The sequence below is a fragment of the Simochromis diagramma genome, unplaced genomic scaffold (assembly GCF_900408965.1).
Source record: "Simochromis diagramma unplaced genomic scaffold, fSimDia1.1 OVJJ01000024.1, whole genome shotgun sequence".
NCBI classification, from domain to species: domain Eukaryota; kingdom Metazoa; phylum Chordata; class Actinopteri; order Cichliformes; family Cichlidae; genus Simochromis; species Simochromis diagramma.
Genome location: NW_024387332.1, coordinates 520,239 through 579,607, shown reverse-complemented (window position 1 = coordinate 579,607; position 59,369 = coordinate 520,239). Strand labels below are relative to the sequence as shown.

The following is a 59,369-nucleotide window of genomic DNA, read 5'->3' as shown; positions in this document are numbered from 1 at the left end:
AATTTGTTTTGTCACAGCAGGAAGTGGACAGTGCAAAAGTTATGAAGCAAAAATTAGAATACAATAAGAATAAATACAGTACACAACTATACAGAATAGAATAAAATAAAATACTATATACAGTAGAATAAAATAGAATAAAATATACAATAAGATAAAAATAGAATACAAATGCTATATACAACTGAGTAAAAATACAACGATGCCAGAAAAGATTATTGCACTTAGTGTTATTGCACATGTGTGGATGTGTGTGTTTGATCAGTTAAAGTCTTTATTGTGGAGTCTGACAGCAGTGGGGAGGAAATAAATAAACTTAGTGTACATGTACTCCTAAATTTGATGAAAATGATAAAAATAGACAGCTCTGTCTCTCTTTATTCTGACATTTAACTAATTCAAAAGATATTTCAATATTTATTTATCCAAAACAAAACAAGTTTACTCTAAATTGATGTTGTACAGTAAAAAAATGTTCTTGCGTTTTTCATAAAGTGTATGTAAATATCTGGTTTCAACTGTGAATATACTGCTGTGTATTGAAGTTCCTCTTGTTTTGCATAGAAATATACTGAACAACATACAAAGCATAATATATAAAATACTACCAGAGTTTTTTCTTTGAAAGAAGCTCCTTATGTCCATTCTTGTATATCAGTGCATTACTGAAGCCGATTTATTTAGCCGTGGAGGGAAACAACTGAAAATATGAAATAAACACACGTAAGCTAAGACTCTCTAAAGAAACAGCATTGTTGTTGTTCGGCTTTTCATTTCGCCATTTGTTGATTCACTTGAAGAGCGAGTAACGTAATATGGGTCAAGTGATCAGTTTGATATCAATCTTTCGTGATACACCGTCATATTTACATTATTTGTACAGTACGAATGATTTACTTTGGTACCTGGTCGAACTTCAGTTCTCCTCTGCCTGGCTGCGTTTCTCTAACAGCCCACTCGCAGGCAGCAGCTGCCCCGCCCCGCTTAGTGCCTGAGCTCGGATCATACCAATATTAGGGGGGATTTACGCACAGTCGTAAATTCCCACAGTGTGCACTATGTGCTTTGAATATTGTGTGTAGTTTTTTGTTTTATACAGTTGTCAGCCAGGTATCTAACTATGAAAAAATGACACTCCAAAAGACCCCGGGCTTCTGAAAAAACAACCCGGGCTTAAGCCCAGTAAGCCACCCCCACGCTCCGCCACTGCTCTGCGTCCTGTACTGTACATTAGACTAATGGCACAGCAGTGCAGAGACTTCAGAATTTCCCTTAGAATCCCCTGGTTTAAATATTTCTTCAACATTAGTAAATCCAGTGACAGTTGTTAGTATTTCTGCTGCACAGCAAAAATACCTGTTAATAATTAATCCAGCAAACTGTAAACTAATAGATTTTTAAAACCGCGTTTCAATTACTGCTAAAGTGTACTGAATTTAATGCAGACCCTGACCTCATTTGGGCTCTGCCTCCAAACTGTCAGAAGTAAATTTACTTGCAGAGAAGGATTTATCTCAGGTTTAGGTTTGTCATATGGAAGTCAACAATGTCACTGCATCACTGCAATGAAATGTGGTTGACGAGCAGAATACAAGTATTATACTTTATACTTTTTATTTTAATACTGATAAAGTGAAGTGAACAATGCAGAGTGTATAATGTTCCTTGATAGGCAGGTGGTGTGTGAACAGGGAATATAGGAGGGGCCTAAGCACACATCCCTGTGGCATTCCTGTGTTTAAAATGAGTGATGAGGAAGTTTGCTTACCAACTCTCACCACCCGGGGCCTGTTTGTGAGGAAATTCAGAATCCATCTGCAGATAGGTGTTCCCAGTCCAAGGTCGACGAGCTATGAGGCAAGTTTTGAGGGGATGATGGTGTGAAAAGCCGAGCCGTAATCAATGAAGGGCATTGCCTGTGTTTTCCTTCTTGTAGTCAGTGATGCAGGGCAGTCCATTCCACAGTCGCCTGGTGTCAAAGCTGTGGTATCTGGACTCCACTTTGTCCTTGTAGTCCTTTCTGGCCGTTTTAATTGACTTTTAGACCTCATCCCTGGCTGCTTTATATGCATCAGCATCCCTGGAGTTAAAGACATCATACAGTTTGTCCATAGTTGTAGCTTTATCAGCGTGTGGGGGGATGTAAACAGATGAAATGAGAACGGCACTGAAGTCCCTTGGGAGGTAAAAGGGTTCAGAGGGCCTGAAACTGTAGCAGCACATGTAAAGCACGTTTCTTTGTACACGTGGCTGCCGCACATAAAATATAATTGCATGCCTGAAATGAAATTATTTGCTCACACATTTTTTATGACATAAATATCATTCCATAGAAGCCACTGCTCTCCCACTCACTGACGCACTGAATGTGGCCTTAGCTCGGCTGCTGTTCTGCAGTAACTGGTGTCAGAGTAACCAGAAGTGAATAATTATTCTGTGTTTAAATGAGGTTTCTGTCTCTGACTCAGTCTGCTGTCACTTTGTTTTAGAGAGAAAAAGAGATTTCAGATTAACTGGTGTTCCTGCTGCTCTAGCACTAAAGCACAGTATAGCTGACCGTACTGATGCCTGTTCATAACTTACCAAAGTTAATAAACTGTTGGCTAAATGTTCTTGTTGTGAGAGGTAACTAGAGGTGATAGGAGCAGATAATAAGGATTAAATATGTGCTGAATAACTAAATGCTGCTAGTCTGTGACGTCACTCAAGGCAGCATTACTTGATTTATTTACTCTGACCTTTAACCTTGTAAGACCCAAACTCTTACATGGCATGCATTTTTAATTTCTGTAAAAAGCAAATGTACGAGCTGTGATAACTGTGTCTGATAGAATGAAGAGTAGACTAATATATGAAATATTCCTTTATTGGGTGAGAAAATCAGACCATGTCATAACTGCTTTAAGTCATACAGAATAGATATCAGAGCCTTAAACAGGCTGACTTCTGCTAAATGGGTCAAACTGGGCAGAAAGTCTACAAACACATAACATCCTTATAGAATATGATGTAACACTATAGATCAACTTAGCTCAGAATATATAAAGCATATAAACAGTTACAGCAATATGATGCAACAAACACAGCAGCTACTGATCCAAAATACTCAAAGCTTCATAGAACTGAAACCAACATTTATTTTAGCTCCATTCTGCTGCTGATACATACTTTAGGTTTCTGAACATTAAACTTGTTGCTGCCTTTCATAGTGTGTAACTTGAAGGCCCTGAGTACTTTCTCCCACACTGACAACACTGGGATGATAACATTATTTGAACATTACCTAATAAGACTGATTCAGCACAGACAGTTTTGTTAAACTTTCCTAGCAGTCCTTCACAAACAGGGAACAGTCTGTCTATTCTCTCCATCTGTCAGCTGCTGCTGGCTCTTCCTCCTCCTCTTCCTCACACACTGCTGAGTTTGTCCTGGTGGATCATCAGGGGTGCAAAGCCTCACAGATGATGTGCAGCAGTGGGTCCCTCAGTCTGTCCTCACTCTGGACACTTGCAGTCGTCACACATGGACATCAAATGTGTGATAAGCTGCAGGATTCAAACACGAGTGTAACTTATAAACACATGTTCATACTTTTATTCCACAATCAGAGAGAAAGAAACAAAGAGAGAGTGCAGGACAGACAGACAGGTGACAGTCTCAGGTGTACACACTGCTACACAACAGCACCAGAGAAGCAGGATTTAGTGTTTGTGTTATTACGAGTGCTAAACAAGTAGAGATCCAGATGGTACAGTGGACACATGTGTGACTGCTGTGATTAAAGCATCTTTCTTTCAGCTTAACGAGTGAACCGTCAGCTCGTTCAAACACACGTTAAAGTCCGTTTGGCTCGACACCACCGAACAGAGGCAGCAATATAACATAGCTAACATTAACAGTGCAGTGAATCCTGCTTGTGCCGTGATGTTCAGGACTGCAAACCGAGCAGCATCACTGACTTTCAGCTTGTTGTGTTTGTGGATATATGACTGACTTTAATTATCCACAAAATCATCACATTCTCTGTAAGATTAAGGTCGACTATATTTTACAGTAAAGGCTTTAAAACCAAGTTATGGTTGAAAGTACAAACATCACTAATGTCACATAACTTTGCCGACATGTGGCCAACAGTAATGTTTTAATGTTCTTCGTTATTAAACATTTATATCACTGCTTAAATAAGTGGGATAAAACTCAGTACTTACTTTTAAAAGTTTACTCCTCAGCCGGTCCGCTTGAAACTTCTACCATTGGAAAAACAATTAATAAGTAAATAATCCACAGCCACTGCTGCACTATGAATCCTGGGATAGGGTGCACCATGAAGGAAACACCTGACACATCCTTCGAATCTGGTGAAAAGCAGACCTCATTTGGAGCAGCCTTTGTCACTTGGCTGTGAAGTAATCAGCCTTCAAATGCTGCCTCTGCAGGATGCCGCTCATGATTTGAGACACAGGTCATATGTTATTAAGAATAGAATTTTTATTAGGACAAGTTAATAGATCTGCATTTCTTGAAAGTTTTTGTATTGTTTTTATTTGTCTACTGTCATTTCTGATTTCCTGTACCTTTAGGATTGCACGTATCCAGGGTCAGGAGAGGGAGTCAGTGGAAAGCCCACTGTTTCTACCTGGCCCTCGTTTTCCGTCCTGTCCTAATTTCCTTTCTTCCTGAGGACACTCCAGGGCCAAGCGCAGCAGTGGGTGACCGAGAGAAAAGGGACGAGGACAATAATGAGGAATCAAGTCAGCCACTCACAATAGGGGAGAAAGAGGAAAAGATACAGGGACGAGAAAGCAAACAGAGGCTGAGGAGAGGAGCGCACAAGGCATTAGGGAAAGAATTAACATACTTCTTTCAATTTTCAAAAGATTTGTTCCCAAATTTATTTATTTGAATATATTTAATAGTTGGCTATATTTGTTTTGTAGTTTAAGTTTTTTTTTATGAATAAATTGATTAAAACAAAAAGTAACTGTCATTAAACTTTATTTACAGGTTTTTTTTTAACATGTATAAACATAAAGCTAACTTGGAACAATTTTATTTGGCTATAGAATAGAATAGAATTCAACTCTATTGTCCTTGCACATGTCACAAGTACAAGGCAACAAAATGCAGTTTGCATCCATCCAGGAGTGCGTTATCCATGATATAGATATATTACAAAATATATATTATCAATAATATAGATTTCTAGATATATTACAGAATGGGTCTGTTATAGGTATGAGGGTTCAATATATGGGTCTATTATGGGTATGTTATAATGTACACGGTATGAAGGTATGTTATGTTATGAATATGCTAAAAGTAACTAAAAGTATGTACAGGCTGTACTAGTGTACACACTATGTACAGACTATGAACAGGATATAAATATAAAAACTATACCAAAATATGAAATATACAGCTATACAGCAATATGAACTATGCGGGTTATAAACAGTTGTAGAATTAAAATTATTATATTGTACAGAATGATTATTTATACATAATTTTAAAGTCGTGCAGTGAAATATGTGGATAATTTCTACAGAGGTTATATAAAGTGCTAGTGGTTGTGAGTGGTGGTTCAGCCCATGTTATTGTGTGTGATAGGTTTGTAGCATAAACCTATTCGCTGGAACGTTCAAGACAATTCTACTAAATGGTAAATGGCCTGTATTTGTATAGCGCTTTTACTAGTCCCTAAGGACCCCAAAGCGCTTTACACACCCAGTCATCCACCCATTCACACACTGGTGATGGCAAGCTACATTGTAGCCACATTGTGGGGCGCACTGACAGAGGTGAGGCTGCCGGACACTGGCGCCACCGGGCCCTCTGACCACCACCAGTAGGCAACGGGTGAAGTGTCTTGCCCAAGAACACAACGACCGAGACTGGCCGGGGCTCGAACCGGCAACCTTCCGATTACAAGGCGAACTCCCAACTCTTGAGCCACGATCGCCCCAGTGATTAAAGTAACTTTACTACACAGCAAAAGCAAGACAAGATTTTTACAAGATGGCGCCGAGTATGGCAGCCTCGTCGCGAGCTCCCCCAAGCAACGGCTTTCTTCTGTGTTTAATTTTACTTTTCCTTTATTTTTTCACGAGCAGCACTTGTCTCCTTGTGTACGACCGACAAACCTTACTGGACATAAAAGACGGTCTTTCTTATAACTTTCCGGAGTTCAAGTTTTGCAACACGGACGCTCCGTTTGCAGACCCCCCATTCATCTCACCTGAGACGCCTTTGTTCTCTGGCCCTGGAGGCCGCAAACGCCGACGCAGAGGGAGAAGATCTGGCGTTCTGGTTCGACTGAGACGGCGCACTTACAGACCACCGTTACCCAGTTTATTACTGGCTAATATGCAGTCTCTGGAGAACAAGCTGTGCGAGCTTCGGGCACGGATCTCATTCCAGCGAGAGATGCGGGACTGCTGCGTGATCTGCCTCACAGAAACCTGGCTATCGGACAAAGTACCGGACTCCGCAATACAACTGCCGGGGTTCTCCGTGCACCGCACGGACAGGTCACAGGATCTTACTGGGAAAAGCAGAGGCGGTGGTGTGTGTTTCATGATCAACAACAGCTGATGTGATTATGCGAACGTGCACCCGGTCAAATCCTTCTGCTCACCGGACCTGGAGTACCTGATGATTAAGTGCCGGCCATTCTGGCTACCGAGGGAATTTACAGCAGTGATTATTACGGCTGTTTACATTCCCCCACAAGCCGACACTGACCGAGCACTCAGGGAACTGTACAGCGCGATCAGCAGCGAGGAAACCGCACACCCAGAGGCAGCGTTTATCACAGCCGGAGACTTTAATAAGGGAAACCTGAAGAAAGTCTCACCAAAACTCCATCAACACATCCTTTTCAACACACGTGGAAACCGGCTACTCGACCACTGTTACACCTCTTTCCGGGATGCGTACAAAGCCCTCCCCCGCGCCCCATTCGGCCAATCAGATCACTGCTCCATCCTGCTCCTGCCCGCCTACAGGCAGAAGCCGAAACAGGAAGCTCCAACCCGGAGGGCGGTGCACTGTTGGACGGACCAATCGGAGTCTGCGCTGCGGGACTGTTTTGATCACGCGGACTGGGAAATGTTTCACGTGGCCGCCAGAGACATTGATGAATACACAGACTCAGTCTGTGGATTTATCAGGAAATGCGTGGAAGATGTCGTCGCATCCAGAACAGTCAAATCCTTCCCAAATCAAAAACCCTGGATTAACGGAGATGTTCGCGCGGCACTGGCGGCACGGAACACCGCCTTTGCCTCTGCGAACACATCGGACTACAAACACGCACATTACCAACTCCGGAAGACGATCAAAGCAGCCAAACGTGAGTACAGGGACAGGGTGGAGCAACAGTTTGACAACCCTCGGAGTATGTGGCAGGGACTAAACACGATCACAGACTTTAGAGGGAAAACCAGCACACCGCAGACCACGGCCTCTCTGTGTGAGGATCTAAACGTATTCTACGCTAGATTCGACACAGCGAACACCATGAGACCGGACAGTGTGCGCACCGCGGATGACGTCAGTGCGCACACTGTGTCTGAGGAGGATGTGCGGAAGTGCTTCAGGAAGGTGAACGCACGCAAAGCTACTGGTCCGGACGGGATTCCCGGCCGCGTCCTCAAGTCATGCGCGGCTCAGCTGGCTGGAGTGTTCACGCACATCTTCAACCTTTCCCTCTCTCTGTCTGTAGTCCCAGCCTGCTTCAAAATGGCCACCATCGTCCCTGTACCCAAATCCTCCACCATCTCCTCACTGAACGACTGGCGACCTGTAGCCCTGACCCCCATCGTAAGCAAATCCTTCGAGAAGCTGGTCAGGGACTTCATCTGCTCTGCACTACCCGCATCACTGGACCCTCTACAGTTTGCATACCGCCACAACAGGTCCACTGATGATGCCATAGCCCTGACACTACACACTGCCCTGTCACACCTGGAGAAGAGAGACACATATGTGAGGATGCTGTTTGTAGATTACAGCTCAGCATTCAATACCATCGTTCCCTCGAAGCTGGACAGGAAACTGCAGGATCTAGGACTGAGCAGCTCCCTCTGCAGCTGGATCCTTAGCTTCCGGTCTGACAGACGCCAGGTGGTCAGACTGGGCAGCATCACCTCATCCCCCATCACACTGAACACTGGTGCTCCACAGGGGTGTGTACTGAGCCCTCTCCTGTACTCACTCTACACCTACGACTGCACAGCCACTAACAGCTCCAACATCATTGTGAAGTTTGCGGACGACACTACAGTGGTAGGTCTTATCACCAACGGTGATGAGACGGCTTACAGGGAGGAGGTCAGCGCCCTGACCCACTGGTGTCAAGACAACCATCTCACCCTCAACGTCGCAAAGACAAAGGAGTTGATAGTGGACTTCTGGAGGTGCAGAGAAGTACACACCCCCATCACCATCAACGGCGCTGCTGTGGAGAGAGTGAGCAGCTTCCGGTTCCTTGGAGTACATCTGGCTGAGGATCTTACGTGGTCAGTACACACAAACAAAACAGTGAAGAAGGCGCAGCAGCGCCTTTTCTTTCTCAGGAGACTGAAAAGATTCGGCATGAGCCCCCGCATCCTCAGGACCTTCTATCACTGTGCCATTGAGAGCATCCTCACTGGATGCATCACCACCTGGTATGGCAACAGCACCGCCTACAACTGCAATGCTCTCCAGCGAGTAGTGCGGTGCTCTGAACGGATAATTGGAGGTGAGCTTCCCTCCCTCCAAGACATCTACAGGAAGCGCTGCCTGAGGAAAGCGGGGAGGATCATCAAGGACTCCAGTCACCCCAGCCATAAACTGTTCAGACTGCTTCCATCAGGAAGGAGGTTCTGCAGCATCCGGTCCCGTACCAGCAGACTGAGAGACAGCTTCTTCCATCAGGCCATCAGACTGCTGAACACGTCATAGACACCTCAGCTTCACTACTGGAACTTCAACATTATGCACTCCACACTGTATATAAATGCCGCTTGTTTTGCACATATTCGACTCTGTATATTTTATATATTTTATTATTATTATTATTATTATTATTATTATTTTATTTTTTTTTACTATTTAATTTGTAAAAATGTGTACACACACACACACACACACACACACACACACACACACACACACACGTAGGAAAATATTTAGTATACACATCCAGAAATGCATACACTATTATATATTGTACATATATTTATTAGTTTCAGGTTGGCCATTCTTGTATTTTGCTCGTTTGTGTTGTTGTGTTTGCACATCTCTGTTGCTTGTGGGGCTCGCACACAAGAATTTCACTCGCATGTGCTGTGCCAATGTGCCTGCACATGTGATGTGACAATAAAAGTGATTTGATTTGATTTGATTTGATTTGACACGAGTAGGCAAAGTTCTTTGTGTCACTCATATATGAGAGAGAGAACCACGACAAGCGCCATTCCTTCGCTTGACCCCAGTCGCTCTCATCCTCTCCCCCGTAACACTGCTCTTTTATTGAGGTTACATGAATATACATAGGTTCATTAACATACGACGCATACATACACGCAAAGAGTACCTTGACTGTGCGTGTGCGTGTGTGTGTGTGTGTGTGTGTGGGGGGGGTCAGAGTGTGACCCCATAAAGACTTCCCTAAAGCTGGAAGTCCAGCAGTTCATCTAAACAAAAGGCACTTAGACTAAAACAGACATAGACACGTTTATCCTACTATAAAACAATAAGAGAAGGTACGCCCTCTCCCATGCTCCCAAGATGTGGGTGTGAATGCCAGAACACTCTGGAATGCACACAAAGTCTTTGCAGACTATTAAGGATCAAACCTCTAACTACGTGACATTGATTATACAACTCTAAGCATATATGAGTAGATATTTCTAAGCATAAATGACAATCAACAATACAAATCTAACAGTGTCTATGAGGGTACAGTTGTCGTTGGTTTGTTTTTGTCCATTGTGTGTGTGTGTGTAAAATGGTAAATGGCCTGTATTTATATAGCGCCTTACTAGTCCCTAAGGACCCCAAAGCGCTTTACATATCCAGTCATCCACCCATTCACACACTGGTGATGGCAAGCTACATTGTAACCACAGCCACCCTGGGGCGCACTGACAGAGGCGAGGCTGCCGGACACTGGCGCCACCGGGCCCTCTGACCACCACCAGTAGGCAACGGGTGAAGTGTCTTGCCCAAGGACACAACGACCGAGACTGTCCGAGCCGGGGCTCGAACCAGCAACCTTCCGATTACAAGGCGAACTCCCAACTCTTGAGCCACGATCGGTGTAGGTGGTTGTGGGTGTGTGTATGTCCAGTCCATGAGTTTAACGTGGGCCAGATGTCAGGAGGCAGAGTTCAGGAGTCTGACAGCTGTGGGGAAGAAGCTGTTCCGGTACCTGGTGGTCTTAGTCCGGAGGCTCCTGTAGTGCCTCCCAGAGGGAAGGAAGGTGAAGAGTCCATGTGATGGGTGACCAGGTGTGAGAGGACAGAGTGCAGTGCAATGGAGACTACATCCTCTGTGCTCCTGTTCTGATGGTATGTGAATTGGTGGGGGTCCAGGGTGGGGGGGAGACAGATTTGAAGTGTGCTAGGACCAGCTGCTCTAAGCACTTTGTGGTGATGGGGGTGAGGGCTACTGGGCGGTAGTCGTGAGGCTTGATGGGTTGGAGTTTTTGGGTATCGGGACGATGGAGGTGGATTTGAAGCAGGCCGGTACCACAGCGTGGGCCAAGGACAGGTTGAATATGTCTGTCAGCACTCCTGCAAGCTCCCCAGAGCACGCTCTGAGAACACGCCCGGGGGTGCCATCAGGACCTGCAGCCTTGTGGACATTGATCCTGCTCAGCACTGCTCCTACATCGGTGGGGGAGAGAGTCAGAGGTTGGTGGTCTGGCGTCATGTCTGCTTTGGTTGTGGTTGTGGGGTTCCCTTGCTCAAAACGAGCATAAAAGTTGTTGAGCTCATTGAGGCAGGAGACATCAGAGGATACGGGGGACGGTGTGGTGGTCCTGTAGTCTGTAATGGTCTGGAATCCTTGCCGCTACCTTCTTTTTGTAGTGGTGTTTGGCTGTTTTGATACCCGTCTTTAGATTAGCCCTGGCTGTACTGTAGGCATGTGCATCTCCTGACCTAAAGGCGGTGTTGCGGATGCTTTCAGGATGAGACAAACGAGTTTTGGAGATGTAATCCAGCAGAGATGAGGTCCAAGTCTGTGTGGGTGAATATATTCCAGTCTGTGTTATTGAATCTGTCCTGGACCACTGCATCTGTCCCCTCTGGCCACACTTTAATTGTCCTCCCAGCAGGTGTCACACGTTTGATGAGTGGTGAATACCGAGGTGTGAGGAACAGGGAGAGATGGTCCGATTGTCCAATGTGGGGGAGGGGTGTTGCTTTGTAGGCTCCAGCCAGGTTGGAATAAACATAGTCTAAAGTCTGGTAGGAGACATGTTGGTGGAATCTAGGGAGTACTGTCTTTAAGTTGGTTTGGTTGAAGTCACCAGCAACAATAAAAGCAGCCTCGGGGTGTTTAGTCTGTTGTTTGTTAATGGCTGCAGAAAGTTCTTTCATGGCCAACCTAGCATTAGCATCAGGGGGGATATACACTGCAGTGAGTATGATACAATACAATACAATACAATTTTATTTATATAGCACATTTAAAAAAACCACAGGTATGCCAAAGTGCTTCACAGAATGAGTTAAGAGCAATAATAAATACAAATATAAAGCACAAAATACAAATAAAATATACTAACAGGCGGGTGACATAACTAACCAATAATACACCAGACATAGTAGGCACCAGTGAAGTCCACACACAATGCTGAGGGTTAAAACATTATAAACATTAACAAAGTGATAAAGATAAGTTCCAGTACACTAAAAATGTGGGCTCTAGGAGGCGGGGAAAGCAAGGCTAAACAAATAAGTTTTTAATCGAGATTTAAAAGATTGAATTGAATCAGACGCCCGAATAGCTAGGGGGAGGTTATTCCAGAGGTAGGGTGCGACAGCAGCGAATGTGCGGTCACCTCTGGTTTTGAGCCGAGATCTAGGTCGCACCAGGAGCATTTGGCCTGCTGATCTAAGCGCTCTCCCAGGGGGTATAAAAGCTGCGGAGATCTGTAAGATAGCTGGGCGCGGTGTTATTTATGATTTTAAAAGTGAGCAATAAGATTTTAAAATCAATACGAAATTTAATAGGGAGCCAGTGGAGGTCGGAAAGAACTGGAGTAATAGACTCAAACCTGCCAGTTCCAGTTAAGAGACGCGCAGCCGCATTTTGAACGAGCTGCAGTTTGTGAACAAGGGCAGAATGGAGACCAGTATATAGGGAATTGCAATAATATAACCTTGATGTAACAAAGGCATGGATAAGTTTCTCCAGGTCCTTACGTGGTATGTAGGGCTTGGCCTTAGAGATTAGACGTAGTTGATTGAAACTCAATTTACCTACAGAGGACACATGTTTGTCCAACTTGAAGGAACTGTCCAAGACAACACCCAGGGTCCTCACAGTGTCAGAAAGGGAGTCAGCAAAGGGCCCAAAAATACCAGTTAGTTCAGCCCGAGAGAAGGGAGTATCAAAGATTACAATTTCAGTCTTCTTATCATTTAGAATGAGAGAATTGCTCAGTAGCCAGTTTTTAACTTCATTCATACAATCAAAGAAGTGTTGCAATGACGATGTGACATCCTCAGCTAGTTCAAAATAGATTTGAATGTCATCCGCATAGAAGTGGAAAGAAATATTGTATTTATCAAAGATTCGGCCCAAGGGTAACAAGTATAAAGAGAACCGCATGGGACCCAGCACGGACCCCTGGGGGACACCAGAGGTAACAGGGGCAATGGAGGAGGCGTAGGTACCCATGGTGACAGAAAAAGACCTTTCTGAGAGATAGGATTTAAACCAGCTAAGGGCACTGCCCATGATGCCCACCAGATGCTCAAGCCTCATTAAAAGGACATTATGTTCCACCAAATCAAAAGCAGAGGACAAATCAAGAAAAATTAACACCACAGGGCGCCCTGAGTCAGCAATTGAGAGAAGATCATTAAAGACTCTCAGTAATGCAGTTTCCGTGCTATGGTGTGGCTTAAACCCTGACTGAAAATTTTCCCCGATATTATTTGCATCCAAATAGGTTTGAAGTTGGGAATGAACAATCTTCTCTAGGATTTTAGACAGAAACGGGAGTTTGGAAATAGGTCTAAAGTTAGCGAGGTCATTCTCATCAAGGGAGCTCTTTTTGAGTATAGGTTGCACTACAGCGTGTTTAAAAAGCAGCCGGAACACAACCCGATAACAATGACAGGTTAATTAATGATAAAATACAGGGCCCGATAATGTTAAACCCATCTTTAATAATGTGAGATGGAAGAATCAGAATCAGAAAGGGTTTTATTGCCAAATGTTGAGCAGGTTTACAACATTAGGAAATTGCTGCGGTGCTTCAGTGCAAACATACTGTCATAAATTACACTTACAGTGGGGCAAAAAAGTATTTAGTCAGCCACCGATTGTGCAAGTTCCCCCACTTAAAATGATGACAGAGGTCAGTAATTTGCACCAGAGGTACACTTCAACTGTGAGAGACAGAATGTGAAAAAAAAATCCATGAATTCACATGGTAGGATTTGTAAAGAATTTATTCGTAAATTAGGGTGGAAAATAAGTATTTGGTCACCTCAAACAAGGAAAATCTCTGGCTCTCACAGACCTGTAACGTCTTCTGTAAGAAGCTTTTCTGTCCCCCACTCGTTACCTGTATGAATGGCACCTGTTTGAACTCATCATCTGTATAAAAGACACCTGTCCACAGCCTCAAACAGTCAGACTCCAAACTCCGCCATGGCCAAGACCAAAGAGCTTTCGAAGGACACCAGGAAAAGTATTGTAGACCTGCACCAGACTGGGAAGAGTGAATCTACAATAGGCAAGCAGCTTGGTGTGAAAAAATCAACTGTGGGAGCAATCATCAGAAAATGGAAGACATACAAGACCACTGATAATCTCCCTCAATCTGGGGCTCCACGCAAGATCTCATCCTGTGGGGTCAAAATGATCATGAGAACGGTGAGCAAAGATCCCAGAACCACACGGGGGGACCTGGTGAATGACCTGCAGAGAGCCGGGACCAAAGTAACAAAGGTCACCATCAGTAACACACTACAACGGCAGGGAATCAAATCCCGCAGTGCCAGACGTGTTCCGCTGCTGAAGCCAGTGCATGTCCAGGCCCGTCTGAAGTTTGCCAGAGAGCACATGGATGATACGGCAGAGGATTGGGAGAATGTCATGTGGTCAGATGAAACCAAAGTAGAACTTTTTGGTATAAACTCAACTCGTCGTGTTTGGAGGAAGAAGAATACTGAGTTGCATCCCAAGAACACCATACCTACTGTGAAGCATGGGGGTGGAAACATCATGCTATGGGGCTGTTTTTCTGCCAAGGGGACAGGACGACTGATCCGTGTTAAGGACAGAATGAATGGGGCCATGTATCGTGAGATTTTGAGCCAAAACCTCCTTCCATCAGTGAGAACTTTGAAGATGAAACGAGGCTGGGTCTTCCAACATGACAATGATCCAAAACACACCGCCCGGGCAACAAAGGAGTGGCTCCGTAAGAAGCATTTGAAAGTCCTGGAGTGGCCTAGCCAGTCTCCAGACCTCAACCCCATAGAAAATCTGTGGCGGGAGTTGAAAGTCCGTGTTGCTCGGCGACAGCCCCAAAACATCACTGCTCTCGAGAAGATCTGCATGGAGGAATGGGCCAAAATACCAGCTACTGTGTGTGCAAACCTGTTAAAGACCTATAGTAAACGTTTGACCTCTGTTATTGCCAACAAAGGTTATGTTACAAAGTATTGAGTTGTATTTTTGTTATTGACCAAATACTTATTTTCCACCCTGATTTACGAATAAATTCTTTACAAATCCTACCATGTGGATTCATGGATTTTTTTTTTTCACATTCTGTCTCTCACAGTTGAAGTGTACCTCTGGTGCAAATTACTGACCTCTGTCATCATTTTAAGTGGGGGAACTTGCACGATCGGTGGCTGACTAAATACTTTTTTGCCCCACTGTAAATAGACATGAAAATAAAAATAAGAATAAGAATTAAAGTGCTAAGTAGATAGATAGATATATACATGAGTGCAGGTGGTGATCAGTGCCAAACATGGAATGATGCAGTGAACACAGCGTAGGGTCATGTGTTAGTGGTGGGAACAGTCATACGGTTATTGTTCATGTGTCCAACAGCAGAGGGGAAGAAACTGTTCTTATGGCGAGAGGTTCTGGTGCGAATGGACCGGAGCCTCCTGCCTGAGGGGAGCAGGTCAAACAGAAGGATGTCATGAGCAGCGTTTGAGTTTTTTAGGTGATCAATTATACCCTTAAGAGTAGGGAGCGAAACTGGATCAAACTGATTGAGGTTAGTAGAGCATCGTAATGCTGGGGCCTGACTCATCACAGGGAGGTGTGACACTCTTAGAGATAAGATTCTGCCTGTAAAATGAGTTAAAAAAATTTCACAAAGGGCTAAGGAAGCCAATCTAGGCGTTTCAGGACAAGGGTTGGACAATGAGTTAAAAGTCTTAAATAAAATACGTGGGTTGTGACTGTTATCCGCAATGACACCCGACAGAAAAGCCGCTTTAGCCAACTTAGCAGATTTCTGAAATTCCAGGCGGGTCCTGCGAAGGATATCAAAAGACACCTGGAGCCCATCTTTTTTCCACCGCCTTTCAGCCTGGCGGCAAACACGTTGTAAAGCGCAGCTTCTACGCCTTTTTACTTTCATAGGAGCCACAATGTCCAGTAAAGAGGAGCAGGTAGAGAGAAAGGAGTTAGCAAAATCATCAACTGAAGAGGGTGTAGAACGATCAATGTCAGGGAGGAACAGATTTAGAGAAAGCAGCTGAAAATTCAGCCACAGTCCCAGGATTGATAATGCGATAGAAGTGAGTTCTCTGGGGAGATAATATGGTCTGCATTTGACCATTAAAAACTCCGCATTAGGTGAGCAGTGACTCTCAGTAGTAATTCATGCACCAAGCATTGTTAATATAAATGCACAAACCTCCACCTCTGGTCTTGCCGGTCACCTGCTAGCCTGTCGGCTCAGTGTGTGTGGAAACCTGCTAACTCAATAGCATCGTCCGGGCAGCTGTTGTTCAACTATGTTTCAGTGAAAAACATGACATTTGAGTCCATAATCCGTCTGTTGTTAGTGATGGAGAGCTGTATCTCATCCATTTTGTTTGCCAGAGAACGGACATTGGCGAGGAAAATACTGGGTAAAGGCAGCTGGTGTGGTGTTAGCTTTAGCTTAGCCCGTAGCCTTCCGCGCCTACCTCACCTTTGTTTACGTTATCGGCTCCGCCTGTGCACACTTCCGCCCGGCCGAGGAGAGTGGGGAGCCTCCGGTGTTCTGGAGATCTCTGGGATGACTCTGAGATCGGCGATAAAACTGTTGGAGTTCTCAGTCCAAATGTCCAGAAGCTCTTGTCTGCTGTAGGTCAGCAACACACAGCAATTCTGGATGAATAATCCAGTCAAAAATAGATTTAAAAAAAAAAAAAAATCTTGTTCAAGGATTTGAATAAATGACAAGAAAATAAATAACGATAAGAATATTTCCAAGTCATTAACAATATTTAAAGAAGGAAAAAAATACATTCAGCTATTTATAGTTGTTGACCGTTATTGACACAGGATTAACTGACTTCTTCCTGGACTGTTTTAAAAAAAAAAAAAAAAAACTTTAATAGTTTGAAGAAACAGGAAGTCTCTGGCAGTGTTGCTGAGTCTGCCGAAGCAAGATTAGACATGGATGGCATGCTGCAAATGAGTCCTGCGGTTCATCTTTTGTGGTCGACGAATGGAGAATCATACACAGGGTGGTCTGCATAGAGAGCTTTAGGATGCTTTCTCAGACTGTCCACTGCATTGTATTACAGGTACTGCACTGCAGTGGTTTGTATCATATCTATCTAATAGACTCCAGTTTGTTCATGTAAATGGAGAGTCCTCTTCACACACTGAGGTTAATTATGGAGTTCCACAGGGTTCAATGCTAGGACCAATTCTGTTTACATTATACATGCTTCCCTTAGGCAGTATCATTAGAAGACATAGCATACATTTTCACTGCTATGCAGATGACACCCAGCTCTATCTGTCCATGAAGCCAGATAACACACACCAATTAGTTAAACTGAAGGAATGTCTTAAAGACATAAAGACCTGGATGGCCGCTAACTTTCTACTTCTTAATTCAGATAAAACTGAGGTTATTGTACTCGGCCCTGAAAAGCCTAGAAATATGGTATCTAACCAGATTCTTACTCTGGATGGCATTACCTTGGCCTCCAGTAACACTGTGAGGAACCTTGGAGTCATTTTTGACCAGGACATGTCCTTCAATGCACATATTAAACAAATATGTAAGACTGCGTTCTTCCATTTGTGCAACATCTCTAAAATTAGAAATATCGTGTCTCAGTGTGACGCTGAAAAATTAGTTCATGCATTTATTACTTCCAGGCTGGACTACTGTAATTCATTATTATCAGGATGTCCAAAAAACTCACTGAAAAGCCTTCAGCTAATCCAAAATGCTGCAGCAAGAGTCCTGACAGGGACTAGAAAGAGAGAGCATATTTCTCCTGTTTTGGCTTCCCTTCATTGGCTTCCTGTTAAATCCAGAATTGAATTCCAAATCCTGCTCCTCACATACAAGGTCTTAAATAATCAGGCCCCATCTTATCTCAATGACCTTGTAGTACCATATCACCCTATTAGAGCACTTCGCTCTTGCTCTGCAGGCCTACTTGTTGTTCCTAGAGTATTTAAAAGTAGAATGGGAGGGAGAGCCTTCAGTTTTCAGGCCCCTCTTCTGTGGAACCAGCTTCCAGTTTGGATTCGGGAGACAGACACTATCTCTACTTTTAAGATTAGGCTTAAAACTTTCCTTTTTGCTAAAGCATATAGTTAGGGCTGGACCAGGTGACCCTGAATCCTCCCTTAGTTATGCTGCAATAGACATAGGCTGCCGTGGGATTCCCATGATGCATTGAGTTTTTCCTTTCCAGTCACCTTTCTCACTCACTATGTATTAACAGACCTCTCTGCATTGAATCATATCTGTTATTAACCTCTGTCTCTCTTCCACAGCATGTCTTTATCCTGTCTTCCTTCTCTCACCCCAACCGGTCGCAGCAGATGGCCGCCCCTCCCTGAGCCTGGTTCTGCCGGAGGTTTCTTCCTGTTAAAAGGGAGTTTTTCCTTCCCACTGTTGCCAAAGTGCTTGCTCATAGGGGGTCATATGATTGTTGGGTTTTTTTTCTCTGTATCTATGAAGCGCCTTGAGGCGACTTATGTTGTGATTTGGCGCTATATAAATAAAATTGAATTGAATTGAATTGAATTGTCCATCCCCAGGGTTTGCAGGATTTGCAGCCTCTCCCTCATCCTCTGAGGCCACAATTTCACTAGCACTGAGGCAAATGATGTGGTTTAAAAAATATGTATTTTATGATTTTATTAAAAAAACTATATACAAACATTTTATAATTCCTTCATCATTCCAAAAGCACACTCTATGATGGAGCGTGCCCTGGAATGATGGCTGTTAAAGTGCTCTGCTCCCACACCTTGCATTTGCCATAATTATAGGGAGTGATGACGGGAAGTCGACATTGAAAGCATGGGTACCCTCAATCTTCAAGGATGAAATTCCCTGGAAGAGGGTAGACTGACTGATTGCACTGTGGGCTGGGGCGGAGCACCCTGGAATCGTGCATGTCAACCCACATACGTGTTAATGAATGGACCTGATGGTCACAAATCGCCTGCGACATGATGGATGGGAACAGTTTCCTGATTCTGTAGCACTGATCAAGTCCACACAACTCAACCCCGATGCAAGTTTGATAGAATTGGAGGAGTGAGAACACACCCAGGGATTTTGAGCGTACTTGGCTTGAGTCCACGACAACACGAGTACACAAGTACTCCACCTGTCCTTCCGGTGGAGTTCCGCCTACTTCCAGGAAGCAGCTTACCTGTTTGTCCGTGTTTAGTGTACAGGTGTGGAGCTTATTGTTGGTGTGCATGTGTGCGAAGAAACTATAAGTTTGCTTTGTTTCCTCCTTTAACAGTTAGGAACTTAACTGTTTGTTCATCACACAACTAACTGTGTGTGTTTTCTCCATTAAAGTCAGCGTGTAATGTTTTCCTGGCTAAAATCAGCTGTGTGCAGCTTAGCTCTAGCACAACCAGCACAAATCTGCCGCTCCATAGTTCACGGATGGACTCACGGCTGTGAGTGTACATTTCTCTGCAAACTCAGCAGGAATAATTAGTGGGAAGCTTTTAACTCTGCTGATACACTCAATCATGGATCAGCTGAAATATTTGTAAATGTTGTTCACACACATTTAATTGACTGAATATTAATGGACTGAAGCTTCCAGTTACAGTGAATCAGTTTGTGTCAGTGAATGCATCGTGTGTGCTTCATGGCTCCATCTAGTGGACTGATAGTAGAGCAGCTGATGGCAGCTTCCTCTGACTCGCACTGCTGTCTGACTGCATTCAGTTGACACTGAGATGAAGCAGGAAAGAAGCAGCTGATATTTGGACAGCACTAGGGCTGCCACAAATGATTATTTTGATAGTCGACTAGTCACCGATTATTTTTGCGATTAGTCGACTAATCAGATCATGCATCCATTGGACATAAAACGTACAACTTATTGCACCGGCAGCATCTGCTCTTATATAACTATCATTAGCTTACAGCTTTAAGTGTTTAAGGTATGTGCTAACTAAAAATAAAAACAAGATGATAGTTTATTAAATTTTAATGAAATTTGCGGATTGTTTCGGTGAAGTTTAATAAACTCCTTGCTATCTAAAATATAACGGGACACCGGAGTACATTCTCGAGCATCTCACACTTTTGATGATCAGCTGTCTGCTTGATGTTTATTCAGCTGTGTAAAAACTATAACTTTAATCTCAGCCAAACCGATTTACTCAGGAACAAATAAAATACAAAAAAAAGCCAAACAATAACATTTTTAAGTTATCTAAGTGACTTATATATATTTAACCTGAGTAGCGAAAGACGGTGGTGGGTTTGAAAGCGATTTGCAGGGAGTCCGGTGTTCTCACGGCTCTAGTGAGCCTTGCCCCCGGCTAGCTATCGAGCTAGTGGTAACAGATGTCTCCGAAAATGTCGTAGCGCTTTTGAAAATATGTGGTGTCTTGATAAACTGAGCAGATATTTGAGGTTTACACAGCTACATTCTCGCCTGAAAATATGCTAAATGCTTATTTTGTGACCCAGAAAGAATAATAAGAGTAATATTAAAACTAATATAACTCTGTGGCACGGTGGTTAGCACTGTTGCCGCACAGCAAGAAGGTCCTGAGTTCAATTCCAACATCAGGCCGGGGTCTTTCTGTGTGGCGTTTGCATGTTCTCCCCATGTTTGCATGGGTTCCCTCCGGGTACTCCGACTTCCTCCCACCGTCCAAAGACATGCAGCTTGTGGGGATAGGTTAATTGGATAATCCAAATTGCCACTAGGTGTGAATGTGCGAATGAATGTGAGTGCGAATGGTTGTCTGTCCCTGTGTGTTGGCCCTGCGACAGACTGGCGACCTGTCCAGGGTGTACCCCGCCTCTCGCCCTATGACAGCTGGGATAGGCTCCAGCGCCCCCCGCAACCCTGAAAAGGATAAGCGGAAGCGAATGGATGGATGGATGGAATATTAAAACTAACTAGCTGCCGCCATTGTTGGAAACTGAGCTGGGCTGCGCTATGAATTCTGGGACACAGCTTCTTCTTCGGGGTTTAACGGCAGCTGGCATCCTTGTACATGCAGTGCTGCCATCTTCTGTTTCAGTCCGTTATTACACTCTTAAATCCTACTACTTATTCCTGCGTCTTTTGTGATCTTACAAAGCTTCAAACGACGTGTCGACTATTAAATCAGTCGTCGATGATTTTGATAGTCGACGTAATCGTGACTAGTCGACTAATCGTGGCAGCCCTAGACAGCACACATGATGGAAAGGAGGATTTCAGTTGATGTGCACATGAATGATTTGTGTTTCCTCTGCAGGTGAAGGTAGAAAGTGTGTGTGAGCTGATGTGAATTGAGCAGCATGGATCAGCGTGAGGACAGAGAGGAGGGAGTCCCTCCCTCTAAAACCACTCTGTGTGGGGAACATGAGAGCCAGACCAAAGCTCAGAGGTGAGATGACCATCTCTAACTGTCCATGACTCTTCTCCATGTCACAGCTCAGCACTCACATCACTGCTGCATCATTATTCACAGGAACCAACGAGGAACTAAACGTAAACATGAACCTGAACCCAGCTGTGTGTCCTTAAAGAGTGACGCATCTAAAGAGTTCTTCATTGATTTTAGCGTCCAGCCTCTGTCTGCTGCAGAGAGGTGAGCTGTTTGTAACATCAACTCCTTGATTTCAGTTTGGTGTCTGATTTTTTTTTTTTTGTTTCATGTTTTATAAATTGCATCTGTATAGGAAAGCAATGTCTCAGAGGACACACAGGCACAGGTGTAACTGTCATTTTTTCTGGTTTCAAGCCATATTTTGACAGAGTTGTCTGTTTTTAACTATTTATTTTAATCAGTGGTGAAAATTTAGACATCAGGCATCAGGATCCTAAAGTATGATAGAAAGAAATTCTAGGAGTGCGTAGTTTATTTTAGCCTAGTGGCTAAGCTAATATTGCTCTGATCAGTGGAAGATGAAATGCTCATAGACGTGATGCACATACAATCTAAAATGCAGGTTTAAGACTCCAGTCCTTGAAGGCAGGTATCCTGATACTTCACTTCGTGCCCCTGCTGCAACATACCTGAATAAAATTAGTAGGTCATTAAGTAGGTACGTCAGATAGTAGGTCACTCTATAGAACTTGACTGCAAGGGGGCAATTCAGCCATTTGGCTCATGTTACTACAGTTCCTGAGAGAATGAAAAGGGCCTAATATTTTTTCCATTTTCTAAACACTTACTTTTTCTTTCACTTTGTTTAAATTTACTTGAGTAGTTTTAGGGGTTGCCACCTCAGCCTGCCGTCAAGTTCTATAGAGTCTTGCTAATGATCTACAAATTTTTTCAGCTATATTGCAGCAGGGAGACATTTAAAAGTTTCAGGACACCAGCACTTGGGGACTGGAGTTTGACACCCCTGCTCTAAGACATGCCTGTTCATTATCATAGCCCGAGTAATTGATGGCCTTGACCTCGCTGATAATGTGTCCCCTTAGTCCACTATGACCACCTTCATGAAGCCTTACACGAAATCTCTCACCATTACATGGTCTTGCTTATTAGATACCTCAGTGTGAATATCAATAATGAGCGTCACAGTTTGAAACATGTTATCAGTCCACAAGGTTTGGCTGATAAAACCAATGACAATGGAGACCGGCTGAGCTCTCCCTCCTCAAACACGTTATTTCACCCACAGGCAAATCCACAAGAAGATGTGGTGCTCACCTGACTGCATGGCAGTAAATGAGATTAATTACATCTGAACAAGCAAGTGATGGTGATGGTCACTGCTAGATGTGTAGGCATGTAGAGAAGCAGATGTTGGGTCGTTACCTACTTCTCACAAAGTGTCGACTTCGTTTGAAGCATAATCAAATACAGCAGCAGCAACTATGTCCAGTTGCGCTGGAAAGGCTCAATGATCTTACAGTGGCCGAGCAGTTTAAGATCGAACTTCAAAATCCTTTCGAGGTCGTATCACCACCTGAGCAGCATCCTTGCAAGCGACGAAGATGCTGATCATGACGCTGTGTGTCCGATTGCAAAAGCAGGTGCGGTCTTCCAGTGGCTCCGGCCAATCTAGTCGACCCCAAATCCAATCCAATCAATTCAAACTTTATTTATGAAGCAATTTATAATTGCCAGCAAATTGTTGTATAGTAAATAAGAACAATAGACTAAAACAAAACAGCAAAAATAATAAACATAATACATTAAAATAGCCCTATTTTTAAACATCATAAAACAACATAGAATCAACTAATAAAAGCTAATAAAAATAAACTAAAAACCAACATCTCACAAGGTGTTAAAGGCTAGGTTGACAAGATGGATTTTCAGAACTTATTTAAAAATAGGCAAACAAGAGGCCTGTCTAATCTCTAAAGGCAGAGCAATCTGGCGATGAAGATTCATTTTCTTAACTCTATCGTTATACCTACCGCGATCTACGCTTGTGAGACAAAAAAAACATGCGCCAAAATTGTCGAAAGATTCAATGTGGCCAAACAGCAATGGCTAAGATGGATCATGTCGGTCTTTTATTGGGACCACTTCACCAACGAAGAAGTCCACCACCGGACCTGCCACACGTCCCCTCTATAACATTGTGAGTGAGTGGTGTATGCCCTTTGGAGGCCATATTCTACGTTAACTCTCACACCGACTGCCCAAGATCACCGTCACATGGAAATCAATCTGCAAGACGCAAACCAGGCTGCCCCTGTACAACATAGCAATGGTCTTTCATTGATGATTTACACACCTTGAACATTGCATGGGATAAGGTCAAAGCAGCCGCAGTTGATTGATTACATAGGCGGAGATTTGTTGCGCAATGCATCGAATGGCGCAGAAGGACCTAAGTCTAAGTAAGGTCTAAAACATTGGCTGTAAAATTGAATTAGTTCCTTCAGCTTAACCCCCCCCCCCCCCCCGTTGCCCCACCAAAATCTTCGTGCTTCCAATATGATGGCGCCTGTGTTTGGCTCTGCCGCTTCCAGTTGCAGTTTGTCTCGCTCTACTCTACTTCTTTTTTTCGACCTTACTGCTCTCCTTTTTATCCCTGATGTATTAGCTGCTTTAGTCTATGATCGTCTAACGCAGCTGGCCATTCACTCCTCCATTGTGCGCCTGGATATCTCTTCCTCCTACAACAGTATTTTCCATCCTCCGTTGCTGGTACCCTTCTGGGCTCATGCAAATCGTGGAAGAGGAGAGGTAAAACAGCAGGTGTTAGAGAGTTATCTCTGGGATGCTGGGATGATAGCTCCCTCAGGACTTAAACTCCGGTCAGAGAGTGGGGCACAGAGAGTGATGTCCGGATATACTTTAATGGAAGTTAATAGCAGCTCAACAGTACAGCAGTAGGCATACTTAACGAATGTGGGAGGGGTGGACAGACGTGTGGTTCTGAATAACAAGAAACAAGGAGAAACAATTTTCACATATAAATATAACACTCGTCACTTCCCAACATCATGCCAATATAATGAACTGTAACACAAATAATCAGCTGAATGCTCTGACATAAGAAAGTCCCACAATCCCATTTGAACAGGCAGGAAACAAGAATATCTACATATCTCAGACAACAGAAAGGACCTAATGCCCCCAAATTAGGAAAGGTCGCAATTACATGGTCTTCAGTGCCCTCTAGTGGCTAAATAACACAACCGCGGTACACAGATCCAACCCGCAATAAATGCTACGGTGGTAAGTCACATGCCTCTACCAATCTCGATAAATCTCCTAGCATAAACCCCCTGTAATCAATGTCAAAGTACAACCCGTGCTATAAGTGGAAATAGACTCGTAGAACTGGAGGGATTTTGACTCACATTTGCACAGGAACGCACACGGCTGGAGATCGCTATTCCCCCACACTCATGGAGAAAAACATGGCTAGTGCTCCTTGGACTCGTGATACGGCAGGAGCGTCGTAAAAGCATGTGACGTCATCACCGCAGCAAACAGTAAGAACAAAGTGGAACTTATCGGCAGAAATTAACACTGCACTTATAGCGATGCAATTGAAATATGAGGAGACTTTCGGACAGCAGGTGTCCAGGTGAAACTTAGACTGCTCTTGAAGCAAGTATCAGCTGGTAAGCAACGCCTAGCATCTCTGGTCACCTGTGATCAGACAGCTCGTATGGAAGGGAATTTTTCTTCCATGTCCCTACTTAATCATGTAGGGCCTGGATCTATGACACAGTGTTACCTTAGGAGTGTTTATCCAGACTGTCCGGTTGTCTGTCCCGCTGTACCTGCAATGATTGGAATGTATAATTGTTACAGATCGAACACACAGTCGATCTACGACTTAAATTGGGTCAGTTCTGTTAGTGACATGACTTCTACCTTACTGAGCATGGCACTTCTTGATACCCAATCAATAACCAATAAAACGTTGTTGTTGAATGATTTTATTCTTTCCAAAAAATTTGATTTTTTATTTTTAACTGAAACTTGGCAGTGCGACGGTGACTATTCATCCCTCATTGAACTTTGCCCAGGTGGATATTCCTTCACTAGCCAACCTCGGACATCCTATCGAGGAGGAGGTCTTACTGTGGTGTATCGAAGTCTAATCTATTGTCGCTCATTAATGGAAAAAAAAATTTAGTCGTTTGTACTACAGCTGGTTAAAATTAGAAATAAAGATTCGTGTTACTGTGCTGTAGTGTATCGTCCACCTAACCTAAATCGTTCGTTCTTAAAGGAGTTCAGTGACTTGTTATCTTCCACCCTGAAGCTGTCCAGACTGATTATAATTGGGGATGTTAACATACACATTGATAATGACTCTGACCTCTTTGCCAGAGGTTTTCTTAGCGTCATGGACTCTTTCCATTTTACACAGCATGTGTCTGGCCCCACACATACCAAAGGGCACACATTGGACTTCGTTTTTTCTTTCTCTAACGATATTGATTTATTAACAGATCTTTTTAATAATCATTGATAGGTTTTTCAGAAAACACACCAGCCTTGAAGAGCGTGTGGAGAAGGCCAGCCCACATCAGCAGCACTTGAGATGTGCTGTGGTGAATGGCTTTCCCCCACCCCCTTGCTGACACAAAATGTTTATTCTTTAGCTTGCCCTGATCGACAGCAGCCTGTGTGCCAGACCATAGATTTAATTGAGGTGGATAGTTGTTAAAAGTAATCTACATTAAGCTTGTGGTTGCTCAAATTTTGTAAAATGACATATGAGGTGAAGTGATATAGATAAATATTTAAACTAATGAAGTGCATAGAGGCACTTGACCTGTGTGAAAGACTGTCGTCTTATTATGAGCCATTGTTGAGATATAGAGCACACCTGTGAATACAACTAATATGCTGAACCCTGTATGAAACATCTAAAAGTACATGATGGAGAAGCTAAATTGAATATGAAAGTGTAAGACTTTGCCACTGTGGGCAGAGCATGCAACTACTGTGTGATGTTGCGTTGCGGGTTTTTTCTTCTGAGCTGATGAGCAAGCTACACGTTATCAGATCAAGAGCTGTCTGAGAACTACTCAAAGAGAGGGAAACAGAGCTATGAGTGTGCAGCGTTTCCGTGAGCAGTTTTCCTGCACCTTGACTCGTGTGTGTAGCATCAGCATCATGTTTTTGTTTATTTGTTTTGTTGGGTTGAAAATAATTAAATAAACTTGTGATCATACATATGGATCACCATGGCACATATCACCAGCCACATGATTTATTTATGCAGATGAAAAAGTGAGTGTGAATGTGTTTGACGTCACAGTGTTTTTGTGCGCTGTGTAAAAGAATTTATATTGTAGATGAAAAATAATCATAGGGAAAAGGTTTTGTGTTGATCAGCCAAAAACAACCACAATTTCATTTTCTGCTTTTAAGAAAGGATTGTTCACAAAAACACAGAGAGAGAGAGAGAGAGAGAGATGTGTGTTGATTAAGCAGCGATGATAATAATGAAAATGTCTTAGTTTGTCACTTTCAGGTGAAAAGCAGACCTGAATCAATTTTCCACAGCAAGAAAGTTATAGTTTAACATCATTGGAAACATGCAGGCCAAGTTTCTGGCTGACTTATTTACAGCGCAATGTGTATGTGTCTCTCAACCTCACAAGCAAGTGCTCACTCCTCCCTGAAGAATGCAGCTCCAAAGAGCAATAACATGGCAGATAAAGACAGCAGCAAGTCCTGAGCAAAGAGTCCCAGCAAAGCAGCAGCAATGTGGACAAACAGCATCAGAGAAGAAGAGCAAACCCATCATCCTGACTGATCGGATGAATGGCACTGTGTCTACAACAAGCTGAAACTTCACTGTGCATGTGAAGAAAACGTTTGAGGAGAACTGAACAGTTGGAGTTTGACATTTGCCACCTGTGGAGTAAAATGGCAAGAAGAGACAGTGGGACACAGGACAAAGCTGAAGGAGAACTGCCGGGACTGTTGAAGTGGGAGAGGACAAAAGAGTGAGAGGACAACAGAGTGAGAATACTAGGTGAGAACACATAGGAATTATTTAATGTGGGAAATCAAAATTTGGGTTAGCAAACCTGGGGAAAAGAAAACTGACTGCTTAAGTTGGAAAATTGTGAAGGAGTCTGAAACACTGCAAAAATAGAAACATATACAAAATCACACACACAAGCACAACATGCATTAACCCTACTAACACTTCCAAACACAAGAGAGCTTATGAAGATTAGACAACATCTTAAGCGTGTGAGTCTGTTTATCATCTTATCCAAGTCACCTCGTGTGATGCAAAAACCAGTGGACTCATAGCACATTAGTTAAGACGTGATCAAATAATAGCAGAGAAATGTGTAGGAAAGGCAGAGAACATGCCCTGCTGGATATGCAGCTCCACAGACATGCATTAAACCTGCCTAATAACACAAACACACATGTAATGAAAATTAGCTTGTTATCTTTCATCAGTGTTAAAATAGTGTCAATTTAGCAGACACTTGTTATTAAATACTGAATTTATCCAATGCAAAAATTGACTCTCTAGGTTGCAGGACAACAATTTAAACTTTTGTGGGAAAAAAGATTCTGGTTTGACCAACCAGTGATCAGATAATAAATTTAGTTGTTAATATAGTAAATTGGGAGAAGCTTCCTGCTTGATTGAGGCAGCACAAGTTTACTACTAAATTTACTGTATGAGGGAAATTCTCTTTTAGTGATAACATTTTGAACATGCATTTCTGTTGTCCTGTCATCCTAGTGGGTTAATAGCTGATTCAAATTAGTTGATCGTTCTTAGATTAATGAAAGGTGATTGAATTCTAGCACGAGTGAATGGGATGTGTTGTGTGGAGAGTGGAGACTCTAAAACACTGAGTTTCCTGCTTTGATGTGTGAGTGAATCCTGTATTTAGATACACAACTCTGAATACGTCAGAACAAACTTCTTTTGTGAAGTGCATGACAGCATGTCACATGTTTTATGATGAAGGGAAAAAAGGAAAATTGAATAAAATAGATCTGTGGCCTAAATGAGTGAAGAGCACAGACCTGGTGATTAAACTCATAAGTTAAAGAAGACATTAGGCTTATGTTGTGAGTTGTGCAGCTGATGGTTGGTTTGGAGTGAATCTAGCTGATGAATCTTCTCCTGTTGTGAAGTTGATGAGGAGCTTGTGTCATGACTTAACAAGGCCTTTTTATTTTGATACTTTCACAGTGCACTGAGAGTTTGGTTTGATAATCTGTTATTTTTCATTTTTCATTTTTGAACAGGCACTGATTTTGTTCGTCTATTTCTTTTCTTTAAGCAGATCTGCACGTCAGAAATTAAAAGTGCTATACGACCTGTCGAGAAAGCTGTTACAAGTGAGTTTTCTCCACATTGAAATGGGCTCAGGAGAAAGCTACTTATTTGGGACAATATTAAATGAAAGTCCCGGCCTAAAAGGGATTCAGCAGCGATGTAATCCGATCTAAAGTTCTTTTTCTTTTGAAATGACGTCATTTTGCTGAAAGTGGAAACTAAATGCGACAATCGGCTCCACTATCAGCAAAGAAAGAATGAATGCATGAATGAATGAATGAAAGAGAAAGAAAAAAAACTGACTGACTGGTAAATGCTGACAAAAGCTGACAAGACTTTACTGATGTAACACGACTGTGCGAGGTTAACCCCCACCTGACAAAGGTGTCAGAGTCAGATTGCCCACCACCAGACTCCACTGCTGGAGGAAGAACACTAGACACAGAGGCTGGTTCTCCTTGCACTTCCACTTCAACTGAAGGATCCAAAATCAGTGGTCCTAGGCTCCCACCGTCAGATGAATCTGGAAATTGATTCTGTTTTTCCACAGTGAAGTGCAACGTTGGAGGATTAACATACAATGAAACCAAGCTTCCTGTGTCCTCATCCTCAACCAGAGGTTCTGTGAGGGAATTTAAATCCGGTTTCTGCTGCCGAGTTCTTGGTCTATGAGGAAGTGATTGCTCTGGTAATTCCAAGTTAACCTCACTGCCCGGGAGGAAGCCGCATGGAAGGAGGAGGTCGCGGTGAAGGGTCCGCATAGGTCCATTGCTGTTCTCAGGTTTTACCTTGTAGACCGGGAGGTCCCCAGCCCGATGGACAACCACATAAACTTCTTCCTCCCATTTATCTGAAAGTTTATGCTTCCCTCGAAGGCGGACATTCCTCACAAGCACACGATCACCTGATTCCAATGCTGATGGTATCACACGGTTGTCAAAGCGTTTCTTATTTCGGTCAGCAGCCTTTGTAGCATTACTGGAGGCAATACTGAAACTTTCCTCCAATCTCGATTTGAGTGACTTAATGTACTGTGAGTGACTCTTTTGCTTGGATTCCCGCAGTGGCAAATTGAACGCCAGGTCCACAGGTAGACGAGGTGTTCTACCGAACATGAGTTCGTAAGGAGTAAACCCTGTAACCTCATTCCTGGTACAATTATAGGCGTGAACCAGCGGTTTCACATGCTCTTTCCACCTTGTTTTTTGTTTTGTCTCCAAGGTCCCCAACATTGCCAGCAACGTCCTGTTGAATCGCTCCACTGGATTTCCCCTCGGATGGTAAGGGGTTGTACGGCTCTTCTGAATGCCTGCAAACTCACACAATTCTTTTATTAGTCTTGACTCAAAATCTTGCCCTTGGTCGGTATGGATTCGCTCAGGAATGCCATAATAAATGATATAATTCTCCCATAGACACTTCGCCACAGTTCTTGCCTTTTGATTGGGTGTTGGAATGGCAACAGCGAATTTAGTGAAATGGTCAGTCAGGACTAAGATATCACGAGTGCCACTAGTGTCAGGCTCAAGAGCAAGAAAATCCATACACAAGAGCTCAAGTGGTCGCGATGTTTTTATGCTGACAAGTGGAGCAGCTTTTTCTGGCAAGGCTTTTCGGCGCACACAGCGGCCACAAGTCTTGATCTTCTGCTCAACACCCTTTGCCATTTTGGGCCAGTAGAATCTCGTACGGACAAGGTCGAGTGTACGTTCAATCCCCATATGGCCCATGTCCTCATGGAGACTTTTCAGGACTGATGGTCGCAGCTCCTCTGGAAGGACAAGCTGGTATAAAAGGTCTTCATTGTCCTGTCTCCTCCTGTACAGAACTCCATCCACCAGCTCCAACCTGGACCACTCTCTGAGCAGGAACGGAAGTTCAGGGAGTTCAGCTCTGGCTGTTGGTGGAATTCTCTCTCCCGTCTCAAGCTGGTGAATAAGCTCTCGAATACAGGGATCTGGGTGTTGTTTCTCTTTGATGTTAAGAGTAGAAACGACAGGCAGCTGGTGAAGGTCCTCGGAACAGTAACTGTCAGAGATGGTATCCACTTGAACTGACAAAGACTCGACAAGTGTGAGGCCAACCTCACCGCAGTCACCCGGCCGTGTGGCTCTGACCAAATGACTTTGGCAGATTGCTCTCACAGTCTCCTCTGGGAGGACATCAGAATCAGCTGTGTGTTGAGAAATGAACTGACGAATGAGTTCATGGTCATTGGAAACTTCATCATTGGAGCAGGGGTAGGGTCGTCGCGAGAGCGCATCAGCGTCGCAATTCTGTTTGCCAGCTCTGTACAGAAGTTTAAAGGAGTACGTTGACAATGCAGCCAACCAACGGTGTCCAGTAGCGTCCAGTTTAGCTGTTGTCAAAACGTAGGTCAATGGATTACTGTCCGTCACCACTGTAAAATCTGCCCCGTACAGGTAATCTTGGAATTTCTCGGTCACACTCCACTTAAGGGCGAGGAATTCCAACTTGTGGGCTGCATAACGGCTCTCACTCTGCGACAATCCGCGGCTAGCATAAGCTATGACCCGGAGTTTCTCCTCTTGCTCTTGATACAACACAGCTCCAAGTCCGGTCACACTCGCATCGGTGTGCAGAATGTATGAACGAGACGGGTCTGCAAACCCAAGAACCGGGACAGTTGTAAGCTTCTCAATCAGGGTTTCAAATGCAACTTGACAGTTGGTATCCCACCTCTCCCCGGAGAGTTGGTTTGGCCTGTAGGTGGGTATCTTGCGAGCTTTCAGGGTCTTTGATCTTTGAACTGGAGAATATCCACGAGTCAGGTCATTGAGGGGTTTGGCAATGACGGAATAGTCTTTTATAAACCGGCGGTAATAGCCAGCAAAGCCCAGAAAAGACCTCAATTGTTTCAAAGTCTGTGGAACTGGCCATGTCTTGATGGTCTTTATCTTCTCGGGGTCTGTTTGAACTCCTTCCTCAGAGACAATATGACCCAAGTACTTTACAGACTTTTGGAAGAATCGACATTTCTCCGGTGCCAGTTTCAGCCCATATTCCTTCAACCGGTTCAGGACTCTCAGCAGCCTTCGTTCGTGTTCCTCAAGAGTGTCCGAATAGATGATTAAGTCATCCAGGAAAACGAGCACTTCCTTTAGGTGAAGGTCCCCCATGCATCGCTCCATCAAGCGCTGAAAGGTGCTTGGGGCGTTGGTAACACCTTGAGGCATTTGGTTAAACTCCCAGAACCCAAGAGGAGTCACAAAAGCAGTCTTTGCCTTGTCTTCCTCCTCCATCTGGATCTGGTAGTAACCGGACTTCAGGTCGAGTACTGAAAACCACTTAGAACCAGTGAGTGCTGAAAAGGATTCCTCCAAATTAGGTAAGGGGTATGCATCCTTGATGGGTTGAAGGTTTAGTTTCCGGTAGTCTATGCACAGCCGGACCTCACCATTCTTCTTCCTGACCACCACGATAGGCGAAGCAAAAGGAGACGATGATTCCCTTATAATGCCGGCTTCCAGAAGCTCACGCAGGTGACGGCGGACAGCTTCGAAATCTTGTGGATGGATTGGCCGGGCACGTTGCTTGAACGGTGTATTGTCATGGAGTGGGATATGATGTTTGACAGCTGATGTACATCCAAAATCCAAGTCATGATGCGAAAAGACCTCCGAGATGTCATTCAGCTTGCCTATGACTCGCGTCCTCCATTCAGGTGACAGTGGGGAATCACCAAAATCAAAATTCAGGCTGGTGATAGTGTTCCTGACTGGAAGATGGGTCACGCGGTGTTCAGACAAGATGCAGTGGTAGGTTTCCAAATCCGCAATGACACTGTGAGGTGGAATGAAGGTATCTTGCTCCGACTCATTTGTAATAACCACGGGAACCTTGTATGGAGAAAGAACAGGGAAGTTGATGAGACAACTGCTGACGCACAAACCCCCAGGTAAGGTGGAAGCAGGATTCTGTAGGAGAACACTCTGGCTAAACAATGGGGTGGAAACTTTGGCAGAGCCCTGGATGACAATAGTGCGGCCAGCCGGAACACGCACTGGAGCTTTGCTTAGTAGCCTCACATTCCCAATGCTGCCATTCTCCTTCTGCTTGTGTGACAGCTGTAGTGTTTTCAACACCGCTCTGTACCCATGAGTGCTAGGCTGATAGCTCGGATGCTGGTTAAGATGCTGTTCATACAGGGGTTCCAGGGTGTTCATCCCAATTAGCACAGTGGCGGGGACGTCAGGGTGTACGTCCGGAACAACTAGAGCCAATGTTGTTACTTCATATTCTTCACCAACAAAATCTCTGGGGAACTTGACGGAAATCTCAATGTATCCAAGATATGGAATGGTTTGACCCGCAGCACCTTCCACCTGGAGAAGATCATGGAGTGGTTGAATTTGTTGTTCATGAAGATGATTGTTGTAAAAGGATACAGGTATTGTAGTAACCTGTGATCCTGTATCAAGCAGGCATTTCTGTGGATGGCCTGCTAGGGTCACCTCTGTTGTGCATCTTGACCCAACTAACCCATGAGGTAACACTGTTGTTGCCTTCGGACAAGTGTGTAGGTCTACACAGTGAACAATTTCCTCCTTGTTCCTTTCCTCCTTTGCGGGACAATGTGGGTCCTGCACAGTTCCTGTACGTCCCATTACGGGAACTGTATCTAGTTTAAATGTCCAGTTGATGAATTCCGCTTCTGCCATTTTGGTTTCCTTTCACTGAACTGTTTGCGTTTTGCATTGACCAATGCAGAATTGGGTCTGTTCTCACACTGTGGTCTAATGTGTCCATCTTCCCCACACCTGAAACAGAAACCAGGCTTGGGGTTAGGTGATATAGTCCCCTGTGTATCCGTTCTTTGCTTCTGGTGCTGCTTTGGAACAGGAGTACAGGACTGGTGAGACTGGGAGGCAGTTAAGGCGGCAAGTTGCTTTTGTATCTCCGCCATCTGCTGGGTGAGAGTGGACAATGCAGCACAGACCCCCCTTTCTTCTTCTACTGCGAACTGAGCTTGAGCTGCAACTCTGTGTCTTGGTGTTCCCAGATGTTGCTTCATCCTCAGAGTTTTGCTAGCTTCTCTGTCTTCTTCAGTTCTTAATAGGAGTAACAGTTCTGCAAAAGAAGGTGGGTTGGATTTTCTCTGCTTCAGCTGGAGCTCAGAGATAAGGTTACTATCCCAACACCCCCTACAGAATTGGCTGAGCAGGTGCCTGTTCACTTCACCCTGCTTGACTCCTCCCCGCTTGACAGCTAAACTCAGGGCCACCTGAAGTCGCTGTAGGTAGCCGGATGGTTTCTCACCCGAGTCTTGCAGTGTGTCCATGAACTTCGCATAAAGTTCTTCCCCGTCCTGTACAATTCCATAAGCAGAATCAAGATGTTGAATATAAGTCTCTGCTGGTAGGTCGGGGTTAAGGTGCTTGATTATGTCCGCTGCAGGTGGTAAAAGACTATCAAGGATGTGTCTGGATCTTCGCAGTTCTGAAATGGCTGGATCCTTTAAGATGAGATCCACTCCAGAGCGCCATGCATCATAGTCCACCTCATGCTGTGGGTGTGGCAGTCTCCCAGAAAACATGCGCAGCCTATGGGATGAACGTATGTTTACATCTTCGCTCTTTACTATATGCTCCACAACATACCTCTGTACTTCAGGTGGATTTAACTCAGCTGCAGACATACTGATAGAATGTCCTTCTGTTGTTGTAGGATGTAGGGCAGCTGAAGAAGTGACAGGAATAGCCATGTTGTGGGTTTTTTGATCCGGAGTGGCAGCCGTTTTGTGTTCAGATGCGGCAGTGCATTCCTGCTTGAGCCCTTCTGGTTTTCCTGGGTGCAGTTCTGAAACAGCTCCATTTATTTGGGTCATTAGTTCTTGAAGAACTTCAGCAAAATCCTGACCAGACAATTTTGCTACTTGTTTTAAGTCAGCTAAATAAGTCTTAGTCTTTGTGCACCCGACAGTAGCCGCATAGATTTTAGACAAGCTTTTTATATGATATTCATTATTTAAGGGCTTAAATGTATATGGCAGAATCGGACCCAATAAATCAAAAGCAGACCCCGTTTTAAACTCAACGACGAGCATATTATTAAACTCAGAACCGGGTGAGTTTATTGGCACGGAGCGTTCAATAGCACCATACTGGAGAAGAAAATCTTCAACCTCCTCAACCTCATATGCGGGGACGCCACTAACCAACACCGCGTTTGGTATTTTAACACCTAATGACTCCAACAAGTCCATGTTCATAGTAATATGGTGAGATAGTGAGACTGAATGTACACAACAATATTATACTTGACACAACCTCCTGGCTGGCTCGCCACTAATTTGTCTTATGTAGCAAGTACATAAGCTAGAATAATTTAAGTTGGTTATGAGTAGTTGGGCTAATTCAGAAGATATCAGATTCGGCTCTAGGAGGTGAGTGAAGTACAATAAACATACAACCACAGATATTGTGATTACAGTTATTATTTATAGTGAAAATAAAGTGCAATTACCAAATACCAATATTTACAAATTCTGCAGACAGGAAAAAGATAAAACATAATTCAAGCTTGTAAAATATCCGCTGCACAGCGGTGCAGCAACCTCGTCCAACCTCTGGCAAACAATGTCCATAAAGTTTATTTCATGATTGATATAAGTCCAACGCGTATGACAGTCTAGACAGGTTGAAATTGGAAGTATGATGATCAGCACTAAGATTCCAAGACTGAAATCTCGAAAGTGAGATTTGGGGGACTGAAAACCAGGGGGGGAGAGTGTAGGCCGCAGCAGCCTCCTACCAGACCGCAGGAAGTTGTAGCTGGGGTTCTGGCTCATTGGGCCTAGCTCGCCATCCAAAGTAGTGGTGTCGCTGTGGTCTCTCCAGGGCACCACTAGCCTGCACTATAATCACAAGACCACTATTAGCAAAATTCATCTAAATTTCCAAGCTAGCTTTAGTTCCAGTGTACACAATAAAGTTCATGAGAAAATACAACAAATACATATCCAACCATTGTAATGAATTAAAATAAATGACAATCTCAAATAACAAAACTACAGCCACGTAAAGTGAGAGTAGTAGTAATGCAGTAGGCCTCAGCCTTAGCTATCCCATCAGCTAATAGCACTGGCATACTGATACAGGTTACAAATACAAACAGACATTCAGACTCAACTCACCATTCACTACGTGCGATGTCACATACGAGCCCCCACGCATCTACCCACGGCGGTATCAAAGTACTGTTGAACGCAATCCACAATTAATTCAAAGACAAACCAAGATAGTAAACAGCGAAGAACGCTCGCCCCACGTACCTGTTGCTTCCATCCGCTAACGCCTCTCCCCCACGTCTTTTCGAGGCGACAACCCGGAAGGCATATAATAGTGCCTCGCGAATAGGATTGGTCACAACAGGCACGTGCAGCCTCGTGGCGTGGCGTGCGTCATGACGCGTCGCGATGCCTTCACGGACACACTCCGGTTGGAATTTAAGATTCCGATTTAGTTATAGATGCAGTTCTTTTTATTTTTATGTGGGTTACACTTGCAAAGGTAAAATGATTGGCTAGAATTCAAAGTGTATTACATCTCGGGGGGGGAAGCACCAAAAGAAAGCACCGAAATGTGCACTGCTTTTCGGTCTGGTTACTACAGTTTATGTCAGAACCGATGCCATAATGGCACCGGATACTGGTACCCATCCGTACACATGATGTTTCTAAACTTCTAATCTTGCAGAGATGCTTGGATTCTATCAGACGTTGGATGGCTGATAATATTTTCAAGTTAATGCAGAGAAAATTCCTTTTCTTTGCTCCTGATAAATTTGTACCTTTTGATAGGTCTGTCTAGGCGCATACCTATTGCTGGAACAGCCGAGACAATTCTACTGCAGCTAGCAAAGCATGGGACACCAGGCAAAACTCTTTGTGCGATCTTGTGCACGAGGGAGATGACTGAGACAAGCTGCTCGAACCCGAGTCACTCGCTGTATTCTCCCCTGTAGCACTGCTATTGTGGTTACATGAATATGCATAGTCTCATTAACATATGACATCTTAAACAGGCATGTATGTGAACAAGACAAGAGTACCTTGTCTGTGTGTATGTGTATGTGTGTGGGTCAAGATATGACCCTGTGAACGCCTCCTTAAAAAGCCGGCGCTAGGAGTCCAGTGATCCACCTAAACAACAGGTTCTTGTACTTAAAAAGATACAGAGTAGGTGTCCTCCCATACAATATAAATCAGAAAGACAAGGTAAGACCTCTCTCATGACCTTAGGACGTGTGGTATGCCAGAATATTCTGGAACGCACACAAAGTCTTTTCAGACTACTAAGGATCAGACATTCTATCAATATGCAATCGATTATATACCTCTAAGCATTTATGCTTAACCCTTTAAGACCTACCATAGAACCAAGTCCGCCAGAGCTTATATTATATTTTTACATGCTGTGGAGCCATTTTTGGGAGCATTTCAAGTTGCTATACATCAATACAACCATTATAGCCCAGATTTTAATAATATGTATTCATTAAGTGCATAGTAATTACATAAATTGCAAAAAAGTGCAATAAACTACAAAAAAATTGAAAATCATTTTTGATTTTTTAACATATATTTGTAGTTAGAGAAATTTAAGAGGCTTATCCCTCAAAACTGTAAATACAAAAAAGTTGCACAAAATAGTTTCCCACCACAGGAAATTTATTTTGAGTGTCTTCATAGTTTTATTTTTGAAATACACCAATTTTTATACACTGCAGGAAAAACGAAAATAAATATTATACTGCAAATTTGCAAAAAAGCAGCATATGCATCAAAATAAACTATTTCCAGCAGTGCAATATGAGTCCTAAGCATCCCAGAAACGACACAGAAAGTCATAAAGTCAAAGATAACTTTTAAAAAGAGCAGTATAGGCCCTGAGGCCCTGATGGCAAAAAAGACTACATTTCCGCGAAAATGACGTCACTTCCGGTTTCGGGCAGGTAATGGCGGAAATGCAAAAGTTCGCGCTGACGTCTATTCCAACGTAGGGAGTGTTATGAACAGCTGATTGGATCGGTAAAGCGTGTTTCTGGAATATTATGTTTTTGTTCCTGCAAGTGCTTTTTATGCAGTTTTTGCAAAGCTTTATGTGGAAGGAAACCGTGACCTAGGACAAGCTGATGGCATAAGATGTAAGTACAACTCCTCCGGTTTCATATGCAAAAAAAATTTTTGTGCTAGCTTACGTGGTTGCAGTGCTACTGGGATTTAAAAATAGTTACGCAAAACAGAGCGTTCCCGCTCCGATCGGCTCTAAAGGGTTAAATTATATGTTTCTAAGCATGAATGACAATCCAAAAATATAACCCTGACATCTTTGGTAGTAAAGAATCTCGGCCCCCTTGCTTCTTTTGTTAAATCTTCTATTAGGAATCTTGGTGTTACATTTGACTCAGCTCGGTCCTTGGATATCTCTGGTTCTAGCACTTAAGAAGTATTGCTAAGCTGAGTCCTATTGTGTCACGTTCCGAACTTGTAATGATTATACATGCTTTTGTTTCATCTCGTTTAGACTATTGTAACTCGTTTACCTAAGCAATGCCTCCTTGGAACATTTGCAGGGTGTTCAAAATGCTGCTGCAAGGCTTTTGACCAAGGCTCCCATGTCACTCCCCTGCTGATCCAGCTGCACTGGCTCCCCATCAAATTCAGGATCCATTTTAAGATTATAATTCTGACCTTCAGGGCTCTGCAAATATACATCAGTGACCTTTTTCAGCTCTATATTCCCAACAGGTCCCTGAGGTCTTGTGACCAGGGCATGCTGGTTGTCCAGCACACTAGATTTAAAAAAAAAAAAAAAAGGTGACAGAGCTTTTGTTTCTATGGCTCTCAGACTCTAGAATTCTCTTCCATTGAATTTGAGATATGCAGACTCTGTCAGTTCTTCTAAAAAATTTTTAAAAATCCATCGTTTTAAACTTGCCTTTGGTTTATGTTGTTTTATTTTTGCGATTAGTCGACTAATCAGATCATGCATCCATTGGATGTAAAACGTACAGCTTATTGCACGGCATGCATCTGCTCTTATATAACTATCACTAGCTTACAGCTTGAAGTGTCTAAGGTATGTGATAACTAAAAATAAAGACAAGTTGATAGTTTAATCAGATGGTCACTTGCATGGTCTGGGAAAACTGGTCTCAGACACGTCGTCCTGATAAAGCCCCTGCGGGGAAGCCGTGCATTTCACTGGAGGTCCGTCTTAGCTAAAACATTCAATGCTGGGAGCCCCAAGCAGGACGCTAAATCAACAGTAGTCCTATATTTCCGTAATCTCACTTGGATGCGTGTTTACAAGTCAAGGACATTCAAAACAACTGACACCATGAACATGTCTGCCTGTCCAAGCAAATTCACCCCTGAGTAGGCCTGCACAATAAATCGAAAATTTATTGTCATCGCGATATCAGCCTGCGCAATGGGCCCATCGCAAAAGACGACGTAAACTGCGATAATTGGGTACCTTAAAATGTTTACACACATGCTTTACAGAATTTACCAATCAAATAAACCCCGTTATACATTTGACCAGTCGAATAGAGCCCTTCATGGCATTAACCAATCAAATGGATTAGAGGCCCGCTTCCTACGCAAGTGGGGAGCGAACAACGCTGCAGCAACGAGTCAGAGTTGTAAAGGCTGACAGCGAGACGCATGTAGAGAACGCTACTGACTATGAACTCATGCCTAAAAAAAAAAAATAGTACCTCGCTTATTTGGAGGTACTTTGGATTTGATAAAGACGACGTTCTCCAAACACAGGTGCTCTGCAACACTTGCTGAACACTCGTGGCAACCACCAGAGGAAACACGACTAATCTCCACCATCATCTTCAATACAACCACAGAGAACTGTTTGAATAGTTACAGAAAGACAGGGCTAGCCAACCAAAGGTTGCTAATGTTAAGACAAAGAGCGCAGCAGTCCAACAGCCGTCTCTGTATCAAGTTTTTCAAGTGGAACTCCTTATGAGAAAACGTCGGAGCGGTACAAATAAATAACAGAGGCCATTACACATTTTTTGACAAAGACATGATGCCTATAAATACAGTTAGCAGAGAGGGCTTCACCAGTCTGATACATAAAGTGGACCGGAGATACCGCATCCCCTCACGAAACGACTTTTCCCATGTCGCCATTCCACAAATATACGAAACATGCCGGAAGACCAGCATGTTTGAACTGAGCCAAGCTGAAAACTACGCAAGCACTACAGTAAAGTTTCCTCTCCAGTTTTGACTTACATCATAACTACTTGGTGAGTGGTAAAATAATGAACAGCTGCACTGAGATAATTTGCAGTATAATTTAAGTTATGTTTATTTAAAACTAATTCTAGAGACCGGGAAGGATGTCTTTCAGAATTCAAGCCTCAGAAATTTTTTTTATGGGGGCAATGTTTCAATGTTAAAGTGCACTTTGTTGTTACACTGCTAATACAGCAGCTTTCATTAAATAAAACTGTTGCAGTAAAACGGAAATTATGTATTCGTTTTTTGTTTTGTTTTTTGCTATTTTATCGCAAGTCATATCGTTATCGCAGTATTGATCACAGTTATCGCACATCGCAGGTTTTCCTAATATCGTGCAGCCCTACCCCTGAGCAGACTGCAAGATGCTCAAAGAAGTAATTAAAAATTCTAAAATGTCATCACAGGTGCTACAGCAGACTCTCGCTGTTGATGATGTAAGAGTGCATGACTGTGTTATCAGAAAAAGGTAATGCAAGTTTAACTTTCATGGGAGGTGTGCAAGGAGGAAACCTTTGATCTCTAAGGACGGGGTTCCTACTGGGGTCAGCGGGGGAGCTGTCCCCAGGGAGGGGCATTTTGCTCCTCCCTTCTTTTCCTCCCCATCCCCGGCTGCCTCCCTCTTCCCGCTCCAACACACCCACCCACACAAGTAGGGCCTTGGGGTGTGGGTGTGTCACCAGGGTGCAGGGGACACACCCACACACACCCCGTCTGTGGTCTTCTGGCCACCTGTGCCTCAATTTTATTCCACAACTTAGACATCCACACTACTCACACTCTCATAACACATACATATAGGGCCTTGAGGGTGGGCACGTTAACGGCGTCCAGTGGACAGTCTGTGTATTCAACCCCACCTCTGGGGCCGGTGCCCATCTCTGAATTTTAAACCTTCAGGTTTCTCAGGAGGGGCTGTGCTAACACCTGCTGCTCTCTGGCAGCAGCACCATGCTCTCCCGTGTTTTAAATGCACCTTAGAACAACACGCAGCAACGCTACACATGAGCGAGAGGAGGGTGGTTTGGGGTCTTCACACACCCCTGTTCTCTGCTGGCAATCGGGGCGGGGGGGCTGGGAGGAGGTGTTGGCCGTCTCATTGGGATCTGGGATGCGGGGCCTCCTTGCTGCTGCGGAGCCTGGGACGGTCTGTTTGCCTCCACCCTGGGGGAAAGGATAACATCTCCTGGGTGTAGGTGCTGTTTCCCCTTCCAGGGGCGAGGGTACCTGGACCTGGGGTATAGAGTTTGTTTGGGGAGTGTGATTGTCTGTACATTGTCCATGTATGTCTATCCCTGCGTTGGGTGAGTGCTAAGTATTTGTGTCATGATCCTGGGTCCTTTTGACCCAGTGTTTTGTGTTTTCTATGGTTGTAATTTTGGTTCTGTTCTTCCTCGGTTAGTGTTCATTCTTTTCTGCCCGGTTATCTCTGTGTCTAGTCTGCGTTTCTGAGCCTGTGTCATTACGTGTATGTGTTTCCTGTTTTACTTTGAAGGTCTCTGTCTTATGTCAGTGTGTTCTGTTTACGTTTTCCCCTGCCTCGTCAGCTGTTATGTCTCCCAGGTGTGATTACTGGTGTGTATTTATAGTGTGTGTTCACCCGTCCTCGTTGCTGGTTCGTCTGTGTCATTCCCCTCCGTCATTCTGTGTATTTTCCTCCGTCGTCCTGGACTTTCTCCCTGCAAGGTACTCTCATTCGTGTTCTGGTTTTGTTGTTTAAATGGTAAATGGCCTGCATTTGTATAGCGCTTTTCTAGTCCCTAAGGACCCCAAAGCGCTTCACACTACATTCAGTCATTCACCCATTCACACACTGGCGATGGCAGCTACATTGTAGCCACAGCTTCCCTGGGGCGCACTGACAGAGGCGAGGCTGCCGGACACTGGCGCCACCGGGCCCTCTGACCACCACCAGTAGGCAAACACGGGGTTAGTATCTTGCCCAAGGATATTTGGCATGCAGCCAGGAGGCAGCCTGGGATCGAACCACCGACCTTCTGATTAGTGGCTGACCTGCTCTGCCACCTGAGCTACAGCCACCCCCACAACAGTTCTAGTTTTCCCAGTTTAGAGTATTTTCAGTTCCGTTCTCGCCACCCTTTCTTTTGTGTTGTACTCCATCCCTTTGGTTAATAAAAGCTCTCTCACTACTACGCATTCTGCATCTTGGGTCCATTTATATTCACACACGGCCTGCCTCGGCACCCCGTGACGTGTGTGTGCATGAGGATGGGAATGCATGCTTGTGTCTGTATGTGCCTGTTTGTCAGGTCTTACACTCCACCTCTCTGGGAACTCCCAGGCCCTCACCACACTCCCTGCCGGTAACTGATGCCCTCAGGGGTCGGTGCGTTGGTGGTTCTTGGTGTCTGGGGCTGGGCACTCAGGTATGTACCAGCTCACTCCCCGTGACTACTTGGCGGGGCATGGTGCCTGTTGCTCGGTCAGGCCTCTTCCGGGGCAAAGGGGGCCCTCGGGCCTCCGGCCTCTGAGCCTGCTGCTCGGTTCACTCTGGCATAGCTGGCTGCCGGCAGAGCCGGCGGGCACGCAAGTGCAGCCCCCTCTGGCTTCTGCTCTGTGGCTACTGAGTGACCCCTCATCTGGGGCTCTTCTCAGCTCTTCCCAGGAGGGTGGCATTGATGCCCCTCCGGTGGTCCTCCTTGGGCTCTCGCACTCTGAGGGCTCTGGATGTCTGGAGCCTGGATCTCCTCCATGCCTGCTTCATGCCCTGAGGGACAGGGCTATGGCTCTCTACATCCTCTAGCAGACCATTACATGGGGAAATCTTTTGAATACAAGCGCGCTGATCCACACAGGTGTGCACACGGGTGTTCACTAGGGGTGCAACTATACACATTTTTTTGTGTGAGACCTCAATTAAAGTGTTAAATTCCCACCCCTAAAAATAAGCTACCTCTAGAAGTTTTTTAAATATGTGCAATACAGTTCCTTAGAGGAACTACTCCAGTTTGTCAGAACAGAAAAAAAAAAACAATGTGCAGTTCTGGCCCAGCTGTTACTCATTCAAGCTGTAAGTTTAACCAACCCTAATGTAAGCTCAGAGTCAGAGGAAGACCTATTTTAAGACACATTTTCTGTATTCTTTTCTTCTTTCTAACAGCAATTATAGGAGACCGGCAGGACATGAACCTGTACCTGAACCCAGCTATGTGTCCTTAAAGAGTGACTGGTCTAAAGATGGGCCAATTGATTTTAAAGTCCAGCCTCTGTCTGCTGAAGAGAGGTGAGCTGTTAATAACATGAATTCTTTGAGAGCTGCTTTAAATGCTTGATGTTGCTGGAGATGATGATTATGATGTTGTTGTCTTTTGCTGCACAGATTTCACTTCTACTCATGAAACTCAGAGCATCAAAAATGACACTGGTTATTATTTTTTAACTTCTAAAAACTAAAGTCACTCTCCACCTTTCTGCACCTTTCTCAAAATCCATTAAATAAAATCAAACTCTGATCTACTAAAATGTTGAAAAGAAAATTTCCTCTCTGACTTTGTGGCCTTTGGAGATCAGTTCATCTTCTGCTCACTGAATATCTGTCTGAACCATCTCTTTACTCTAGACACACATACTACACTGACCGTGAGCCAGTTAATGTGTAGAATATCACCATGACATGTTGTTTGAGTTCAGTCCATCTGTGATCATTTAACAAATCCTATGCTATTGTTTTAGATTTCACTGCAGCTGGCAAACCTTTACAGGACAGAAGCTGCTATAAAGAGTGGAGAGCAGGAACATCACACAGTTCAAAGTACAACCCTAATGCACACACTCAGGATAATTATTCTTTTTAATTATGCTTAATTGATTTTTTTTTTCACTTTAATGAAGTTGCAGGTTCTTCTGAGGATCTGTAGCATCATCTCTTACATCACTACGGAAAGAAAGTTCATAAATACAGACTAAAAATGCTCAATATTATCAGAATCTGAGCTAAAGTTTTAAGTTTCACAAACTTGATTGAGATTACATTATCTATTCAATTCAATTCAATTTTATTTATATATCGCCAAATCACAACAAAAGTCGCCTCAAGGCGCTTCATAGATACAGAGAAAAACCCAACAATCATATGACCCCCTATGAGCAAGCACTTTGGCAACAGTGGAAAGGAAAAACTCCCTTTTTACAGGAAGCTCCGGCAGAACCAGGCTCAGGGAGGGGCGGCCATCTGCTGTGACCGGTTGGGGTTATCTGAAGTTATACAGAAAACTACTGGATCTTTATCCTGTGATTGACCTAATTCTCCATGATTCCTCCACAGAGTGGACCAGGAGAGCTCAGAGGTACCCAGTGGTCAGTTTGCCCAGCAGCATCAAACACAGCTGGACTCCATATTTATGGTCTGTAGATGTACAACAACTACTTTTACATCTATTCTGTTCACAGGCATCTCCATGGTGCTCTTTGTAGACCAGTGGATTGTCAGTTTGTCCAACATGGATCTGTTGTTTGGCTCAGTCTGATTGGCTCATTCATAAAGTATTCTGTTCCAGCTGCTGGAGGAAAACATAATCACTTTTGTGAAGAATGAGCTGAAGAAGATCAGGAAGGTTCTGAGTCCAGATTACCCAGAATGCTTAGAGAGTCAGAGCGCACATGATAAGCAGAGAAGGAGCAGCAGAGAGGCATTCATGAAGATCACACTGAACTTCCTGAGGGAAATGAAGCAGGAGGAGCTGGCTGACCATCTGCAGAGCCGTAAGAGAATTTCTCTGAAGATTTAAACTTCTGGGTGAATAGAACATTTTTAATGTCTCAAGTGATGGACCAACATGTTTTAAAGGTTCATTCCTTTTTTTTTTCTTTTTTCTTTTTTTTTTTTACAACTAAAGGTTTATTTCTACTTTCAAGTGATATTGTACATATGTTATTTGTCATTCAGAACAACTTGCACTTTGTCAACATAAACTTAAATCTGCACTGAAGAAGAAGTTCCAGTGTGTGTTTGAGGGCATCGCTAAAGCAGGAAACCCAACCCTTCTGAATCAGATCTACACAGAGCTCTACATCACAGAGGGAGGGACTGCAGAGGTCAATGATGAACATGAGGTCAGACAGATTGAAACAGCATCCAGGAAACCAGACAGACCAGAAACAACAATCAGACAAGAAGACATCTTTAAAGCCTCACCTGGAAGAGATGAACCAGTCAGAACAGTGCTGACAAAGGGAGTGGCTGGCATTGGGAAAACAGTCTTAACACAGAAATACACCCTGGACTGGGCTGAAGACAAAGCCAACCAGGACATCCAGTTCATATTTCCATTCACTTTCAGAGAGCTGAATGTGCTGAAAGAGGAAAAGTTCAGCTTGGTGGAACTTGTTCATCACTTCTTTACTGAAACCAAAGAAGCAGGAATCTGCAGCTTTGAAGACTTCCAGGTTGTGTTCATCTTTGATGGTCTGGATGAGTGTCGACTTCCTCTGGACTTCCACAAAACTACAATCCTAACTGACCCTAGAAAGTCCACCTCAGTGGATGTGCTGCTGATAAACCTCATCAGGGGGAAACTGCTTCCCACATCTCGCCTCTGGATAACCACACGACCTGCAGCAGCCAATCAGATCCCTCCTTACTGTGTTGGCATGGTGACAGAGGTCAGAGGGTTCACTGATCCACAGAAGGAGGAGTACTTCAAGAAAAGATTCAGAGATGAAGAGCAGGCCAGCAGGATCATCTCCCACATCAAGACATCACGAAGCCTCCACATCATGTGCCACATCCCAGTCTTCTGCTGGATCACTGTTACAGTTCTGGAGGATGTGCTGGAGATCAGAGAGGGAGGACAGCTGCCCAAGACCCTGACTGAGATGTACATCCACTTCCTGGTGGTCCAGGCCAAAGTGAAGAAGGTGAAATATGATAGAGGAGCTGAGACAGATCCACACTGGAGTCCAGAGAGCAGGAAGATGATTGAGTCTCTGGGAAAACTTGCTTTTGATCAGCTGCAGAAAGGAAACCTGATCTTCTATGAATCAGACCTGACCGAGTGTGGCATCGATATCAGAGCAGCCTCAGTGTACTCAGGAGTGTTCACACAGATCTTTAAAGAGGAGAGAGGACTGTACCAGAACAAGGTGTTCTGCTTTATCCATCTGAGTGTTCAGGAGTTTCTGGCTGCTCTTCATGTCCATCTGACCTTCATCAACTCTGGAAAAAATCTGCTGGAAGAAGAAGAAACAACCTCCAAGAAGTCTGAAACAAGAGAATCAATAGAGAAACACTTCTACCAGAGTGCTGTGGACAAGGCCTTACAGAGTCCAAATGGACACCTGGACTTGTTCCTCCGCTTCCTCCTGGGTCTTTCACTGCAGACCAATCAGACTCTCCTACAAGGTCTGCTGACACAGACAGGAGGTAGCTCACAGACCAATCAGAGAACAGCTGAGTATATGAAGAAGAAGCTCAGTGAGAATCTGTCTGCAGAGAAAAGCATCAATCTGCTCCACTGTCTGAATGAACTGAATGATCGTTCTCTAGTGGAGGAGATCCAACAGTCCCTGAGATCAGGACGTCTCGCCACAGATAAACTGTCTCCTGCTCAGTGGTCAGCTCTGGTCTTCATCTTACTGTCGTCAGAAAAAGATCTGGATGTGTTTGACCTGAAGAAATACTCAGCTTCAGAGGAGGCTCTTCTGAGGCTGCTGCCAGTGGTCAAAGCCTCCAACAAAGCTCTGTAAGGAAACATCTACTCATATATTTATCCATCCATCCATTCGCTTCTGCTTATCCTTTTCAGGGTCGCGGGGGGTGCTGGAGCCTATCCCAGCTGTCATAGGGCGAGAGGCGGGGTACACCCTGGACAGGTCGCCAGTCTGTCGCAGGGCCAACACACAGGGACAGACAACCATTCACACTCACATTCACTCGCACATTCACACCTAGTGGCAATTTGGATTATCCAATTAACCTATCCCCACATATATTTATTGTTCAAATATTGAGTTTTAGTATTTCTGAAAATATCGTTCCTGTAATCTTCATTAAAATATTTTGGTCAGTAAACTTTTCATTATTGAAAGAGTCAATTATTTTAATCCGGAAAGTATGTGTGCTTGTTTCAGTGAATATTTATTTATTATCACTGAAGGTGCTAGGTTGTCTCTAGTTTGGATACAGAGCTGTAACTCTGCTGTTACAAATTCACCAACTTTAAATTCAAATTATTTTGCTTCAGCTTTGAATTTTAAGTTGTATTCTTATTTATGAAGTGCATGGAATTGTTTTTTTTTCTTGTTGTTGGTTAAAAATAAAAGTATTATAATTTGATCATGAATATTATTGATTTTCAGACTGTCTGGCTGTAACGTCTCAGAGAGAAGCTGTGCAATACTGTGCTCAGTACTGAACTTCCAGTTCTCTAGTCTGAGAGAATTGGACCTGAGTAACAATGACCTGCAAGACTCAGGCGTAAAGCTTCTGTCTTCTGGATGGAAGAAGTCAAACTGTACCCTGGAATCTCTCAGGTCAGATTCTGTTGTTGTTGTTGTTTTTTCATTAATTTATATTTATAATATGGATTATATTACTTTACAAACGAAAACATTGTGGAATTCTAAATTGAACTTTTTTTTAATTTTATTTGTAACATTAGTCACTGGATATTTTTTTTATATTTATTTTATAATAATTAAAAAAAAAACACTGACTGATGAACAGGTGTACAGAGAGATTTAGGATATTTTGTGTTCATAACATATCAGTTTCCATTCATTTTTACAAACTGTTTCTCAACCGCTGCCTGGGTGGTCAGCTATGTCAGGAATGGTCCCTGCTTTCTGCTTGGTCTCTGAAGATTTCTGATCAGCACCCAGTGTCGGTCAGGAGATTCCACCCTTGAGATTTCTTCCAGCAATAGTCAGGCTACTGCACCTGTATCTCCTTACTAGAAGGAAAAACGTCTAACCCTAACCCTGGAGCTGCCTTTTGTCTTCATGGAGAGGATAACCATCCTCGAATCTTCTTTTTCAGGATGAAATTTACATGGAGGTGAAGCTGTGAAATACTCAGCTAAAACATGGCCTGGATATGTTTCCAAACCTCCACACAGCTCCTGTAGCCACTTTGCTGAGCTCAGCACCTATTGCAGCTGGGCGTCCCCTCTGCAGCATTGGCTTTGGTACTAAAAACCATAAACCTGAGGACAGAGTCCTTCCTATGACTATCCTTAAATCAGGTGTTGTTTCCTAAGGACAGCCAATGTTATCGGAGTCCTTCCTACGACAGTCGTCATACTTTGAGTTGTACCTATAGTAGTCTGTCAGAAAAACTCTTCCTAAATCAAAACAGCTCACCGTTGCAAATTCTTTGCAGTCCCTCTCTTGGTTAGTTAAAAATTCCTGCATGTGTGAGTCGCTGAAGCACATCTTGCAGTTCCCCTTTTTTGAAAACAGAACAACAGTGGGTCTGAGGCAATTTTACCTCAGGATGGCCAGTCACCGCATGCCCGTAATTCTGCAAAACTCACTCGAGGAATCCTGCCCGACAACACCAAATTGTTATGGAAATTTTAACAATAACAAAAACAATCCTTGTTTGCAGTTTTACAGATGAATTGTGGCATTTTTTGTATCTGCAGTCTGTCAGGGTGTCTGATCACAAAGGAATGCTGTACTTCTCTGGCCTCAGCTCTGAGCTCCAACCCCTCCCATCTGAGACAGCTGGACCTGAGCTACAATCATCCAGAACACTCAGGGATAAAGCTGCTGTCAGCTGGACTGAAAGATCCACGCTGGAAACTGGACACTTTAAGGTATGGAGAATATATCTGATAAAGGAGGAAGAGCTGGAAATATGTCCTGCGCCCTTCATTCACTACCTGTTTGTGCATTTAACATCTGCATGAAACAATCACACATGCAGCCACAGTTTCAGGAACAGGAACAAGATTCTAGCTGGGGATCTAAAAACCCCTGTGGTGTTTAATGAAAGTTAAAAGCAATGTGCGAACAGGTGTGTCTGTGTGCGCGAGCGGCATGTGCATGTTTGATACATGACTTCCTGGTAAAACCGTTTTAACAACATCCCTGGTCATAAAAGGGTCATCTGACCTCACCCTGTATATGGCTCAATTCCTTTAACAGTCCACTATATAAAAGCAGAGGTGAGGCCATAAATGGCAGGAGTAAACATTCCTTACAGCACTGAAACCGCTCTGACCAAAGTGTTTAATGACATATGTCTGAATACAGACAGTGGAAAAATGTCAGTCCTAGTTTTACTGGATCTCAGTGCAGCATTTGATACAGTTGACCACAACATATTACTCAAACGACTGGAGAACTGGACAGGTCTTTCAGGAACTGTACTAAACTGGTTCAAAACATACTTAGAAAACAGGAAATACTTTGTATCAATAGGTAACTTCACATCTGAGCAGACAAGTATCACATGTGGAGTTCCCCAAGGTTCCATCTTGGGACCCCTTCTGTTTAACATCTACATGCTCCCACTGGCACAGATTATAAACAACAACAAAATAAACTATCACAGCTATGCAGATGACACACAAATATATATCACAATGTCACCAGGAGACCGAGGCCCTGTACAGGCTCTTGGTAAATGCATTGAGGAAATCAATGACTGGTTGTGCCACAATTTTCTCCAGCTAAACAAAAACAAAACTGAGGTAATAGTCTTTGGCGCCAAAGAAAAACGATTACAGGTCACCAGAGAACTTCAATCTATACATCTAAAAAACACAAACCAGGCGAGAAATTTGGGTGTAGTGATGGATGCAGACCTAAACTTAGAAAAACACATTAAGACAATAACAAAGTCAGCTTACTATCACCTCAAGAATATATCAAGGATAAAAGATCTGATGTCTCAACAGGACCTGGAAAAACTAGTCCATGCATTCATCTTTAGTAGGCTTGATTACTGTAACAGCATCTTTACAGGTCTACCTAAAAAATCAGTCAGACAACTACAGCTCATTCAGAACTCTGCTGCTCGAGTCCTCACTAAGACCAAAAAAGTGGACCACATCAGTCCAGCTCTGAGGTCCTTACACTGGCTGCCTGTCCGTCAGAGGATAGACTTTAAAGTTCTGATGCTGGCCTATAAAGCTCTGAATGGTTTAGGACCAAAATACATCAATGACCTCCTGACCCAGTATGAACCATCCAGATCCCTCAGGTCATCTGGATCCGGTCTTTTATCAGTTCCCAGAGTCAGAACCAGACACGGAGAAGCTGCATTCAGCTTTTATGCTCCTTATATCTGGAACAAACTCCCAGAAAGCCTCAGATCAACTGAAACACTCAGTTTATTTAAATCCAGGTTGAAGACTCACCTGTTCTCAGCTGCATTTGAATAAAGCACCAAATCCACACTTTAAGCTTAAATTTCAAAACTTACATTTAACTACTGATTTTATCTACTGTTCTGATTTTATCTGTTTTGATTTTATATACTGTTGTTTGTTTGTTTGTTTGTTTGTTAATTAGTTAGTTAGTTTATTTGCTTGTTTTAATCAATTTTAAATCATGCTTTTTATTTGTTCTTGTTTCTAATGTCTCTGTAAAGCACTTTGAATCACCTTGTTGTTGAATTGTGCTGTACAAATAAACTTGCCTTGCCTTGCCTTGCCTTACTAAATGAGGACACCCAGAACCTTACGTGCAATGTCTGCAGTTAAACACTATAACCTCCTCCACCATTCTACATGTAGGGGAGGAGAATAGAAACAAAAGAATGTCTTTGATCTTGCAGTTTGAAACAAGGTTTACAAATTTACATACAACAATGGCAACGTCTATCAAAATCACCCTAACAAAGAGTGATGGTGAAGATGGACTACATTCACAAGATCCTAACCCTGAAATGCGGAAAGGTGAAATAACACTGAGGACAGGTGAAAGATGCAGAGGCAGTTGAGGAAGTGAAAAAAGGAGCCTTTAGTGGACAAAAGACAAAAATCCAACATCAGGAAACACAAAGTCCATCAACTAGAAATCCAAAGCAGGCACAGGAAGCATGAAAAACAATAAGAGCTGCTTGAATTCTCCCAATACTGTGCTTCAATGCTTCCTTTATTACACAACACTGGAGCATTATGCTCCTTTATGAAAGGAGAGGACATTACTGTCCCGTAATTCATAGCTACACACCAGCTCTTTACCTAAGAATATAAAAAAGCTGATAAAAATGATCATTCCAAGTGAATTTTCCATTTCCTGCCATGAGCTGCTGATATCATTAAACTTTGAACAACAGGCTGTTAAAGCCACAGCTGGACTCGGAACATCAGTCTGCAGGAATCACATCTGCTTCTTGTCCAGTTGTTGTTTGAGGAACATAGATTTAAAGAAACCCTCTTTAACTCAACATTATGAGCTACATTGACTGATCACAGTGCATTTAAGCTTGACTTGAATTAGATACGTGATGGACACAATTTGACTTTAGTCACAAAAAGCCTGAAAAAAGGAAGAAAACATTTATTCTGGATCATTTTTCAAGCAGGAAACAAAAAGATCAGTATATTTAACAGTGCAGCATTTTGGGAAAAATCCTTTTCTTTCTCTGATCCAGATTCAGATTGGAGTCACCTCTTTACAGAGAGGCCGAGGACAAATTGATCCTAGATTAAAATAAGCTGTGGAACCAGCGGAAAATGTTAGCCTACCTTTTATCAAAGAAAACAAATCACTGTGTTATAATCAGAGCTGTGGTAGAAGCTGACAACTACAGGTAAATGTTTTCTGTGCATTTAAAGGCAAGCAGCCCTACACAAATTTGTTTATATACTTCAGTACTTTTCATAGACAAAGGTCACAATGTGCTGTGAAAATCCAACACACACTATAAAATAATGGAAGTGAAAACAATCAATAAATACATTTAGAGACGACCCAGGTGGAAGATACAGAGGCAGAAAGAAGTGACATTTATTGGTCCAAATGCAAAAGATAGAAATGAGGAAACACAAAGTCCATCAAAAAGAAATCCAAAGCAGGCACAGGAAAAGAGAACAATATATTCACTAGGAGCTACCTGCAAACAAGAGACAGGTGGGAGCAAAGCACAGGTGCAGATGCTGAGAGAGTGTTTGGTTGGTGAGAGACGAGCTGACTGAATGGCGTGTACGTGTCAGGATTTGTGGCTTTTTGAATTGTTACTAGATGGTATTGCTGCTGTTGGTTGTTCTCAGATGAATGATTTGAATTAAGGATTACAGACTTCAGACTTGTGAAGGAACAGTGGTAGGGGTGCTGACCAACAGCCTATATAGGTCTGGACCGGTACCCTTGCCTATTTCTGGAAGATTCTTACAAATAAAGCAGGCAGTGCTTGTGAACAGCTGGAACTAGACATGGGGAATAGCAGGGAGCAGAAAGCCTTGCTGCCGTCTGGAAAGTATGTCTAAAGACCTGATGAAAAAAAGTGAAGAAAACATCAATGACTGAGCAACTGGCAGAGGCAGTTTGTAGGAGCCATTTTTGGGTTAATACCTTATGTTGCCGCTAGAAGTCACCTTTTTCTGTTTTCATATGGTTGGTTCATGTAAAGGTATTTAAGGTAGATGCACGTAATCGGCGACAGGTGTGTCGTTAATTGTAAGAAGGCAAACAGTTTGTGACCGCTGTGTTATGTTAAGATGGTATGGGGAAAAAAGACCAAAAAGGACGAGATAAGAACTGTTGGAGTTATTGGACTGTTTAATTAATTCACGCATACCATTGACATTGCATCACCCCCGTTAACAACCACCTCAGTGGCTTCAAGCATAGGCTTAGCCTCTACACAGTTTTTCACATGTTACCTGAGTACGGGAAACATGGCTGAGAATAAAGGATCAAGGACTGAATGCTTTGCTGATCTTCTACAAGACAGAATATGGCAGGAAGCTGGAAAGACACTCGAATTCAGCCAAGCACCATCAGTGTTCTCACCTGCCTCCCCACCACAATAAAAAATCATAAAAAACTGCTTTATATAATCCATTTATTCGTAACACACCAAGAGGAGAAAAGCAAAGGCAGGGAGGTGTCCCTTCCAGCTAATCAGAAGACGAATATATAGATAATGATTGTCACAGTTTTACTCAGTCATATTTCAATTAATACAGTGGTGTACTGGCAGATTCAGGATCAGTCCAAATCACTAGCAGTTTGATCCACGTATGGATTGAAGTGTATTTGTGAAAATGTTGGACTGTTCCTTTATCAGTGTGTAACTGTGTGTGTATGAGAGCCATGTAATGTCCATGTGTGCATGCTGACTGTGCTGCTCTGACCCCCCTCTTCCTTTCAGGGTGGAGCCTGCTGGAGTCCGATGGTTGAGACCAGGTCTGAGGAAGTGTAAGTGTGTTTTTAATGGGATTCATGAAAACAAAGCAGCACACATTCAACCATCTTCATCATGTCAGGAGTCATCATCAAAGTGTCAATCAATGAACAGATGATGGATCATTAACTGCAGCTGGATTGTGTTTCTTTTCTCCATCAGATGCCTGTCAACTCACAATCGACACAAACACAGTGAACACAAACCTCCAACTGTCTGACAACAACAGGAGGGTGACACGTGTGAGGAAGGTTCAGTCATATCCTGATCATCCAGACAGATTTGATGTTTGGCCTCAGCTGCTGTGTAGAAATCGTCTGACTGGTCGCTGTTACTGGGAGGTCAAGTGGAGAGGAGATGTTTATATATCAGTGAGTTACAGAAGAATCAGAAGGAAAGGACGCTGTGATGACTGTATGTTTGGACACAATGATCAGTCCTGGAGTCTGTACTGCTCTGATGGTTGTCCTCTTCGTGTCTGGCACAATAACAGAGAAACATACATCTCCTCCTCCTCCTCCTCTGTCTCTAACAGAGTAGCAGTGTATATGGACTGTCCTGCTGGCACTCTGTCGTTCTACAGAGTCTCCTCTGACACTCTGATCCACCTCCACACCTTCAACACCACATTCACTCAAACTCTTTATCCTGGGTTTTATTTCTATCCTGGTTCCTCAGTGTCCCTGTGCTGAGTTGAGTGTAAAGAGTGTCCTCCTGTTAGAAAACCACTCTGACTGTTGAACAGATAGTTCAGTCTGTACATGTCTGTCTCTTTCACTCAGAAACACATTTTCAGATTCACGAATTCAATCAGTTGATGTTTGAAACGGTTCTAAATGATTCCTTGTAAACATCTTCCTCTTCAGTCCTTTAAAGATGGAAGCTCCCATTATTCCAGGATCCACATGTTGTTTTTCTGTCTTTTTCCACTCAAAGCTTCACAGTGAATATCAGTATGTTGTGTTTCTCTGAAGCTCAGTTCACAACCAGCTCCTCTGCATTTTCAACAAGTCTGAGCTCATTAAAATGAATCCAAATGTTGGATTTCTCTTTCTTAATGGGATTTTTCCTTGGAATGGAGGGATCAGAATGCATGTGGCTTATCTAATAAACACCAAAGGCTTCAATCCTTATTTGAAACTTGTCTTGTTTTTTTTTTTTTCCATGTTGAACAAGAACATGGTGCAGGATGTTGGTAACAGCTTGGTTATGAAATTTTTAGAAATATGAAAATATGTATGTATAGCACCGTATATGTTGTGTATCACTTTTGTTTGTATGAAATATGAAAACTATCACAAAGGGTCCTGGTGAAGAATCTGCTGCAATTTAGTGATTTGCTTTGATGTCAAACTTTTAGAAGCTGTTTCATTGTTTTTCATGCAGCTCTAATTTGATCCAAACGCTGCATCAAAAACAAAGAGGAAGTGATGTCAGATGTGTTTAAGTCCACAAAGCAGAAAGAGCTTTATTGTAGGGGTGGGCGGTATAAACAGTATACGGTAGAAACGATTTAAATTGGGTAAACGGTATTGATTTTGACTATAACGCTCTACCGTGATAGTGCATGTTGATGGTGTCATCAAGCTGTGCCTGTTTTGGTTGAAAGCATTGCAGCGGCTGCAAACAACATCATCTGCAAATTATGCCTGGCGACAGTATTAGCAAAGAGACGAAGCACTTTTGGAATATAGGGAAAGCCAAAAACTGCACGTCCTCCACTTCCCTACCATTGATTAATTAGTGCGGAATTCTCTCGCAGCACACCATTGTTTTTCTTGTGACATTACCAATAAGTTTGATGTGTCACATGGCCCTCTTCCTATTGAAAACACAAAAGTATCCAAGATGGCCGACATCTAAATGCCCACCATTGTCACCACCCATCTTGAGGAGTTTGCCCCCTCACATATACTAATGTGCCACAAACAATTCAATTCAATTCAATTTTATTTATATAGCGCCAAATCACAACAAAAGTCGCCTCAAGGCGCTTCATAGATACAGAGAAAATCCCAACACTCATATGACCCCCTATGAGCAAGCACTTTGGCGACAGTGGGAAGGAAAAACTCCCTTTAAACAGGAAGAAACCTCCGGCAGAACCAGGCTCAGGGAGGGGCGGGGCCATCTGCTGCGACCGGTTGGGGTGAGAGAAGGAAGACATGCTGTGGAAGAGAGACAGAGGTTAATAACAGGTATGACTCAATGCAGAGAGGTCTATTAACACATAGTGAGAAAGGTGACTGGAAAGGAAAAACTCAATGCATCATGGGAATCCCACGGCAGCCTACGTCTATTGCAGCATAACTAAGGGAGGATTCAGGGTCACCTGGTCCAGCCCGAACTATATGCTTTAGCAAAAAGGAAAGTTTGAAGCCTAATCTTGAAAGTAGAGAAAGTGTCTGTCTCCTGAATCCAAACTGGAAGCTGGTTCCACAGAAGAGGGGCCTGAAAACTGAAGGCTCTGCCTCCCATTCTACTTTTAAATACTCTAGGAACAACAAGTAGGCCTGCAGAGCGAGAGCGAAGTGCTCTAATAGGGTGATATGGTACTACAAGGTCATTAAGATAAGATGGGGCCTGATTATTTAAGACCTTGTATGTGAGGAGCAGGATTTGGAATTCAATTCTGGATTTAACAGGAAGCCAATGAAGGGAAGCCAATACAGGAGAAATCTGCTCTCTCTTTCTAGTCCGTCTCAGTACTCTTGCTGCAGCATTTTGGTTTAACTGAAGGCTTTTCAGCAAGTTTTTTGGAAATCCTGATAATAATGAATTGCAGTCGTCCAGCCTGGAAGTAATAAATGCATGAACAAGGGTTAGGAGAAGGTAAGATGGGGGCTCGATTGCCGAAGGCAATCGGGCACCAATGCACAGTCTCCCTGCTCCCGGAACCATGTCCCCAACTTGGTGCCCTGAAAAAGGGATTATTTTAGCATCCTGGGCATGAGGTTTCCACTGTGATCAGCCCCAGATGGGGGAGGAGGGAGAGCGAGAGAGAGGGGTAAGAGAGAGAGTGATAGAGGGAGAGACAGAGGGAGGGAGGGTGGAGTTTGGCGTTAAGGGTCATCCCAATATAGGGTTAAAAGTGGTTAGGTTTAGGATTGAACTCAGGATTGAGCTTCAGGGATAAGATTAGGGTTAGGTATTAGGAACATGAGCTTTTGTTAGTTCCTCAATACGATTTAGGTGCACTGGCAACAGAGGTCCATGGTATTCCACCCATTTACTCCTGCATCCCCTGTACTTGAAACCTCTATTCTCCAATAATCCCCTGGTGGGTCTTTTTATATGCCTTATTGCATTATATTTATAAGAAAATAAGCATATTTAGATATATATATATATATACACTGGTATAATATTACTAATTCAAATATATTAATTAGTGATCCTGATAATATTCACAATGGACTCATTTTTTGTATTTAAACCACTGTTTTCCCACAGGTAAAGAAGAAAAGGAAGAAAAAACAGGCTCCAATTGGAGTTCACACTTTCTAGACCTAGATTCCTCTCATTGGAGGTAATATAACGGTCAAGGTAAGTATCCCAGGTAGGTTTAGTTATATAATTTTCTTTTTTTCTTTTTTTCTTTTTTTTGTGGGAAATTGAGACCAACTTCAATGGATCACTACAAGACTATTTACATACTATGACCCACACAGGCTTTCATGCAAATGTAACTAAATAAACTAAGTGCTTAAACACTTCTAACAACACTTCTGCAGTATAACTAACTTTATTATCACATCAAAAGCAAGGGATAGCAAGTCAACATTCACTAATATCATCTGAAGTTTAGCCCAAAAGGAGTTTTGGTGTTCAGTTTCTCGATCCACTGGTCCTCATGTCTCCTCCTCTGTCCCTCCGTCTACGCTGCACAGGACTGCAATCCCAGGATGCTCAGGGAGTTTGGTGAGTGAATTTGAAAATGTTTAACCAGAGGAGTATTCAATCTGTCTGCCCCAATGCTGTATAAGTGCTGTTTCAATCTCTCCACAAGAGTCTTACCCGTTTCACCGACATACATTAACGAACACTGTTCACAAACAATGCAATAAACTATATTTCTACTGTTGGGTGTAAAGTTATCCAAGATTGGAGCTCCAGCACCACCATGTGGGTTAAACAGGTATTGTGTTGCATTTAAAAAATGCTGATCTAAGCCTCGCGTCCTCCCCTGTCGGTGGCCTCCGAGCTTGGTTCTGACCAACATATCTTTTAAGTTTTTATTTTTCCTGTTGGCCACTATCACTCTACAGTTCTGAAAGGGGAATATATCAGTTAGAGATCTATTAAAGTTCATTTTGAGGGCCCTGTTCAAAGACAAATATGAAGTAGAATACATCGTAATCAGAGGCAAAATTTCCTTATCCTCTTCTGTCCCGCCCTGTCCCTGACTGGCTACTCGGGGTGAGGTAATCTCCCCCTCCCTGGAACCCAATTCCAACAGGGTCTTACTCTTAATGGCTCTCAGGAATCTTTTTGAGTACCCCCTTCGTCTAAGGCTCTGAAACAGGACCATAATGGAATTCTGGAGGTCTACTTCACGGGAAGAGATTCTATGAAATCTAATGATCTGCGATTTCACGATTCCCCTGAATGTATGTTTGGAGTGATAACTCGCTTTGTGGAGAAGTGCATGGGTGTCAGTTGGCTTAAAGTACACCTGAGCAAGTATTCTCTTCTGCTGTTCACTCAACTGCTCGAAGAAAACTGTTGTGTCTAAGAAGTTAACCTCATTTGCGTCTAACGTATACTTTACTTTAATATACTTTACTTTAATCGACGCATGATGGTTATTCAACACACTAATAAATTCGTCGAACTCCTCCCTGCTACAGGACCAGGCTCCTATAATATCATCCAGAAATCGAAGATAAAAGAGAGGTTTACGTCGGCACTTACTCAGCGCACCCGCCTCCCACTCACTAATATAGAGGTTGGCATAGGAGGGAACATATCTATGCCTTATCGCTGTTCCCTCCACCTGCAGGTACCGATTGCCATTAAACTCAAAGTCATTACATCTCAAGCAAAGCTCTAAAAGCTGTAACACTTCCTCATCTGGTCTCTCTGCATTTGGATTCCTTCTGAAGACGTTTCGTACTGTACTTAAACCTAAGTCCATATTAATGTTTGTATATAAGCTCTCGACGTCAATTGTGAATAACAGGGCATTACTGGCTAGCACTAATTGTCTGACAACCTCCAAAAAGTGATAGGTGTCTTTCAAGTAGCTCGAATGTTTAGTGGAGAGAGGGCCCAGGAAATGATCTATATACAGAGAGACGTTATAGGTGGCACTACTACAGTCTGACACTATAGGTCTGCCTGATGGCACCCGATGTGGTATTGGCCAGCTCTCTGGTTCTTTATGAATTTTAGGTAGCAAATAAAATTGTCTTTCACGGGGGGAGGTAGGTCCAAGCAAAAAATCTCGCTGTTTCGCGGTGATATATTTTTTGTAATATAGCCGATTGATGATGTCATAGATTTGATTCTGGGACGTTTTTTGTAGGCTCTCCCTAATTGGTCTATAATATTTGGTATTTGCAAGTTGTCTATGTGCCTCCCATACGTACTGTTGTTTGTCCATGATGACAATTTTGCTGCCCTTATCTGCAGGTTTAATCACAATATTTCTATTTTCCTGCAGCTCCCTAATTACTTCCCTCTCCTCCTCAGCCCGTCCCATCCCTCCATCTATGACTGGAAAAAATTGATGAAAGTTATGAATGTCTGACTGTATGAGTTCCCTTACCTCCCCACTAATCTGTTCCCATGTTGGCTCCCAGTGAGACGGTAGGGTAAACTTTGCCTCTGTATTGGCTTTATTTTTATTATTAATTTGTGAGAAATAATCCATAAGTTTGATTCTCCTGTGATATAAATGAAGATCCCTTCGTAAACCAAGTCTATCATATGATTTTGGAATCGGTACTGTATGTAGGTTAGTCCCCGCTCCAGTAAACACACTTGTTGTTCTGTGGGGCGAAACAATTCAGATAAATTTAATACATTACAATCTGATTTCCATGATAGATCAATAGACAGTCTCCCCTCCTGCCTAGGGTAGGAAGCTACTAAAAATCCAATTGCACCTGTTTACACCAGTTCGCCAATAT

At 43.3% G+C, this 59,369-nt stretch overlaps 1 protein-coding gene and 1 long non-coding RNA gene across 2 annotated transcripts; both read left to right on the top strand.

The window, feature by feature from the left end:
• Positions 1-21,259: 21,259 nt before the first annotated feature.
• LOC120718074 (NACHT, LRR and PYD domains-containing protein 4C-like) lies at positions 21,260-54,375 on the top strand (the record flags this gene model as incomplete). The annotated part of the gene is made up of 10 exons (XM_040006394.1): positions 21,260-21,306; positions 21,391-21,510; positions 43,036-43,158; positions 44,200-44,278; positions 44,432-44,636; positions 44,821-46,615; positions 47,232-47,405; positions 48,518-48,691; positions 53,203-53,249; positions 53,398-54,375. Coding segments are annotated over 10 exons (3,294 nt in total), but the record flags the coding sequence as incomplete, so codon positions are not given.
• On the top strand, positions 27,852-41,276 carry LOC120718075. Its single transcript, XR_005692365.1, has 3 exons — positions 27,852-28,164; positions 37,649-37,653; positions 41,266-41,276. It is a non-coding gene; the product is annotated as an uncharacterized LOC120718075 (long non-coding RNA).
• Positions 54,376-59,369: the final 4,994 nt, after the last annotated feature.